Below are 72,089 nucleotides of genomic sequence, written 5' to 3' on the forward strand. Positions count from 1 at the left end.
AGTTGACACAAATCTAGTATGATCAAACGAACCATTGGAATTTTGTCTTGCTCGCTTGGGTATCATTCTCAAATTTCCTACAATTAATTCTTAATCAAAATAGAAGAAAAGTACCGATAAAACACAATAGACCACCAACAATATCAGCTCGTATGTCTTCACATCAAAATAAAATAATGCTCATAGTATCAAGTAAAAATCCAGCAATTAAATTATACCTAGATTACTAGGCATAAAAAATTAATTTAAAAGCAATAACCTTACCCATATTTCCAATTTCAACTTACCCGTGAAATTTAAAGCACAAATCCAAACAATCTATCATACCCATAAAATAACTAAGCACAATATCTCAAGAATCATCAATACTCATCACACATTTCCAATAAAATAAATAATGGAAAGTAAGTCAATATTTCCTAAAAAAATAAAAGATAAAAGAAGAAAATAATATATATAAAGTAAATAAATAAATAAATAAAATATTGAAACTTACTTGAAATCTTGAGCAAAAGTGTTGAAAATAGGTGTAGATGGGAAGAGATTGATGTGGGTAATAGGTATGGAGAAAGAAAGATGAAAGGGGAATAATGGTGGGGGGAAGAGTAGAGGAGAGACGGAGAAGAATGGATGGAAAGAGAAAAGTGAAAAATGCAGAAACTTGCACTAAGAGTGTTGGTCCCGATAATATGTGCTAGAGGAGGGGTGAATAGCACAATTTGGCTCTTAACAAAATGAAGAACTAATTTCCATAACTTAAAAAAATAAAAACAAAGTATAAGATGCATAGCAATTTAGAGTGGTTCGGTCCAATACCTACATCCACTACCTTGATTATCCAACCAAGTATTTTCCCACCAATCCACTATGGACAGGTGAAATTCACAAGCTTTCACCAAGCTTTACAATGGCTTTTACCAAGCTCAGCCAAAAACCTTTTACACTAGTTTTTCACTGGCTCAACTAAAACCCAATGTGGTTTTTCAAGGCTTAACCACAACCTTTAACAATCAAGCTATCCCAAGCTTGAACAACCCCTTAGAGTGACTCCCTCACTCTAAGAATATAAGAGAAGTAGTAAAAGAGAGTACCTATGATCACTTATTGATCTGAATGGTACAAGATTGAGTGCTAAATACAAATGCAAAGAGTAAGCGTTTAAGTGCAGACAAATGCAGTGAAGCTTTTCTGGTTTTTCTTCTTTCTATAGCTCAAAACTCATTCAAAGCTTCAAAAAACTTCTTTTTTATTGTTGGAAGACCCTTTTATACTTGGAGATGCAACTCTGATGGCAGTTTGGCAGTTTATATCCGTTGAAAATAGTTGAGGATGAGTTCTAGCCGTTAATCTGTCTTGTAGTACTCTAGTTCAAATTGCAGACAAAGAGCTCTTAGTTGACTAACTTGGTTGACTAAGTTGATTTTGTTTCTGGTTTGCAGATTATGGAAGAGAGCACTTAGTCGACTGACTTGGTTGACTAAATTGATTCTGTTTCTCAAACTCTTTAGCTCGCCATTTTTTCAATTTGAAATTTGGTCAATCAATGTTCTTCCTTGTTTCACCAATAAGCTTCCTCCTTGTTATTTAGTTATATCTTGTTGATTTTATCCCTCTTTTTCTCTCAAAAACCCTCTTTGAAAAGTTAATAAATTAATTTCACAAATTACTTTCCTGCATACTCAAGTAAAGGTATTAGACACACATAAATGGGAATGTTTTATTATCATCAAAAACTAATGGAGCCAACAATCTCCCCCTTTTTGATGATGACAAAACACTCCTTGATTAATAGCATATTGTCATTTTAATTCTTTTTAGTTTTTTGTAGAAATTTAGGATTGCTCCCCCTAAGTATAAGCTCCCCCTTAATGTGTGCATATTTTGCTTATTTTGTTTTAACCAATTTTATTCTCATCATATAGAAAATGATATTGTATATTTAGAGTATACATATGTTCAGCAACATAGAGTGATTTGCAGCAAGTATTAGCAGATCATCATTAATCTTTCAGCTTTAAGTGTTGACAGATTTTCATCAATGTTCCAGCAGCTGTCAACATTTTATTGATTTTAGATTTTGTTCACATCATTCATGTCTCAATTGATATACTATCCATACCATCTATATCTATTTTCAAACAGAAATTATCCACAATGCCATAACAAAAATCATTTATCAGCATATAAATCAATATCAGCATGGCACCAGCAAATTTTGTTTATGACAGTCAAAATGCCAAAATATCAACAGACTTTAATTTTTAACGATTAAGCAACATAGTTATATCAGCATTCATTTTTCACATACAACCATATAAATAATAGAATTAAAACTGAGTGTTTAAGTGCCACCATGGCACAAATAACAGTTAACCAACAAGTATTCCAAAATTGCCCCTAGACTATTTTTGCTTCCTATCTCCTATTTTTCTAAGTTCATTCATCTTTGATTTTGTCTTCTTTCCTTTCCTAGGTTCCTTTCGGTTCCTCTATCCTAACTTTTTTTTTAATTTTATTCTTTCGGTTCCTGGTTCTTGCACCCATTCTATTCTACTACCCCTTTTTGTCAGCATCAAGGGGAGGGGCTTCTATTCATTTGATGAGTTAGATGGTGAGGACTCAGTGCTAGCAATGTTGCAATGGTTTTGGCTTTCCTTGCTTTTGTCTTGACTCAGGCAGCTGATGTAGATTTCTTTCCTTTTCTTGCACCCTCACCATCTTTTTGAGTTTCTGTCCTGGCAATGTCCTTTTAAGCTTCTCCCTCTTTAACCATTTGGTGAAAGATATCCATGATGGAAACTTTCTCTAAGTTTGGAGGAGAGGCCTAGTGTTTCTCTATCTTTGAATCATTTTTGCTTTGAGGTTTATGGGAGGTTGTCTTGGCTGGTTGATCAACCCTTTGGGGTGAGTCTTCAATCTGCAGAGCAGGACTGACAGATTTGTAGGTGGAACCTTTAGCCTAAATGCCAAAACTTCCAACATGAGGAGCTGATTTTTCTGCTGACTTAGCTGAACTTTCAACACCTTGTTGTACAGGTGTAGTGTTGGATGTGGCAAAACTGTCTACAGCCACAGGTTCAGATGGCATGTTTTCCTTTTCCTTCAGCTTGTTTTCCAACTCAGTGATTTTATCTTCCATTTTCTGTAGCTTCATTCCTTGGTCAGTCAGCTTACCATCAATCCTCATAAGTAAATTAAAAATCACTTCATTTGAAAATCTGGAGGGAGCTTTTTCAAGTTGAGCAAGTAGGCTGTGTTCTTTTCTTGGACCAGTCTTAAAGGTTTTAATGAACCTTTCTCCATCAAGTACATACCCCATTTTAACTAAGCTAGCATACTGAATAGCTTGATCTCTGGTCTTTACCAGGTCCATATCATACCTCTTTGACCATATTCCCTTTTTCTGCACAAGGGATGTAATCACATTCCCATACGACAGATTTACCTTATCAAGTCTGCAGGCACTTCTCATTTTCTCAATCATAAATCTTTCTAAATTTATAGACACTCTATTGAAAGCATGCTCCATCAGCTAAAGGCCTTGGAGGCTGATGTAGCTAAGGCTTCCACTTCTAGCTTGTATATTTGCTGCTATGAAATAGTGTAGAATTCTAATTTGAGGGCTGGTTATCAAACCAAATTTACTTTTTGAAGAATATTTTTCTTTCTTTTCAGTGATGATCTCCCACAATGAGGACGAATCATATTTTTCAGGCAATTCAAATTCACCTACTTCATACTCTATTTTCAGCAGGTTCCCTAAATCCTTAGCAGTCATAACAAACTTTTTTCCATTTAGATAAACATTCAAACCATCTTCTACATAATCATCAAAATCTATTAATTCCTTTCCTTTCAAAGCAATTCCAGAATAAAACTCTTTGACTAGACTTGGACTATAAGACCTATTCTTAAAGGTGTTGTAGCCTTTTAGTTTTAGTTCATCAAAGTACTCAGATAAACTGGTCTGGATTTCTACATTTTCCTTAAAACTATTCCAGTCAATGAATTTTCCACAAAAGATTGGTGCATTCTCGATATTCTTGAATCTATACTTACGCAACTTATTCCTAAATTTTGAAGAGGAAGAACTGGTACCTTTATGGAGTGAAGGTTCTATTTCCTTTTTCTTGCTAGTTTTTTTCTTCTTTTCTCTAAGTTTCTCGGATATATTTTTCACTGAACCAGGCATAATTTTCAGTTTCTTCTTCATATTTTCAGTTTCAGTTTCTTCCTCCATTGGCCTTTTTCTTTTCTTCTTTTCTTCTTTTCTAATATCTCTTTGCTCTGAGATGTTCTAGCCATGTTGGTTGCAGAAATTTCTGAGGGTTTGAGTCGGTTTCAGAGGCAAACAGGGAGATTTAGGCTTTTATTTTTAGAGCAACGGGTTTCAAGGGAGAGAAGAGGAGAGGCAGTCAGCAGTTATTATAAAAAAAAACTCTTCACCTTCCTTTTAAGTGCTGCCCTATTTTATTTCTTTATAATTTTAAACTTCCCTCTAAATTTTGGTTATTTATCTTTGACAATTTTTCCTTCATTCCTTTTGCACCCGGTAAACCCACATTTTACTCTTATTTCTCTAAAACTCACTAAGTCTTATTATTTAAGGCTGTCAGACTACTCTTAGTTGATTGAGAAATCCTTAGTCGACTGAAAGCAGTCTGTTTTCTATGTGAGAGCTTAGAATTTTCTTATAATTCCTTCACACTAATCATCCCTAAATTTCTTCTAATCTCACAAAATTTATCTTCACTCAGAGGTTTGGTAAAAATGTTTGCTAATTGATGTAAAGTATTCACAAATTCTATCTTAATATCATTTTTCATCACATGGTCTCTAATAAAATGGTGTCTAATCTCAATGTGCTCTGTCCTAGAGTGCTGCACAGGATTTTTTTATATATTGATTGCATTCGTGTTATCATAGTAAATTGGTACATTATGCATTGTTATTCCATAGTCTTTTAATTGTTGCTTGATCCAAAGGATTTGTGCATAGCAGCTTCCTAATGATACATATTCAGCCTTTGCTGTAGACAGTGCCACTGAGTTTTGCTTTTTGCTGGACCAAGACACAAGCATCTTTCCTAAAAATTGGCATGTTCCACTAGTGCTCTTCCTATCAGTTCTGCTGCTAGCAAAGTCAGCATCTGAATATCCAACTAAGCTAAGAGTTGAGTCTCTAGAATACCATATTCCTAGTTCTTTAGTGTCTATTAGGTATCTAAAAATTCTCTTAACAGCAGTTAGGTGTGATTCTTTAGGCTGTGACTGAAATCTAGCACACAAGCACACACTAAACTAAATATCTGGTCTACTTGCTATTAAACAGAGAAGAGAGTCGATCATACCTCTATAGAGCTTTTGATCCACATCCTTACCTTTTTCATCTAAGTCGAGTTTGGTGAATGGACTCATTGGTGTAGAAATTGATTTCAGCTTCAGCATATCAAATTTCTTGAGCATGTCATGAGTATATCTTTCTTGGTTGATGAAGATCCCTTCCTCACTTTGTCTAATTTGAAGACCAAGGAAGTACTTTAACTCTCCCATCATGCTCATTTTGAATTCACCCTGCATTTCCTTAGCAAAGTTCTTGCACAAAGCCTCATTAGTTGCATCAAATACAATATCATCCACATATATTTGCACAACAATTAAATCATTTAGATATCTCTTAATGAACAATGTAGTATCGATGCTGCCTCTATCATACCCTTTCTCAACTAAAAATTTTAAAAGCCTTTCATACCATACTCTAGGAGCTTGTTTCAATCCATACAAGGCTTTATGAAGTTTGAAAACATGATCAGATTTTTCAAAGTCTTCAAAACCAGGTGGTTATTCTACATAAACTTCCTCTTGAATTAATCCATTTAAGAATGCACTTTTGACATCCATTTGGAACAATTTAAAATTCATAAAACATGCAAAAGCTAGCAACAACCTTGTAGCTTCAATCCAAGCAACCGGAGCCAAAGTTTCATCATAATCTATTCTTTCTTCTTGGTTGTATCCTTTTGCTACCAACCTAGCTTTATTTCTAACTACATTTCCTTGCTCATCTACCTTATTTCTAAACACCCATTTTGTACCAACAATAGGGTGATTTGAATGTCTAGGTACCAATGACCATACATAAATCCTTGTGAATTGATCAAGTTCTTCTTGCATGGCCATTATCCAACTTTCCTCTTTTTCAACTTCTTCAAAGTTTTTAGGTTCAATTTGAGATATAAAAGCTGAATACTCACAAGTTTCTCTAGTTGCTTTCCTAGTTTTAACTCCTTGAGAAATCTCACCAATTATTTGGTCTTATGGGTGATCTCTCACAAATCTCCAACACCTTGGTAGATCATCATGCTGATTTTCTGCTCTTTGCAGATTTTCTAGAGGTGGAGTTTCATCTTCTCTTGTAGGTGAGCTTTCTTCATTATTTTTGTTGTTTTCTAAGCTCATTTCCTCCATTTGTTTTTCTAGGACTTCTATCTAATCATCATCATTGTGAACTTCTTTTTGCAATGCATTTGACTCATCAAAAACTACATGAATTGATTCTTCAACAGTCAAGGTCCTTTTGTTAAGAACTCTATAAGCCTTTGAGTTTAAAGCATATCTTAAAAATATTGCTTCATCACTCTTTGCATCAAACTTCCCTAGGGGCTATTTTCCATTGTTCAGTACAAGCATTTACAGCCAAAGCTCCTGAGGTGAGAAATATTTGGTTTCCTACCTATATAAAGTTCATATGGAGTCTTTGAAATCAAGGGTCTTATTGAGACTCTATTAAGAATATAAACTGCTGTATTTACTGCCTCAACCCAAAGATATTTAGGTAGGTTGTTTTCACATAGCATGGTCCTAGCCATTTCTTTCAAGGTTCGGTTTTTACTTTCTACAACTCCATTTTGCTGGGGTGTTCTAGGTGCAAAAAAATTGTGATCCAACCCCTTTTCATTGTAAAACTTTTCAAACTCATCATTTTCAAATTCTCCTCCATGATCACTCCTTATGCTAACTATGGCTAGTTCTTTTTCATTTTCTACTTTCTTATAATGATTTAAGAATGCTTGTAGAGCATCATTCTTATGAGCAAGAAAAAACACCCAAGTATATCTAGAATAGTCATCAACTATAACAAAGCTATAAGATTTTCCTCCTAAGCTAGTTGAGCTTATTGGACCAAATAGATCAATATGAAGCAATTCAAGACGTCTAGATGTTGACACAATTTTCTTGGACTTGAAGGATGTTCTAACTTGTTTTCCTAGTTGGCAAGCATCACGTATCTTATCATTTTCGAATTTTAACTCAGGCAGTCCAGCAACAAGATTCTTCTTAATTAATTTTGACATAGTATGCATGCTTACATGTCCTAATCTCCTATGCCATAGCCAACTATCATTTTCAGCATTTGCAACAAGACATACTTCACTATTTACTTCAAGATTTTCAAGAAAAATTACATACATATACTTCAGTCTATTTCCTATAAATGAGATTTTATTTGTACTCATATCTATCACTTCACACTTAGTTGAAATAAAGCACACTCTAAATCCTTTATCACATATGTGAGACCCTGTCAAGCTCGATTAAAATACGGTATTGTACCGAGTGGTACAGCTAAGTTAAATTGAGCCTTGAACTAGTTCAAATAGAAATTCTAAGAGGAAATTGAAAATTTTGAAACCCACAGAATGGCTTAGAATAGTGAATCGGAGTTCAAGGTCCAGTTTGGAGTCCATCAGGAAAATTGATCGATTAGGGACAAAACGATCATTTTACCATTTGATGATTAAATGGAGATTTCTAGCCAAGATTTGATCACATTTGACCAAGAATAATTATATAAAATATAATTATGATTATTGGAGTATAAAATGATGTTTAGCAATGAAAAATTGTGATTCTCGGTATTTTTGGAGTACAAGGGCAAAATGGTGATTTTACCACTAGAGGACTAAACAGGAATTTAAAAAAAATGATTTTTTTCCCCATTTGGTTAATGTTGATCAATATTAGTGTTATTTGAGGTGGAAAAGTAGAAATAATGTGATTCCGGTACATTTCGGAGTATAGGGGTAAAATCATAATTTTTTCACCTCGGGGGCAAATCGATAAATTTTTTGCCCCAGCACTTGTCAAGACCAAGGGATTTTAAATGTGGTAGGATTGGATAAATACCAGAATAATTGTGGTGGAAAATTAAGAAGAAAAAGTCAAAAAGTTAAAAATTAGGCCAATAAGCATGTGACACGTGGCATGCTTAATTATTTTATTATTTTCTATAGAAATCAGCCCATTAAATCTCCAATTCTCTCACCATATTTGGCCTAGACAACCAGCAACAAGAAAAAAGGAAGAACAAAGGAAAAAACAAGAAAACCTAGGTGAAAATTCAAAGAAAAAGTGAAGAAATCAAGGAAACAAGCTAAGTAAGTTAAAATTTCTTTAATTCTCCTTGATACCTAGCTTACCCGTGCTTTTGTTCTTGATTTCCATGGTTGAATATTGAGTTATCATGATGAATTCAATTCTGAAAAATGGGTATGGAAGAAGAATTGTTGCTGGAATAATTTGATTTTAGACTATGTTAGTGTTTAGGGATAGTTAAGCATGATTATGAACAAAAACACAAAAGAAATATTCAATTTCTCTAGGGTTCCTTGTTGGTCGAACCATGAGGGCCGACTATCAATGGGGGATTATTTTTATTAGGGGAAAAATGAATTAATTTAGAGGTGATTTGGACACAATCGCCAATTAATCGGGTGATCGGTCGAATTTAATCGATACCGCGATTAAGCGATAATCGAACGTATTTTTGCATTTACATATCAAGCATTAGTAATTTAAATTAGTTTATATCAATTTAGGGACAATATAGTAAATTTCTCGACTTTGTTATTTGTCAAGGTAGTGAGACGTTCGGAAAAGGCAAAGGAATTGTGCCTGAGGACTATTAGTCCGAGTGCATCCGAAATCCAGATTTTTCGACACCTGTGAGTGGACTGCCTATCAAAATTGTTTTGGGAATATGACTGTTTTGAACAAAGTGTTTGAATGATTTTATGCAATTTTTCATGAAAATGAATGCCTTGGGAACACGCTTTTGAGAAAAGGTTTATGTTATGAAATGTGGTTATTATGGATTTCTATGTGGCTGCATTATGTTGATATACATATATGCTTGAATATAATGTTGTGTAATTATGTTGACTCGGCTATGTGCGAGTAGGGAGTGCGCATAAGCCGAGGATGACTCGGTTATGTGCGAGTAGGGAGTGCGCATAACCCGATGATGACCCGATTATGTGCAAGAAGGGAGTGTGCATAACTCGGTGATGACCCAGCCATGTGCGAGTAAGGAGTGCGCATGAGCTGGTGATGATGATGATCAGCTGGTGATGATGATGATGGGTATATACGTATATATATATATATATATATATATATATATATATACACACATATGTAAATGTGTGTATTATAGCAAATTAATGGACAATGATTTATGGTTGTAATGTACGTAAAATTTGACACATTGTACTTTGAGAATTTTCATGAATTTTATGTTGATTTATTAGTTTAGCAGGATGGCTTTTTGTTGAGTGAGGAAAAATGTTTCTCTTGTTGCTCCGTTTTCACTGCAGGGAAATTCATGCTCGCTGCAGCGAGAAACTCTCAGGTTTGGAGGGGTTTTAAATAGGAATGAACTAAATTGCATTGTTTAAAACAAATGCATCATGATTTTAAATTCTCCCTAATTGTTGCTTGTTCCCTACCTTTTTCACTCACTGGGTTTATACTCACCATTTTCAAATTCATGTTTTCAGATCACAAGGCAGCCGATAATTAGGACGAGGTGTCCTTGTAGACCTGTGTCCATCTTTTGGTAAGTGTCTCAGCGTTCGGTAGCTGTATATTCATTCGAGTCCCTCCGCTGGAAGTCGAGTATTATTTTGTTATGTATAGATGAACTTAATGTAAATTTTAAATGAGAAATGCCAGTACGAGTTGGCAATGTATGTCACTATTTTGATTCAAAGTTATGAAATATGACTTAGTGATAATAGATGGAATTATAAGTAAGATAAATAATAGGCTTGCTTGGGTTTAGTGGATTACGTCCATTAGACCCATGCGCCGGTCATGGCCTGAAATTTGGATCGTGACAATGTTGGTATCAGAGCCCTAGGTTTGTCTAGGTCCTAGAATTCCATTTGTTGGTCCAGCAGAGTGTCGGGTTTTTATGTGGGAACTTCGGTTGTAAAGTGTGAACCGCGACACATTTTACAACCAAATGACCGCATAGATTCCCTATCTTAGAAACCACCTTTTGCCTTAAGTATGATTATAATATGTGTTTAATAACAGGTGTTTGCTCTTGTGTTGGTAAGAATGTCCCCTAAGACACGAGCTGCCTCAAGACTGATGGGGGAGCAAGATGATCCTACTGAGATGGCAGATAAGCCACGGGCATCCACCCTAAGGGGCTGAGGTAGACGTGGCAGGGCCACTAAGCCGGTAAAGGTGGATACTCTTGTGAGTAGGCGAGAAGAGGGACAGTCCTCAAGTGATGTAGATAGACACCCAATTGGGGGTATTACCATTGAGGATTTGGCAGCAGGCCTACAAGGAGTTAATCGAGTTTTAGAGATGATGACAATCCATATGGAGGATATACATAGGGTAGTAGAGGGGAGACCTACATTGCAAGAATCCCCTAGCTCCCAAGGATAAGCCGACCGCCAATATCATGAGGTTGAGAGGGGTCACTTAGAGATTTCTCTTCCTAATTTTCTTAAGCTTAAGCCTCCATCATTTTCAGGGTTCGATGCGTCAGAGAAGCCCTAGATCTTTTTAGATAAGATGGAGAAAATATGTAAGATTTTGGGATGTTCTAGTGTTCGATCAGTCGAGCTAGCCGCCTTCCGATTAGAGAATGTGGCGCAGGAATGGTATAGTTCTCTATGTAGAGGCAGACTGACGGATGTAGCACAATTAACTTGGGGTGAGTTTAGTGTAGCCTTTTTAGATCGATTCTTACCGCACAGTGTACGTAATGCATGAGCTAGGGAGTTTGAGACTCTTTTACAGACCTCGAGTATGATGATGTCGGAGTACGACATCAAGTTCACGCAGTTGTCTCGGTATGCTCCCTACCTAGTTTCCACTAAGGAGATGAAGATTCAGAGGTTTGTGGATGGGCTAGTAGAGCCACTATTTAGGGCTGTGGCATCCCGAAATTTTAAAACCTACTCCGCAGCGGTAGATTGTACTCAGCAAATTGAAATGAGGACCAGTGAGAGTAGAGTTGCGAGGGATAGAGCAAAAAAAGCCAAAACAAAAGGTTATCAAGGCCGTAGAGATTTCAGTAGTGGCGGTTCATCTTATAGCCGTCAGGATCCACAAAAGAACTCACGATTACCCCAGCAGGGGAGTGACTCGCCTAGTGCTAGTATTGCGGTGGGACAAAGATACTTTGATAAATCTAGTGGTGCTAGACACCTCAGACTTTGATGTGATCTTGGGGATGGATTGGTTATCACCCTGTCATGCTAGTGTGGACTGTTATCATAAATTGGTTAGATTTGAATTCCCTGGTGAATCATCATTTAGTATTCAGGGGGATAGGAGTAATACTCCAACCAATTTGATATCGGTCATTTCTGCCAGAAGGTTAATACGACAAGGTTGTATAGGTTACTTGGCTATTGTAAGGGATACTCAGGCGAAGGTTGGAAATGTAAGTCAAGTGTCGATGGTGAAGGAGTTCGTGGATGTATTTCTCGAGGAGCTACCAGGTTTACCTCCCGAGCGAGAGATTTAATTTTGCATAGATTTAATTCTCGACACTAGACCTATATCCATACCCCCATATAGAATGGCACCGGTAGAGCTCAAAGAGCTTAAGGATCAATTAGAGGAATTGTTGGATAAAGGCTTCATCCATCCTAGTGTATCCCCATGAGGAGCACCAGTGTTATTTGTGAAGAAGAAAGATGGGTCACTTAGGCTGTGCATTGATTATCGACAGCTTAATAAAGTGACGGTGAAGAATAAGTATCCTCTCCCAAGGATAGATGATTTATTTGATCAACTACAAGGAGCACAATGTTTCTCTAAGATAGATCTGCGATCTGGGTACCATCAATTGAGAATCCGGAACAAAGATATACCCAAGACCGCATTTCGAACAAGATATGGGCACTATGAGTTCTTAGTGATGTCATTTGGGCTCACGAATGCTCCTGCAGCCTTCATGGATTTGATGAACCTAGTGTTCAAGCCTTATTTGGATAAGTTTGTGGTGGTGTTTATTGATGACATCTTGATATATTCAAAGAGCTGAGAGGAGCATGAGCAGCATCTTAAGATAGTGCTCCAAATTTTGAGAGAACATCGATTGTATGCTAAGTTCTCCAAGTGTGAGTTTTGGCTCGAAAGTGTTGCATTCTTGGGGCATGTGGTATTTAAGGATGGGATACAAGTTGATTCAAAGAAAATTGAAGTAGTGGAAAAATGGCCAAGGCCAACATCAGTTACGGAGATTAGAAGCTTTGTGGGTTTAGTTGGCTATTATTGTCGCTTTGTGAAGGACTTCTCCAAAATAGTTGCCCCTCTGACTAAGCTGACACGTAAAGATACAAAATTTGAGTGGTCTGATGCTTGTGAGAATAGTTTTGAGAAGCTTAAGGCATGTCTCACCACAGCTCCAGTGTTAAGCCTACAGCAAGGCACAGGGGGTTATACGGTGTTTTGTGATGCATCGGGGGTTAGTTTAGGATGTGTATTAATGCAACATGGGAAGGTGATTGTGTATGCATCTAGGCAACTTAAAAGGCATGAGCAAAATTACCCCATACACGATTTGGAAATGGCAGCAATCGTGTTTGCCTTAAAGATTTTGAGACATTATTTGTATGGTGAGACTTGCGAGATATACACAGACCACAAAAGTCTGAAGTATATATTTCAGCAGAGGGATCTTAACTTACGGCAACGTAGATGGATGGAGTTGCTAAAGGATTATGATTGTACTATTCTTTATCATCCCGGTAAGGCCAACGTAGTGGCGGATGCCTTGAGTCGAAAATCAATGGAAAGCTTGGCACATATTTCTACTGATAGGAGATCCTTGGTTAGAGAGATCCATAGCTTGGGAGATATAGGTGTGCGTTTGGAAGTTGCGGAGACAAATGCTTTGCTAACACATTTTAGAGTGGGGCCTATTTTAATGGACAGGATTAAAGAAGCACAAAGTAAAGATGAGTTTGTGACTAAGGCCTTAGAAGATCCTTAGGGTAGGAAAGGAAAAATGTTTACTAAAGGCACAGATGGAGTGTTAAGGTATGGAACCAGACTTTATGTGCCTGATGGTGACGGGTTGAGGAGAGAAATATTGGAGGAAGCTCACATGGCAGCTTATGTGGTGCATCCAGGGGCTACAAAGATGTATCAAGATTTGAAAGAGGTGTATTGGTGGGAAGGACTTAAAAGAGATGTAGCTAAGTTTGTCTCCAAGTGCCTGGTTTGTCAGCAGGTTAAGGCCGAGCATCAAAAGCCTGCAGGGCTACTACAGCCATTACCAGTACCCGAGTGGAAGTGGGAACATATTGTTATGGACTTTGTAATGGGTTTGCCTCGAACCAGTGGGGGATATGATTCAATTTGGATAGTAGTAGACCAATTAACAAAGTCAGCTCATTTTCTTCCGATTAAGACTACTTACGGGGCTGCCCAATACGCTCGAGTTTATGTGGATGAGATAGTACGACTGCATGGTATTCCCATTTCTATAGTATCTGACAGAGGAGCTCAGTTTACTAGTAGGTTTTGGGGAACGTTGCAAGAAGCATTGGGCACTAAGTAGGATTTCAGCACAGCTTTCCACCCTCAGACTGATGGACAGTCTGAACGGACCATACAGACATTGGAAGATATGTTTAGGGCTTGTGTGATAGATCTTGGTGTCAGGTGGGAACAATATCTACCCTTAGTGGAATTTGCCTACAACAACAGTTTCCAAACTAGCATCCAAATGGCACCATTTGAGGCATTATATGGATGGAGATGTAGGTCACCCATTAGATGGCTAGAGGTAGGAGAAAGGAAACTTTTGGGGCCTGAGTTGGTGCAGGATGCTACTGAGAAAACACGCATGATCCTTCAGAGGATGTTAACAGCACAAAGTAGACAAAAGTCATATGCTGATAACCGATGGAGAGACTTGGAGTTCCAAGTAGGAGATCATGTATTTTTGAAAGTTTCGCCAACTAAAGGGGTAATGAGGTTTGGCAAGAAAGGGAAGTTAAGTCCTCGGTATATAAGACCCTTCGAGATCTTAGAAAGGGTTGGAGCAGTGGCATATCGTTTGGCATTACCGCCAGACCTTTCGAATATCCATCTCGTGTTTCATGTGTCCATGCTTAGGAAGTACAACCCAAATCTATCACATGTAATACGGTGTGAAACCATTCAGTTGCAAGATGATCTAACCTATGAGGAACAACCGATAGCTATCCTTGATAGGCAAGTTAAAAAGCTCTGTTCAAAGGATGTAGCCTTAGTGAAAGTGTTGTGGCGGAATCACACTAGCGAGGAGGTAACGTAGGAAGCTGAGGATGACATGCGGACAAAGCATCCACACCTCTTCAATATGTAAAGGTAACCCACTCTACATTGAGTTTAAATTCGGGGACCGAATTTTTTTTAGTGGGGGAGAATGTGAGACCTTGTCAAGCTCGATTAAAAGACGGTATTGTACCGAGTGGTACAACTAAGTTAAATCGAGTCTTGAACTAGTTCAAATAGAAATTCTAAGAGGAAATTGAAAATTTTGAAACCCACAAAATGGCTTAGAATAGTGATTCGGAGTTCAAGGTCTAGTTTGGAGTCCATCAGCAAAATTGACCGATTAGGGACAAAACGATCATTTTACCATTTGATGATTAAATGGAGATTTCTAGCCAAGATTTGATCACATTTGACCAAGAATAATTATATGAAATATAATTATGATTATTGGAGTATAAAATGATGTTTAGCAGTGAAAAATTATGATTTTCGGTATTTTTGGAGTACAAGGGCAAAATGGTAATTTTGCCACTAGAGGACTAAACGAGAATTTAAAAAAAATGATTTTTGCCCCATTTGGTTAATATTGATCAATATTAGTGTTATTTGAGGTTGAAAAGTAGAAATAATGTGATTCCGGTACATTTCGGAGTATAGGGGCAAAATCATAATTTTTTACCTCGAGGGTAAATCGGTAAATTTTTCGCCCCAGCACTTGTGAAGACCAAGGGATTTTAAATGTGGTAGGATTGGATAAATACCAGAATAATTGTGGTGGAAAATTAAGAAGAAAAAGTCAAAAAATTAAAAATTAGGCTAATAAGAATGTGACACGTGGCATGCTTGATTATTTTATTATTTTCTATAGAAATCAGCCCATTAAATCTCCAATTCTCTCACCATATTCGGCCTAGACAACCAGCAACAAGAAAAAAGGAAGAACAAAGGGAAAAACAAGAAAACCTAGGTGAAAATTCAAAGAAAAAGTGAAGAAATCAAGGAAACAAGCTAGGTAAGTTAAAATTTCTTTAATTCTCCTTGATACCTAGCTTACCCATGCTTTTGTTCTTGATTTCCATGGTTGAATATTGAGTTCTCATGATGAATTCAATTATGAAAAATGGGTATGGAAGAAGAATTATTGTTGGAATAATTTGATTTTAGACTATGTTAGTGTTTAGGGATAGTTCAGCATGATTATGAACAAAAACACAAAAGAAATATTCAATTTCTCTAGGGTTCCTTGTTGGTCGAACCATGAGGGCTGAATATCAATGGGGGATTGTTTTTATTAGAGAAAAAATGAATTAATTTAGAGGTGATTTGGACACAATCACCAATTAATCGGGTGATTGGTCGAATTTAATCGATACCGCGATTAAGCGGTAATCGAACATATTTTTGCATTTACATATCAAGCATTAGTAATTTAAATTAGTTTATATAAATTAGGGACAATATAGTAAATTCCTCGACTTTGTTATTTGTCAAGGTAGTGAGACATCCGAAAAAGGCAAAGGAATTGCGCTTGAGGACTATTAGTCCGAGTGCACCCGGAATCTGAATTTTTCGACACTTGTGAGTGGACTGCCTATCAAAATTGTTTTGGGAATATAACTGTTTTGAACAAAGTGTTTGAATGATTTTATGCAATTTTTCATGAAAATGAATGCCTTGGGAACAAGCTTTTGAGAAAAGGTTTATGGTATGAAATGTGGTTATTATGGATTTCTATGTGGCTGCATTATGTTGATATACATATATGCTTGAATATAATGTTGTGTAATTATGTTGACTCGGTTATGTGCGAGTAGGGAGTGCGCATAAGCTGAGGATGACCAGGTTATGTGCCAATAAGGAGTGCGCATAACCCGGTGATGACCCGGTTATGTGCAAGTAGGGAGTGTGCATAACCCGGTGATGACCCAGCCATGTGCGAGTAGGGAATGTGCATGAGCTGGTGGTGATGATGATGATGAGCTGGTGATGATGATGATGGGTTGGTCAGATGATGATGATGGGTATATACGTATATATATATATATATATATATATATATATATATATATATATATATATATACATATGTAAATGTGTGTGTTATAGCAAATTGATGGACAATGATTTATGGTTGTAATGTACGCAAAATTTGACACATTGTACTTTGAGAATTTTCATGAATTTTATGTTGATTTTATTAGTTTAGCAGGATGGCTTTTTGTTGAGTGAGGAAAAATGTTTCTCTTGTTGCTCCGTTTTCGCTGCAACGAAATTCATGCTCACTACAGCAAGAAACTCTCGAATTTGGAGGAGTTTTAAATAGGAATGAACTAAATTGCATTGTTTTGAAACAAGTGTATCATGATTTTAAATTCTCCCTAATTGTTGCTTGTTCCCTTCCTTGTTCACTCACTGGGTTTATACTCACCATTTTCAAATTCATGTTTTCAGATCACGAAGCAGTCGATAATTAAGACAAGTGTCCTTGTAGACCTGTGTCTATCTTTTGGTAGGTGTCTCGGCATTCAGTAGCTGTATATTCATCCGAGTCCCTCCTCTGGAAGTCGAGTATTATTTTGTTATGTATAGATGAACTTAATGTAAATTTTAAATGAGTAATGTTAGTACGAGTTGGCAATGTATGTCACTATTTTGATTCAAAGTTATGAAATATGACTTAGCGATAGTAGATGGAATTATAAGTAAGATAAATAATAGGCTTGCTTGGGTTTAGTGGATTACGTCCATTGGGCCCATGTGTCGATCATAGCCCGAAATTTGGGTCGTGACAACATAATTGACTAATACTTAGTCAATTTTGCTTTAAGCCTTTAACCAACAACACATGACTAATTTGAGTTTGGGAATTCTTACCAACCGTACCTATACCATGAATTCTTCCCTTTGAATCATCTCCAAAGGATACGTTTCCTCCCTTTCTCTTATCCAGCTGAGCAAACAGCATTTCATGTCCTATAATGTGCCATGAACAGCCACCGTCCAAGTACGAAGGTTATTTCTTCTTGAGTTGAGCTTTTGAACATGTCTTCTTTAAGTCCAGCTCAACCTACAAAACAGAATTTCAGTTTTTTTTTATAGGTACCCATACTTTGATGGGTCCTTGAGTGTTTGTTGCAACAACGGATCTCTTAGGAACCCGAATTTTGTTAACTTTCTGCACTGTACTTTTCTTAAAACACTCATATGATAAATGACCATGTTTACCACAATTATAACATCTTGGTAATGCTTTAGCTAAATTTTTATTGTGGTATACATCTCTTTTTGAGGATTCATTTTTCAAACATTTAAGAGCTGTATTTTCATCAAGAGTTATTTGCAAAGCTTAAGACTTGTTTTTCAGCTCTAGTTTTAAAACTTCAAGTCTGTTTTTGAGTGTTCTAACTCAATTTGCAAAATATTTCTTTGCTCAAAAACAAAAGTAAACTCTTTTTTTATTTACTCCAAATCATTTTCAAGAAATGCAGCCTTTTTCTTTAATGATTTGTATTTTGAAAAAAGCTTTTCAAATTCATCATAAAGGCATTCATACTCATCCTGTAAATCATCATAAGAATTAAGGCAGGGGGATGAGGGTACCTCTGTTTCATCCTCTTGTGCCATTAAATAGATGTTTGCTCTTTTTTCTGATTTTTCATCATAAGTTTCAGAGCTTGATGTGTAACTGTCCGACCATGCAACAGCCACCATTGCTTTCTTGGATTTCTTATTTTTCTTGGAGGTTTAATCTTTCAGCAGTGGACATTCAGACTTGAAGTGACCTGGTTTTTTGCATTCATAGCAGATCATCTCCTCTTCTTTTGTTGGAGTCATTTTTGTTCCTTATTTTCCATGAAGCACCTTGGTCTTTTCTGAAACCTTTTCTAGTTAGCCTTCGATTTCTTCTACTCATTAGCTTTCTAAATTTTCTTGCAACTAGAGCTAATTCTTCATCATCATCACAAGAAAGCTCTTCCAACTCTTCTTCAAGGATGCTGGATTTAAATGCAATGCTCTTTTTCTTTTCCTTGGCTTCCCTTTGGTCTTCTTCTTCTTCTTCCTTAAGCTCTAGCTCATGAGTGAGAAGAGAACCACAAATCTCATCGAGAGTGATGTTGTTCAGATCTTTAGCCTCTCTAATGGCAGTCACTTTTGGTTTTTAAGATTTTAGTAGGCATCTAAGCAGTCAACTAGTGCAATCTCTTTTTCATGTTCAAGGATAGGCTTGCCTAGCTGACTCAATTTATTTGTGATGTTTGTAAACCTATCAAACATGCTGGTGATGTCTTCACCATGGTCCATTTTGAACATTTCATAACTATGTGTTAAGAGAGCAATTTTGGACTCCTTGACTTGGGAAGTCCCTTCATGGATTATCCTAAGTTTCTCCCTCACTTGTTTAGCTGTTGTACAACTTGAGACTTTGTTAAATTCCGCGGGGGTTAAAGCACAATGTAATGTGTTGATGGCCTTAAAGTTTATTTAAACTTTCTTAGTTTCAGCCTCAATCCATTCAGACCTTGGCTTGAGCATCAACTCATTTGTAACTACATTCGCGGTTAAGGGCATAAAGGGTCCATCAGTTATGACATCTCACATTTCATAATCTATAGCCCTAATATAAATTGACATTCTAGTGCTCCAATAAGGGTAATTAGAGCCATCAAACAGAGGTCGTCTATTTATTGATTGTCCCTCAGCAACTATGGTTTTTTGTTGAGCCATTTGGATTCTCCCAAAGGTTGTTAAGCCTTAAAAACAGGGAACTAGCTCTGATACCAATTATTGGTCCCGATAATATGTGCTAGAGGGGGGGTAAATAGCACAATTTGGCTCTTAACAAGATGACAAACTAATTTCCAGAACTTAAGAAAATAAAAACAAAGTATAAGATGCATAGCAATTTAGAGTGGTTTGGTCCAAGACTTACATCCACTACCTTGATTATCCAACCAAGGATTTTCGCACAAATCCACTATAGACCGGTGAAATTCACAAGCTTTTACCAAGCTTTACAATGGCTTTTACCAGGCTCAGCCAAAAACCTTTTACACTAGTTTTTCATGGGCCCAACTAAAACCTAATGTGGTTTTCCAAGGCTCAACCACAACCTTTAACAATCAAGCTATCCCAAGCTTGAACAACCCCTTAGAGTGACTCCCTCACTATAAGAATATAAGAGAAATAGTAAAAGATAGTACCTATGATCACTTGTTGATCTTATTGGTACAAGATTGAGTGCTAAATACAAATGCAAAGAGTAGGCATTTAAGTGCAGACAAGTGCAGTGAAGCTTTTCTGGTTTTTCTTCTTTCTATAGCTCAAAACTCATTCAAAGCTTCAAAAAACTTCTTTCTTATTGTTGGAAGACCCTTTTATACTTGGAGATGCAACTCTGATGGTAGTTTGGCAGTTTATATCTGTTGGAAACAATTGAGGCTGAGTTTTAGCCGTTAATCTGTCTTGTAGTGCTCTGGTTCAAATTACAGATAGAGAGCTCTTAGTTGACTAAGTTGGTTCTGTTTTTGGTTTGCAGATTCTAGCAGAGAGCACTTAGTCGACTTACTTGGTTGACTAAATTGATTTTATTTCTCAAGCTCTTTAGCCCTCCATTTTTTCAATTTGAAATTTGGTCAACCAACGTTCTTTCTTGTTTAACCAATAAGCTTCTTGCTTGTTATTTAGTTATATCTTGTTGATTTTATCCTTCTTTTTCTTTCAAAACCCTCTTTGAAGAGTTAATAAATTAATTTCACAAATTACTTTCCTGCACACTCAAGTAAACGTATTAGACACACATAAATGGGAATGTTTTATTATCATCAAAAACTAATGGAGCCAACAAAGAAATGAGGGGTAAGGGTGTTCGAGTGAAGTGGGGTGGGGGGCACATTTATATAGAGAGCATGTATGGGTAGTGGGCTGCCATTATTGGCAACCTACGATAGAAGGGAGGGGGGTTTATAAATAAGAGGTGGTTTATGGGTAGTGGGCTACCCATTGATGGCAACCCACAACAAGGGGGTCACTACCCACGTTATAAAAAATCACGAGGTCGCGGCCTTGCTGTGGGAGTGTCGTGGCCCGTATAAGGAGGCCACGCCCTGATGGTTTTTATTTTTATAAAAATTATGGGCCGCCAAAACACGAGGCCACAGCCTACCCCTTAGGGGCACTGCAGACCTCGTTGGTGTGTTCTACAAGGTCGTAGCCCGGGTTGTTGATTCTTCGCTAAGCCACGACCTCCCCTTGAGGAAGTCGCAACCTATACCCCTCAAAAAATAAAAAAAAATTATTTTTTTTTTTATTTTTTTTGAAATTTTTTTGAATTGTTTTGAGTGGATCTTTTAAATGTACCTACAAAAAATAAAAATAAAAATAAGGCATAAATAATTTAATAATGGAATAAATAAAAATAATTAAAAAATAAAAATAAGTAAGTGATAATGCTTGGGTTGCCTCCCAAGAAGCGTTTAATTTATTATCTTAAACTTGACTTTCTCTTATTCAAATTGCATTGATAAGCATGATTAACGACCTTTGATGATTGAAATCACCACCCTAATTGTGTTTTAATCATTGCCCATTCACCTTGAAGGTTAATTTACCATCAGCTACCTCCACTACTCCATGAGAATATACTTTCATCATAATGAAAGGTCTAGACCAACAAGATTTAAGCTTTCCAGGAAATAATCTCAAATGAGAATTATATAGCAGAACATGTTGGCCAAGCTCAAAACTTATCCTTATTTTTTTTTGATTATGCCATCGTTTCGTCTTCTCTTTGTAGATTCTTGCACTTTCATATACTTCTTACGAAATTCATCCATCTCATTGAGTTGTAAAAGATATTTTTTTCCGACCGCTTGAAGATCAAAATTAAGCTTTTTAACTGCCCAATATGCTTTGTGTTCAAGCTCAACTAGAAAATGACAAGCCTTTCCAAATACGAATCTATAAGGAGACACCCCAATTGGAGTTTTATATGCTGTTCTATAAGCCTCTAAAGCATCATCTAACTTTTTGGACCAATCTTTTCTGGAAGGATAAACAATATTCTCCAAAATTCTTTTAATTTCTCGATTTGAAACTTCAGCTTGGCCACTCATTTGAATATGATAAGTAGTGGCTATTTTGTGCTTGACTCCATATTTGGACAAGATTGCTTCGAAATTTTTGTTGCAGAAGTGAGTCCCTTCATCACTAATTATGGCTCTAGGAGTAACAAAACGTGTGAAGACGTTCCTTTACAAAGAGTTTATCACTACCTTAGAGTCGTTCCTTGGCAATGCAACAGCTTCAACCTATTTAGAGACATAATCAACAACAAGCAAGATGTATTCATTATTAAAGGATGGAATGAATGGACCCATAAAATCAATTCCCCACATATCAAATATTTCGACTTCCATGATGTCGTTGAGAGGCATCTCATGTCTCTTAGATATATTGCCCATGCTTTAACATCTATCACATTTTCAACAAAATTTTGAGCATCTTTGAAAAGAGAAAGCTAGTAAAAACCTAATTGCAGAACCTTTGCAACAGTTCATCTTCCCCCATAATGTCCTCGATAATCAGATGAATGGTAATGGTGAAGAATATTTTCAAATTCTTCTTCAAGAATACACTTTCTAATTATTTGATATCCACAATGCTTATAAAGAAAAGGCTCATCCCACATGTAATATTTAACATCACTCAAGAATTTCTTCTTTTGTTGAGAATTAAATCCATGAGGGAAGAGTTTACTCACAAGATAGTTCACAAAATCAGCATACCATAACAAATTTTTCTGCTTCTCAATATGAAACAATTGCTCAACAGGAAAGGTCTCATTGATCACTATTGAATTCCTAATTTGTTCTCCATTCTCCAATCTAGATAAATGATCTGCCACTTGATTTTCTGTACCTCTTCTATCTCAAATTTCTAAGTCGAATTCTTGAAGTAAAAGTGCCCATCTTATCAACGTGGTTTTACATCCTTCTACTCGATCAGATATTTAATAGCTGCATAGTCAATGTAAACAATAACTTTAGTACCAACAAGATAGGAGCAAAATATATTGAAAGCAAAAACAATAGCAAGCAACTCTTTTTAAGTTATGGTGCAATTTGCTTGAACCTCATTCAATGTTTTGCTAACATAATAAATAGGATGCAAAATCTTTGGATTTCGTTGGCCCAAAATGTTGGCTCCATTAGTTTTTGATGATAATAAAACATTCCCATTTACTTGTGTCTAATACCTTTACTTAAGTGTGCAGAAAAATTAATATATGAAATTAATTAATTAACTCTTCAAAGAGTATATCAAAAGAAAAAAAGGGATAAAAATAACAAGATGCAATTGTCTAACAAAAAAGAAGCTTATTGGTGAAACAAGGAAGAATGTTGGTTGACCAAGTTTCAAATTGAAGAAATGGCGGGCTGAAGAGTTTGAGAAACAGAATCAACTTAGTCGACCAAGTCAGTCGACTAACTGCTCTCTGCTAGAATCTACAAGCTGAAACAGAACCAACTTAGTCAACCAAGTCAATCGACTAAGAGTTCTCTGTCTGTAATTTGAACCAGAGCACTTCAAGACAGATTAACGGCTAGAACTCATCCTCAACTGTTTTCAACGGACATAAACTGCTAAACTGCCATCAAAATTATATCTCCAAGTATAAAAGGGTCTTCCAACAATTAGAAACAAGATTTTTATAAGCCTTGAATGAGATTTGAGCTATAGAAAGTTGAAAAACCAAAAAAGCTTCACTGCACTTGTCTGCACTTAAATGCCTACTCCTTGCATTTATATTTAACACTCAATCTTGTACCACTCAAATCAACCAGTGATCATAGGTACCTTCTTTTACTACTTTTCTTGTATTCTTAGATGGAGGGAGTCACTCTAAGGGGTTATTCAAGCTTGGGATAGCTTGATTGTTGAAGGTTGTGGTTGAGCCTTGGAAAACCACTTTGGGTTTTAGTTAAGCCCGTGAAAAACTAGTGTAAAAGATTTTGGCTGAGCTTGGTAAAAGCAATTGTAAAGATTGGTGAAAGCTTGTGAACTTCACCGGTGTTTAGTGAATTTATGGGAAAATCCTTAGTTGGATAATCAAGGTAGTGGATGTAGGTCTTGGACCTAACCACTCTAAATTTTTGTGCATCTTATACTCTATTTTTATTTTCTTAAGTTCTAGAAATTAGTTTCCAATATTGTTAAGAGCCAAATTGTGCTATTCACCCCCCCTCTAGCACATATTATCGAGACCAACTTTTGGTATCAGAGCTAGTTCCCTGTTATTAAGGCTTAACATCCTTATGGAGGATCCATTTGGCTTTCCAAAAATCAGTAGTGGCTAAGGGACAATCAACAAACAGACCACCTCTATTTGATGACTCTAAGTACCCTTATTGGAGCACTAGAATGTCAATTTACATTAGAGCTATAGACTTTGAAATGTGAGACGTCATAACTGATGGACCCTTTACGCCCTCAACTGTGAATGTGGTGACAAATGAGTTGATGCCCAAGCCAAGGTCTGAGTGGACTGAGGCTGAAATTAAGAAAGTTCAAATAAACTTTAAGGCCATCAACACATTGCATGGTGCATTAACCCCCAGTGAATTTAACAAAGTCTCAAGCTATACAACAGCTAAGCAAGTGTGGGAAAAACTTAGAATAATTTATGAAGGGACTTCTCAGGTAAAGGAGTCCAAAATTTCTCTATTAACACATAATTATGAAATGTTCAAAATGGAGCCTAGTGAAGACATCACTAGCATATTTGATAGATTTACAAACATCACAAATAAATTGAGTCAACTAGGCAAGCCTATTCTTGAACATGAATTAGTAAAAAGACTGCTTAAGAGTCTACCAAAAAATTAGAAGCCTAAAGTGACTGCCATTAGAGAGGCTAAAGATCTTAACATCATCACACTTGATGAGATTTGTGGTTCTCTTCTCACTCATGAGCTGGAGCTTAAGGAAGAAGAAGAAGAAGACCGAAGGGAAGCAAAGGAAAAGAAAAAGAGTATTGCACTTAAAGCCATCATCCTTGAAGAAGAGCTGAAGGAGCTTTCCTGTGATGATGATGAAGAATTAGCTCGGTTGCAAGAAAATTCAAAAAGCTAATGAGTAAAAGAAACCGAAGGATAGCTAGAAGAGGTTTCAGGAAAGACCAAGGTGCTTCATGGAAAATAAGGAACAAAAATGACTCCAACAAAAAGAAAGAGATGATCTGCTATGAATGCAAGAAACCTGGTCACTTCAAGTCCGAGTGTCCATTACTGAAAGATGAAACTCCCAAGAAAAATAAGAAATCCAAGAAAGCAATGGTGGCAGCTGCATGGTCGAGCAATGACACATCAAGCTCTGAAACAGATGATGAAAAATCAGAGGAAAGAGCAAACATCTGTTTAATGGCACAAGAGGATGAAACAGAGGTATCCTCATTCCCTTGCATTAATTATTATGATGATTTACAAGATGAGTATGAGTGTCTTTATGATGAATTTGAAAAACTTTTTTCAAAGTACAAATCATTAAAGAAAAAGGTTGCATTACTTGAAAATGATTTGGAACAAATCAAACAAGAATTTACTTCTGTTTTTAAGCAAAGAAATATTTTGCAAGTTGAGTTAGAACACTCAAAAACAAACTTTGAGGTTTTAAAACAAGAGCTGGAAAACAAGTTTGAAGCTTTGCAAATAATTCTTGATGAAAACACAACTCTTAAATGTTTGAAAAATGAATCTTCAAAAAGATATGTATACCACAATAAAAATTCAGCTAAAGCATTACCTAGATGTTATAATTGTTGTAAACATGGTCATTTATCATATGATTGTTCTAAGAAAAGAAAAGTGCAGAAAGTTAAGAAAATATGGATTCTTAAGGGATTCTTTGTTGCAACTAACACTAAAGGACCCATCAAAGTATGGGTGCCTATAAAGAAAAACTGAAATTCTGTTTTGTAGGTTGAGCTAGACTTAAAAGAGACATGTTCAAGAGCTCAACTCAAGAGAAAACAGCCTTGGTACCTGGACAGTGATTGTTCATGGCACATGACAGGACATGAAATGCTGTTTGCTCAGCTGGATAAGAGAAAGGGAGGAACCGTATCCTTTGGAGATGATTCAAAATGTGTTGTTGGTTAAAAGATTAAAGCACAATTTACTAAGTATTAGTCAATTATGTGATAAAGGATTTAAAGTATGTTTTGATTCAACTAACTGTGAAATGATAAATATGAGTACAAATAAAATCTCATTTATAGGAAATAGATTGAAGAATATGTATGTAATTTTTCTTGAAGATCTTGAAGTAAATAGTGAAGTATGTCTTGTTGCAAATGCTGAAAATGATAGATGGTTATGGCATAGAAGATTAAGACATGTAAGTTTGCATACTATGTCAAAATTAATTAAGAAAAATCTTGTTGCTGGACTGTCGGAGTTAAAATTTGAAAATGATAGGATATGTGATGCTTGCCAACTAGGAAAACAAGTTAAGACATCCTTTAAGAATAAGAAGATAGTGTCAACATCTAGACCTCTTGAATTATTACACATTGATCTATTTGGTCCAATAAGCACAACGAGCTTAGGAGGAAAATCTTATGGCTTTGTAATAGTTGATGACTATTCTAGATATACTTGGGTGTATTTTCTTGCTCATAAGAATGATGCTCTATAAGCATTCTTAAGTCATTGTAAGAAAGTAGAAAATAAAAAAGGACTAGCCATAGTTAGCATAAGGAGTAATCATGGAGGAGAATTTGAAAATGATGAGTTTGAAAAGTTCTACAATGAAAAGGGGTTGAAACACAATTTTTCTACACCTAGAACACCCCAACAAAATGGAGTTATAGAGAAGAAAAATCGAACCTTGAAAGAAATGGCTAGGACCATGCTATGTGAGAACAACCTACCTAAATATCTTTGGGCTGAGGTAGTAAATACAACAGCTTATATTCTTAATAAAGTCTCAATAAGACCTTTGATTTCAAAGACTCCATATGAACTTTATAAAGGTAGGAAGCCAAATATTTCTCACCTTAGGAGCCTTAACTGTAAGTGCTTTGTATTGAACAATGGAAAACAGCCCCTAGGGAAGTTTGATGCAAAGAGTGATGAAGCAATATTTTTAGGATATGCATTAAACTCAAAGGCCTATAGAGTTTTTAACAAAAGGACCTTAACCGTTGAAGAATCAATTCATGTAGTTTTGGATGAGTCAAATGCTATACAAAAAGAAATTCATGATGATGATGATGTAGAAGTCCTAGAAAAACAAATGGAGGAAATGAGTTTAGAAAACAACAAAAATAATGAAGAAAGCTCACCTAGAAGAGAAAATGAAACTCCATCTCTAGAAAATCTGTAAAACGCAGAAAATCAGCATGATGATCTACCAAGGAGTTGGAGATTTGTAAGAGATCACCCACAAGACCAAATAATAGGTGACATTTCACAATGAGTTAAAACTAAGAAAGCAACTAGAGAAACTTGTGAGTTTTCAGCTTTTATATCTCAAGTTGAGCCTAAAAACTTTGAAGAAGCTGAAAAAAAGGAAAGTTAGATAATGGCCATGCAAGAAGAACTTGATCAATTCACAAGGAGTCATGTATGGTCATTGGTACCTAGACCTTCAAATCACCCTATTGTTGGTACAAAATGGGTATTTAGAAATAAGGTATATGAGCAAGGAAATGTAGTTAGAAATAAAGCTAGGCTGGTAACAAAAGGATACAACCAAGAGGAAGGAATAGATTATGATGAAACCTTTGCTCCCGTTGCTAGGATTAAAGCCATAAGGTTGTTGCTAGCTTTTGCATGTTTCATGAATTTTAAATTGTTCCAAATGGATGTAAAAAGTGCATTCTTAAATGGAATAATTCAAAAGGAAGTATATGTAGAACAACCACCTGGTTTTGAAGACTTTGAAAAATTTGATCATGTTTTCAAACTTCATAAAGCTTTATATGGATTGAAACAAGCTCATAGAGCTTGGTATGAGAGGCTTTCAAAATTTCTAGTTGGAAAAGGGTATGATAGAGGCAGCATCGATACTACATTGTTCATTAAGAGATATCTAAATGATTTAATTGTTGTGCAAATATATGTGGATGACATTGTATTTGGTGCAACTAATGAGGCTTTATGCAAGAACTTTGCTAAGGAAATGCAAGGTGAATTTGAGATGAGCATGATGGGAGAGTTAAAGTACTTCCTTGGTCTTCAAATTAAGCAAAGTGAGGAAGGAATCTTCATCAACCAAGAAAGAATGTTGGTTGACCAAGTTTTAAATTTGAGGAATGGCGGGCTGAAAAGTTTGAGAAACAGAATCAACTTAGTCTACCAAGTCAGTAGACTAAGAGCTCTCTGTCTGCAATTTGAACCAAAACACTACAAGACAGATTAACGGCTAGAACTCATCCTTAACTATTCCAACGAACATAAACTGCCAAACTGCCATCAGAATTACATCTCCAAGTATAAAAGGGTCTTCCAACAATTAGAAATAAGTTTTTTAGAAGCCTTAAATGAGATTTGAGCTATAGAAAGTTAAAAAACCAGAAAAGCTTCACTGCACTTGTCTGCACTTAAACGCCTACTCCTTGCATTTGTATTTAGCACTCAATCTTGTACCACTCAGATCAACCAGTGATCATAGGTACCTTCTTTTACCACTTTTCTTGTATTCTTAGAGTGAGGGAGTCACTCTAAGGGGTTATTCAAGCTTGGGATAGCTTGACTGTTGAAGGTTGTGGTTGAGCTTTGGAAAACCACTTTGAGTTTTAGTTGAGCTCGTGAAAAACTAGTGTAAAAGGTTTTGGCTGAGCTTGGTAAAAGCCATTGTAAAGTTGGGTGAAAACTTGTGAATTTCACCGGTGTTTAGTGAATTTGTGAAAAAATCCTTGGTTGGATAATCAACGTAGTGGATGTAGGTCTTGGACCTAACCACTCTAAATTGTTGTGCATCTTATCTCTATTTTTATTTTCTTAAGTTCTGAAAATCAGTTTCTAATATTTTTAAGAGCCAAATTATGCTATTCACCCCCCCCTCTAGCACATATTATCGAGACCAACACAAAACTATGCCAACTTCATAATCACTAGCATTACACGTTAGTTCAAAAATGATATTGCAATTAGGAACAGTGATGATAGGAGCAAAAAATAGTCTTTTTTTCAATTCAACAAAAGCATCATGGCAAGCATTATTAAAATTAAAAGAAGTATCCTTTTCTAGCAAATTACAAAGTGGTTTAGATTTTTTTAGGAAAATCTTTAATGAATCTCCTATAAAATCCAACATGTCTTAGAAAACTAAGAATGGCTTTAACAGAGGTGTGAGGTGGAAGTTTTTCAATTGTTTCAATTTTTTCTTTGTCTACTTCTAAACCATTACTAAAGACTTGATGCCTAAGACTATGCCTTCTTGCACCATAAAGTGACATTTTTCTCAATTTAAAACTAAATTAGTTTCTTCACATCTCTTAAGTACTGTAGCAAGATTAAATAGATAATCATCAAAATTATTCCCAAAACTTGAAAAATCATCCATAAATACTTCCAAAAACTTTTCAACCATATCAAAAAATTTACCATCATACGTCTCTAAAAAGTGGCTGAAGCATTACAAAGTCTAAAAGGCATTATACAAAAAGCAAAAGTTCCATAAGGACAAGTAAAGGTGATTTTTTCTTGGTCTTCAAGAGCAATGGCAATTTAATTATAACCAGAATAACCATCCAAAAAGCAATAAAAACCCTTACCAGCTAGTCTATCAAGCATTTGATCAATAAAAGGTAGTGAAAAGTGATCTTTTCTAGCAGCTTTGTTCAATTTTCTATAATTTCCATACATACCCTCCATCAATTCACAATTCTAGTGGGAGTAAGCTCATTATTTTCATTAGAAACTATAGTCATACCTCCTCTCTTAGGGGCACATTAGACTAGACTTACCCATGAACTATCAGAAATAGGATAGATAATACTTGCATCTGGCCACATGATATTTCTTTCTTTACTACCTATTTCATGATCGGATTCAGCCTTTGTTGATGTTCAATGGTTGCATTGTGATTTTCTTCCAAAAAAGTTTTGTACATGCAAATTGATGGACTAATTCCTTTAATGTCTACAATGGTCCACTCAGTGGCCTTTTTGTAGTCTCTTAAAACTCAAAGGAGTTTATTTTCCTGTTCATCAAAAAGAGAAGAAGAAATAATTACCGGTAGTGTAGAAGAATTTCCCAAAAAAGCACACCTTAAATGACTAGGCAATTATTTGAGCTTAAATGAAGGAGGTTCTTCAATCGAAGGCTTGATTAGTGAAGTTGTAATTAATAATTCCAAAGACTCAAATTGGGATTTTGGGAGACGTGATAGGCCATCGAGATGGTTAGCATATTCAAGAACTTTTTCATCAATAATATCACATGAAAAATTCAAAGAAGTTTCCAATGGATCATGATGATTCTCTAAAAACTCATTGTTCGTTATGTCATCCACCACAATAATTGAGAAACATTTATCATGTTCATTAGAAAATTTTAAAGCTCTAAAATACTAAATGTTACCTGTTGATCTTCAACCCTTAAAGTAAGCTCACCTTTTTTCACATCAATTAGAGCTTGAAAAGTTCTTAAGAATGGTCTCCCAAGAATGATCGGTATTTCATGATCTTCTTCCATATCAAGAATAATAAAATCTACTAGAAAAATAAACTTACCAACTTTTACCAAAACATCTCCCACAATACCATAAGGATAAGTAATGGATCGATCAACAAGTTGCAAAGTCACAAAAGTTGGCTTACTCTTTTCCAGACCCAAATTTTTATAAATGGACAATGGCATCAAATTTATGCTAGCACCCAAATCACATAAAGCTTTAGCAAAACAAAGAGCACTAATAGTGCAAGGAATAGGAAAACTACCTGGATCTTTAAGCTTTAGTGCAAGCTTATTTAGAATAATGGCACTGCACTTTTCGATAAGTGCAACAGTTTCAAACTCACCCAATTTCCTTCTTTTAGATAGAATGTCTTTCAAAAATTTAACATATCTTGGCATTAGTTCCAAAGCTTCAGCAAAAGGAATATTAATATGTAACTTTTAAAACACATCAATAAATCTCTGAAATTGTTTGTTAAGTTTTTCTTTCTGAAATCTTTGAAGCAAAGGTGGTGGAGGTGTAAAAGCATATTTTAATTGTGACTTTTCTTCTTTTGAATTTTCAGTAGATTGTTTAATCACAATTTCTTTTTCAGCATCATTTTCAATTACTTTCTTATCAAATTGACTTGAAGTTTTAGAATATAAAGCTTTATTACTTACCTTTTTCCCATTACAAAGATTGATTACCTTATAATGATCCTTACCTTCTCATCTTGGATTGGGCTCAGTATCACTTGGTAAGGTGCCATGAGGTCTATCATTTATAGCATTAGCAAGTTAGCCCACTTGTGTCTCAAGATTCCTTATTGATGATGTTAGACTTTGAATGAAGGCATCAGTATTTGTCATGTATGGCATGACCATCTCCTCAATTGAAGGCTCTTTCTCTAGCATGGGGGCCTTAGATGAAAATTCAAGAGGAAAGACCCTTGGTTGTTATTCTAGGAGAAATTAGGATTATTCCTCCAACCAGGTTTATGAGTGTTAGAATAGGGATTATTTCGTTGCCTATTTCCAACAAATTAACAAGATTCATAATAGATGGGACAATTGCCATTGGAATGTCTTTCTCCACAAAATTCACACGTCACAAAGGGATTCTAAATAGCATTAACACTCAGTTTATCTAATTTCTTTGTGAAAAAAGCTAATTGTGTAGATACAATATTCATCACATCTAATTCATGAACTCTAGTACTTTTTCATGTACCCAATCTTTTAGGTGGCCATTAATAGTTATTGGAAGCCACCTCTTCAAGCAAATCATAAGCCTCACCAATGGATTTACTCATAAGTGTACTTCTAGCTGCAGCATAAATGGTAGTTCTAAAAGGTCCTAGCAAACCATTATAAAAAGTTTGAACTTACAGCCACTTCGATAATCCATGGTGAAGACACCTTCTTATCAAATCCTTATACCTCTCCCAAGCCTCATATAGTGATTTAGAATCAAATTGCCAAAAAGAAGTAATATCATTCTGCATCGTTGCTATCTTGGCAGGTGAGAAGAATTTTGCTAAGAATTTCTGAGCCAAATCATCCCAAGTATTAATGGAACCAACAAGAAGTGAATTTAACCAACCCTTTACTTTATCTCTCAATGAAAAAGCAAAAAGCTGCAGTCTTATGGCATCATCAATAACACCATTAGCTTTAAATGTATCGCAAATGTCCAAAAAATTTAAAATATCAACATTCAGATCATTATTAGGTAAACCCCCAAACTGAACGAAAGTCTAAATCATCTGAATGATTGATGGCTTAATTTCAAGGTTGTTGGCTTGAATATGAGGTCTTCGGATACTAGAGTGGAGACTTTGAACTTGTGAGATAGCATAATCCCTCAAAGACTTGGTCTCTTCCCCTTGTTGATTAGCCATTTTTTACTTGGAGCATAAACTTTTTTATTATTCCTTCGAAGTCTTCGAAAACTCTTTTCGATTTCTGGATCACAAAGAACAATTTCCAAATTTTGAGCTCTTCCCAAACAACGACTAAAAGTACTTGAAAAATTTTAAAAAGGAAAAGTCTAGATTAAAATTCAGAATGGTCGGTATTAATATTAACAAGAAAGAACTAAAAATCAACTCCCCGACAACGGTGCCAAAAACTTGTTATTCAATTTATTACCCACACAAGAATACGTATTAGAAAGATAATATAATGATGAGTAGAGTGTGAGACCTCGACCTCTATAGGCCCTTAACTAAGTGTAGACTCGGTAACACAGGCCAGGGGTAATTTTGTCATTTTCTTAGTGAGCCCCTTGAAGTAGGCTTTCAAACAATATTAAGGCCTAAATAGGCCTAAGGCATAAATGGATGATGAAAATAAGGGTAAAATGACAAAGGAAATAAAAATAATGATGATTTCCAATATAGGGGTAAAATGGTCATTTTTCATCTTGGGTCAAAATTTTTAAGTTTTGTGAACTCGAGTATTTCTAGACTATTATGGACTTTGTCTTAGTGTCAAAAGAGTAAAAGATTACACAAAGGATTGGAGGAAGACAAAGCCAACTTGTTAAGGGCATTTTCGTAATTTAAGTGGAGTTGGATAAGCTTGAGCTATAAATATCATCTTTCAGTAGCTTCTTCTCATTTTTCTAGTAGCTTCTTCTTCTTCTTCTTCCTCCCATCTCACGTTTCTTTCACCCTCTTTGGAAGCTTGTTATGAAACCTCCATAACTTCTCTCAAGTTAGCTCCAATTTTCATGCTTTTGTGCACTTTTGCATAGAACTTTTGTGCTCTTTCACTCTCCCACTTTAAAACCCTTGAAAAGTTTTACTTCCATATTTCCTCTCACTAGCTAAGTGTTTTAGAAAGAGAAAGAGGGAGCTTATATAATAGCTTGGAAGAATTTTGAAAAGAAATTCAACTATAACCCACTAAGGTGAGTGAACTTGCATTAAAATGTTTTGGGTTTTGGGCATATGTGGTTGATTAAATTCATTGAAATATTTTATCTGCTTTTCTCTAAAATATGCATGGGATCAAGCTTTTAATGAGACATTTTGCGTTGTGGAAGGCAATTGTAATGAATCCATGTGCCCTGTGTTATGTTGATATATATATATATATATATATATATATATCTAACTATATATGGTATGTATTGATAGTAATATTGCTTGTAAATACAACCGAGCATGTGCGCGAAGTGGGGGAGCACATACCGTCGCACATCGCGACGGGTCCTCGACGAGAATGCCTTTCCGCTGCAGTGAGGACCCATCGTTTCACTTGACTTGCTTGAATGCTATTAAAGTTTCACTCTTCAAATCCTTTGTTGTGCATGGATCCTTTATCGTCAAGTGATTAACTCATTAAGGGTTTAATGAGGGGTTTTAATAAGAACTAAACTAAATTGCATTGTTTTTGAAAATAAGTGCATCATGATTTCTTTAAACTTTCCTTATCATTTGCTTCTTCCCTTCCTTTGTTCACTCACTGGGTTTATACTCACCGTTTTTAACTTCATGTTTTCAGATCAGGAGGCAACCAGTAACTAGGTCAAGGTGTCCTCGTAGATCCGTCTCCTTGGTAGGTATCTCAACAGTCAATAGCTGAACTTTCACTCGAGTCTCTCCGCTGGAAGTCAAGTATTCCTTTTGTTGTGTATAGACAAACCCGATGTAAATTATTAAGTGTATGTTTTAGACAATATATGTATATTTTGATTAGTAATGCCTCTATGAATTGGAAATGGTTAGCATTATTTTGAATTGGAATTATGAGATGTGACTTTGCAACTTTTGATGGAATGATGAACAGGTCATATAAATAGGCTTGCTTTGGCTTAGTGGGCTACGTCCATTGGGCCCATGCGTCGGTCATGGCCTGAAAATTGGGTCATGACATAGAGTGTCGATCCTGCAAGGAATTGAATTAATTTTTACTATTAATTTCTAAAATTACACAACCTAATTTTATCCAAACACTAAAAATTGAATTAATAAAGTAAAACTTAAAAACTAAAACTACTCTAAATTTAATCAACAAAATTACTTTTCTAAACCCGATTGACCTCTAAACCTAAGATTATGATGTCCCTCAATACTTCATCTGATTATTGTCTCTCTCTCTTAACTCAATTTAATGGATTAAGTTGCTAACCTAGAGTCCTAAATTATTTACAAGTCTCAGTCGAATTTCTCATAAAAATATCTCTCCCAATTAATTTACGATATGTCTACGTAAATTAAATTAAAGATAGATTCATTAAGTTTGTGCTCCAATGCTGGCTACATAGGGCTTATAAGTGTATGTTTACCTTATGTGCAAATCAAACCACCTAATCAACTACATGCATTCGATCATACGCTATTCTATTCAAAGTCTACCTAAATCTCCTTAGTCAAGGTTTAACCTAGGTTTTCAATTCAATCTAATGGTGATTAGGCAATTAGAAGCATTAAGAACTGAATAAAATAAACAACTTAAATCCATCAAACATAAGCAAAAGAGAGATAAATAAGTCAAAATACGTATTGTGTTCAATCATAATCTTAGATTAATAATTTAGTTCTCTATCAAGTCACACATCATCATCAAATAGAATTTAAACATTCAAATCAAACTAAGAAAAAATAGGCGAATTACAAAGGATGATAGAACCCAGGAATTATAATCTTGATCTTCCAAGTCTTCTTGAATCCTTCAAATTCTTTTCAACTTCAATGACTTTGCGACTTGATTCTTAGTTGTCAATCTGGTGTTTTTTTTTTCTCTAAAAGTCATCAAAAAGCTATTTTATAGGGCTTTGAACTTAGGCCAAGTTGGGTGAAAAAAGAAGTCAATTCCAATCAAATTTCCTCATCACACTATGTAAGCCACGACCTACCTCCACCAAGGCCAAGGCCTCAACCATTTAATACTTCAACTTTGACAAGTTTTTTACCACCTTCTAAGCTGAACTGGATGAAGTAATAAACAAAAAAGTTGAATCTTTTTCTCTTAGCTTTCTAACAGTTTAAGAATCTTCTCATTTGGACTTTTGTAGAGAGAGTTATGATCGAAATACCAAGACATGTGCAATGAAAGTTTGCACCTTAAAATTGCTTTCCTTCTTTCATTAAAATTCTTCCTTCATTTAACACCTACAAAAGCACAATAACAACCTATCTTAATCACATTAACTCCAAATTAGGCATAAAATTAACTAAGATTAGATTGACTCGGCTAAATTACTAATTTATAATAATTTAAATAAAATCTACTAATTTCTATGCATTACTATAAGAACTAAGCTAAATTACTATCAAAATTAAGCCCAAATAACTATATATCATAGAGTTATCAACCATGCCCATATGCAAAGGTGAAGATTGTACAAATCTAATACCTGATAGAGTGAAGTTGGTTTTGGAAGAGTTTCAAGATATGATGTCAGAATAACTACCTAAGGTCGTACTACCCCAACGAGTTGTTAATCATGAGATAGAATTGTTCCCAAGCATTAAGCCACCTACAAAAGGGCCATACATAATGACTCCTTAGGAGTTAGTAGAGTTAAGGAAACAATTGGACTAGCTGATATAAGTAGGATTGATCCGACCTTTAAAAGCACCTTTTAGGGCATCTGTACTATTTCAAAAAAACACAATATGGGAGTTTACGGTTATGCCTAGACTACTAGGCTTTAAACAAGGTCACAGTAAAAAACAAATATCCTATTCCGCTTATAGTAGACCTTTTTGACCAGTTAAGTCGTGTAAAGTATTTTTCCAAATTAGACCTTAGATCTAGTTATCATCAAGTAAGAGTAATTGATGGAGATGAACCAAAAACCATTTATGTCATGCAATATGGTGCATTTGAATTTCTTGTTATGCCTTTTGAATTAACCAATGCTCTTGCCACATTTTGTACATTAATGAATTAGATTTTTCATGACTACCTAGACAAGTTTGTTGTAATCTACTTAGACGACATTATGGTATATAGCTTAACACTAGAACAACATCAAAAGCATTTACTATAGGTGTTTAAAAGGCTACGAGACAACCAATTATATTTGAAGAAAGAAAAGTGATTCTTTGTGCAAACCTGAATTCAATTCCTAGGCCATATCATTGAGCAAGGTCATATTCGAATGGACATGCGAAAAGTGTAGGCTATTAAGGAGTGGGCAACCCCTAAGAATACGACCAAACTTCACCCATTCTTAAGGGTAGCCAATTATTATCGAAGATTTGTGGAAAGATATTAAAAAAAGATGTCAGTACTCACAAAATTGCTGAAAAAAGGACAAAAATGGAGTTGAACACCACAGTGCCAAGAAACTTTTGAAGGCTTGAAAGACGTGATGATACGAACCCTGCTTAACACTCTTAGATATTGAAAAGCCCTTCGAGGTACAGACAAATGCATTAGACTTTGCTCTTAAAGGAGTGTTGTTACAAGCAAGAAACTCGATTGCATTTAAAAATTGTAAATTCAACGAAGCTGGGAGGAGATACAAGCACAAGAGACAGAACTATTAATAGTGATTCATTGTTTATAGGCTTGGTGACATTATTTGCTAGCATCGTGATTTGTGGTTAAAACTAACAACACCACTGTAAGTCACTTTCTCACACTACCAAAACTTACAGCCAAGCAGGTGATATGGCAGGAGTTCCTAGCCGAGTTTGATTTCTCTTTCGAGCAAAAAGCTTGAAGGGTGAATCGTGTGGCAAATGCCCTTAGCAAAAAGCCCAACTTCGTAGCTTTCAAGGTGATAACGCCAATGACATCTAGCAAATTGACCACAAATATCTGTAATCTTATTAAAGAAAAATTGCATCAAGATTCCCAAGCAATCGCCATTATGAAATTGGTACAGAGTGGAAAGTCCAAATATTTTTAGGTGAAAAATAGGCTTTACTAACAAAATGACCATGAATATTTGTTCCAAGAGTGAGAGATTCGCGGCAAAAATTGATGTAGGAATGCCACAATACTCTTTATGCAGGGCATCTAGGTTAACAGCTGTCACAGCCCAAATACCGAGCCATGACCGGCACATGGGCCCAATGGGCATAGCCCACTAAGCCCAAGCAAGCCTATTTATGTAATTTCGATTATCATTCCCATCCATCATCTTTAAAATGAAGTGTTGTAACTCTCAAAAGTAAATGTTCCAGTAATACTTTATAACAACTGAATATTCATATTTATATTATATCAAAGTACTGTCATCATCAATCCAACATATACATACTCCATTTATAACATGACTCTTAGTAGTTTACATTACATATATATGTTCACAAGTAATAGACTCGAGACTGTTAGTGGAGTGACTCTGGGTGAAGATACAACTATTGAGATGCCATAGTACCTACCAAGAAGACGAGCATATGTGTGTGACTCAATTTAGGTCCTAACTACCTCTAAATCTGAAAACATGAATTTTAAAAACATGAGTACAAAACTCAGTGAGTGAACATAAGAAGGGAACAAGCAATCAATAGGAAGAATTTGGAAATCATGATGCACTTGTTTCAAAAACAATGTAATTGATTTAATTTCTTACTAAAAACCCCTCATTTCAAACTTTGATTAATAACCTCATAGTGTTGCAACAACCCATGATCAATCCACGAAGTTAAATGGGTGAAAAATATGTCCAAAATCGAATAGGGTAGCATGCACGACAGAATGTTTCTCGCTGCAGTGAGAAACAGTATTAGTTTACATGTGTTTCAGTTTTTCTATTATATCTTCTGTTACAGAAGTCCAATTGACATGATTTTTCAACCATTAGAAAGCTAAGAGGCAGGGATACAACTTTTGTGTTTACTAATTTTAACAAGTCGGAGGAAAAAGTAGTCAAAATCTTCATCAAAGTGAAGACACTGCATCAGAACCCGAGAGTTTCTCGCTGCAGCGAGTTTCTAGCTACCAAAACAAAATGTTTCTCACTGCAGCGAGAAGCAGGGCACCTAAATGTAAAAGAACCTCCTTTGCACTAAAAATCCATTTGGTGTGGCAATAAACTCAATTTGCAAGAAAATGTGAGATTCTCAAGATTCATCATGCCAATTTCAACATGAAATACTCAAAATTTTCCAAAGTTCAACATGCCAAATTTTCACATGCATTACAACCATATACTATATTCATGAACTTTTATTTCACAATATACATAATTAAACACCAATACCACCATCATCTCACCCAGCTCATGTGCATCCCCCCACATCGTGCACATAGCGAGAGTCATCGTGAGCATCCCCTCACATCGTGCACAGTCAATGCCATCGTGTACATCCCCCCACATTGTGCACACGGGCACTATCATCATCTATCTCCCTCACCACCGTCATCACTGGCATGTGCATCCCCCCACATCGTGCACACACACGGTTATCATTATCACACAATATCAATCATCAATGCACAACATATATATATATATATATATCAACATAATGTAGTACAAGAATCCATAACAGCCACATGTCACACATAGAGACAATTTATCAAGGGCTTGTTCCCAAGGCACCATTTTTAAGAAAAATGGGATAAAATCATTTAAAGGTTTTGTGCAAATACATTCACATTCCCAAAACAATTTTGAAATGCAAGTTCACTCACCAATATTTGTTGAATCTTTAATTGACTCTAACTTCGATTATTGCTTCAAACGGACATGTGAGGCCTTGTTGGAACCTATCACCCACAATATAACTATAAAAATATAACAGCCCATAAATCTAATTTCTAGCCATCTCTAACACCTTAAAATCAAATTCTAACTCATTTCTCACTTAGGTGGTTTTTTTTTTTTTGTAGTTGAATTCCTTTTCAAAAGCTTCCAAGCTACTATGGCAAGTCTCTCTTTCTCTCTCTAAAACTTTCAACTAGTGAGAGAAAATGCTGAACAAAGACTTTTGAGGGTTTTAAGGTGTAAAAGTGGAAGAGCATGAAAAACTCTATGAAAGAGTGGGCAAAAGCATGAAATTTGGAGCTAGAGAGAGAAAGTTATGGAAGTTGCAAAGCAAGCTTCCATGGAGGATGGAAGAAATGTGAGATGGAAAAAGAAGAAGGAGAAGAAGTTGTTGGAGAATGAAGAAGTTGTTGGAAGAAAAAGATATTTATAACTCAAGCTTATCATTCCACTTGAAATTACGAAAACGCCTTTAGCACATTAACTTGTTCTCCTTTAATCCTTGGAGCAATCATTTTACTCTTTTTATACCAAGACAAGGTCCATAATAGTCTAAACATGCTCGAGTCTGCGAAAACTTAAAAATTTTAACTCGGGGTGCAAAATGACCACTTTGCCCCTATTGTGAAAATTATTATCACTTCTAGTTTTCTTCGTGTTTTCATCATTACACATCACTTATTCATTCCTTAGGCCTATTTAGACCTTAATAGCATCAAAAACCCCACTCGTAGGAGCTCACCAAGAGAAATTACGAAATTACCCCTGGTCCGCATTATAGCGTCTACTTCTAGTTGCATGTTTATAGAGGTCGAGATTTCACGGGTTCACTTCTAAATTACCCTTTTAACTCAATAATCAACCTCAATTGGTATCCGTAAACTTTATTAGCCACTGTATCAAAATACAGGGTACTATAGCAGCAGACTGTTGCATTATTAAAATAAGGTTATTATTGACCTCATATGCGACAAGATGTGATGGATTATACCAAAACGTGTCTTATTTGGCAACAAAACAAAGTGGAGAAACATAAATCAATGAGGAATGCTCAAGCCTCTACTAGTGCCAACCAAACCATGGGAAAGCATTTCCTTAAACTTCATAGTAGGACTTCCTAAAGTGGGAGATATGACAACAATTCTAGTGGTGGACCATTTCTCAAAGTACACAACTGAGAAACACCCGTAGTTTTCGTTACTTGAATAAAATGGACAATTAATTTGGTAAGCTTAGGAAATACTTAGGTTGACTTAAAAACCTTAATTTCATCCTTGAGAATTAACAAACTAAAAGTTATGGAGGTTTTAGAAAGGATTTAGAATGGGAGTAGACCTTAAAAGGAACAATTATTAGAAATATGGACCTAAGAAGTCAACCCTAGTGCATAGAAGGTTAACCTTATGAAGTAAAAACAGGGGAAGTTCACACATTCTAGTCCAAGATCGACTATAGACCCTCTATATTTGATCCTATGTAGGAAAAATGAAAGGAAACATAAACATTCTAGTCCAAGATCTACCTTACACCTTCCATAGTAGATCAGATACTACCCTGTCAGCATAAAACGGGCTTAAAAGCCCTAAAACTCAAAAATAAATCATTTTTCTCACCTTTCCTTATTCTTCCATCCATTTTCTCTCAAATTTCACATCCTTCAAGACCTTCAAACTCCATCATTAAATCTTGGATTCTAAGTGCTAAAGGTAAGGATTTCACTCTTAAAAACTTGGTTTTGATGTTTTTTACTTTCTCTCTCAAAATGTTAAAAACTTTTCTTGGTTTTCAAGATTTGGTTAGATTTCTTAACTAGAAGCTCACCAAGGAGCAAAAATAGGTAAAATAAGTTGTTTATTTGCATGGTATGAGGTTTGGATGAAAGATTTATGGAAATTATTGAAAATAAGTGAAGATTAAATAGAGTTAGAAATGGGTATTCTAGGTATTCCAAAATTATTATGGGTTTTTGAGAATAGTGATGATTAAACCTCATTTTTATGTGCTATTGGAGTAATTTGAGTTTGTTGAAGAAGTTGAGCTTTCAACGAACAATGCCAAGAGGAAAAGGCACGCTTCAAGGTATGGGTAGATACGGCGTTTTTAATTATTTTAATATAATTAAGCATGCTTATTTTACAAACTTGCATTAAAATATATTTTGACAAACTTTGTGATGTGAACAATGGCTTCAAGTTTGTTTATGAAATCAATGTATACTATGTAGATATGTTATTATGTATTTAGTTTTGAGTATGGGGAACAAGCCTTTCAATTGTTTGATGCCTCAAAAATTGATATTGTCTATGGATAATTGCTTGATTAATTATTTGAAAATTTGAAATGAAAAATGATTACTTTTGCATAAACCCTAGCACCGGGTCAAATTGTCTTTGAGATTGATAATTTTGATTTAGTCTTTACTTCAAACTTTTATTGTGTATATGATTGAATTCATCTTCTTTTTTTTTCAAATGGATTTTGAACACTTTGACTTTATTTTGTTTTGAACCCTTTGATCTTAGATGGTGAATGGATTCACCTTTTCATTTGGAAAAGTATATTTGGATATTTGGAACATAACACAAAATGTTTTAGTAAAGCCTACTTGAGTTATGGTCCTGTAGCTAGTGACAATAGCCGCTAGCCATTGTACACAATGCTTAGCTTTGATTGGGTAGTTAAAAGAGTCTTACCCCTTTTAATTTGGTTTCATTTGGTAGTTGACACAATCCTACCTCCTTTGGCATACAGTTAATGACTATCATTTATTTGACTACTTTGGAGCTATGGCACGCTTTGATTTGATTGTCCATGCTATCTAGCACTTCACATTCTATTTGTAATGATATTTGACTCTATGGAATTTGAATTCAATAATTGTTTCGACTTTGGACTTTGAAATTGATATTGTTGATTTTGGATTTTGATTTTGTTATTTGTTTAAACTTTGATCCTTGAATTTGGCAATTGTTTCGATCATGGTGCTTAAGTTGTTATTTGTTTTGATTTTAACATTTGGATCTGGTATTTGTCTTGGGCTTGATCTTTGGGTTAGGTAATTGTTCCGACTTTAGTGTTTAGACTTGATTTACTCAATGTAATACAAATTATGTTATTTTTTAAATTCATTCATTTTCTTCAAGGATTTTCTAAAGACAACAACATTATTTCATTTTCCTTGAAACTAAACCTTTGCTTTCCTCATCATCTTCTACAAAAGATTTTAGACCAGATACTTATAAATTGTTTTCTTGGAAATACTTAAACGTTTTACAAACCATTATTCTTATTTTAAAGGCTTAAGAATGGGATTTCAACGAAACCTTATAAAATCTTTTTAAATGAGTTTATATCCATCAAGACAATGGTATTAGAGTTTTCTTTCAACACATGATCCTACTTGGCTCATAATTCGCACCTTGGGATGTTTGATTTTGTTCAGGTATTGAATTCCCAAACTCTTTGGATATTTTCCATAATTGAAAGGCAAACTTTGATATTGTTTGAAATGGATTACTTGCATTTATTTTAAAAGTATCTTTGACAAACACTTTCCCATTTAGCTTGTTCCCCCTCCCCGTATCTGCTCGCGGAGTTAATTATAACTCACACATGTAAGATGCAATTGTTTTGCAGATCAGTAATTGCTTGAGCTTGTTGTCTTTTGGAATGAGCTACTTCCATAGTCAACATTGTTAGGTGTTCAGTAAGGCATCTAGTAGGTGTCAGCTTTTTTGTTCCGAGTCGTACTCTAATGATCCTATTTGGTTTGGTCATTTATGTTGACTATCATGGATAATATTTGGATATGTCTTGTATTAAATGACATATACTTTGAAATTTGCCATGGAATGGCTACACTTTGTATTTGCTACAAGATGGCCTATATATGTTATTTTGATATGTGTTGCTTCTGTATTTTCAGCACGTGAATGTGCAGGTTAATGTGACATACTCCCATGTTATATAATATGTTTATGCATGTTTGATATACAGTTCCATGGTGATGAGTCCCATAAGGTGATTCTGAGTATTTGATTTATTTGTTCATCTTAGGCTTGCATGGGTTTAAAGGGTCACTCCCATCGTCACCCTTGAGCTAGTAATGGCCCCCGAATTTGGACCATGACAACGACATTTATCCTAGTACAGAAGTTTGGCTCCACAAAAGAAATGGCTTGTATAGTTTTTATACATGTGGTACAATATTGGGACATTCCTAAGCACATTGTCAATGACAAGGATTTAAGGTTTACTAGTTTCTTTTGGAAAAAACTCTCTTCAAGCTATTGGGGCCAGAACTCAACATTTCCTTCAATTATCATCCATAGACTGATGGTTAAACGGAACAACACAATAGGCTATTAGAAGAATATCTGCGACATTTTGTACAAAAAAATCAAAAAAATTACCCTAATCTATTAGATGTGGCTCAATTATGTTTCAATTTGTAGAAAACTTCCGCCACAAACAAAACACCTTTTGAAGTAATCACAAGGTAACAACCTAGACTTCCCCACACCTTAGTGGATTCTTCTAGCGAGAAGAGCCCTCGAGCCTTTAACTATCCTAAGGAATAGAGATAGAATACTGAGATCAATCAAGCCTATTTAGAGAAAGCCTTCAACCTCATGAAAAAGTAAGCGGATAAAGGTTGAAGAGAGCAACACTTTAAGGTGGGAGACCTTGTGTTAATTTGGTACTCAAACAACTCAAATTCTTAAGAAAACAAGATAAACAACTAGTGCGAAAGTATGAAAGCCTCGTACAGATTATGGCTAAGGTGGGAAAAACCTCCTACAAGATTGATCCTTGTAAATGGATTAAGGTACATCCATTGTTTCATGTTAACAACTTGAAGCCGTTCCATGCAAATCCAGTAGATGCAAGTAGGAGTCAAGCCATGAGAGCTACCATCACCAGCAAGCCACCATCGCAACACCGAGTTTAGATGATCTTTGTAAAGAGAACGACAATAATCAACTGATGGTTGACACAGGAGTACTTAGTGAAATTGGAAGGCTTAAGGATAGATGAAATCACTTAAGAGAAAGAAGCCGACCTTGGCTCCTTTAAGTAAAAGATTGAAGAGTTCCAAGTGAACTAGTCAATGAGAACATTTACAGATTGAGTGGAAGAGAATGTCATGAGCCAATTTTGTATAAAGCTATGACATGTAGAATTGTCGAAAAGACTAAGTCCATTGCACCCTCAAGGGAGATGTCTTCCTTGTAAACATTGTAATGGCACTTGGTGACGTCTTGGTAAATGCTTGTTAAGTCTTGAAGGAGAAGACCTTTTAAGGAAAGAATGTCCTCATCTCACGTTTTCTTATGGTTCTTGGTGACATACTTGTAAATCTTGTAAACTCTTTATAAGGGGTGAATAGTCAGCAGATTGTCCGGTTGCCTCACTAGTAAAGGTATGTTCGTAGCAAACCATCTAGGGTTGCCCCTATGACTTGATGATGACATGTCTTAGACCCTTTGTACATATTTCGATATTAATAAAACTTTTTCTTTATGTGGCTCTAGTGGTTGCGTCTATGGCATTCATTATGCCTTATGTTTTCGATGTTGGGTTGCCTTAATCTAATTTGCAATTATTATTGATGTTTGTTTAGATATAAACAGGTTATTGGTTAGCTTATGTGGAAGCATTCACTCAAGCACCTCATAGACTATCGCATACTTAAGCGAAAAAGCATAGTTCGTGACACACGGCCAACCTCCACTACAGCTATGGCCTCAGCCATTTAATTTACAAAAATCATGATTTAATTTTTCTCTCCAAGACTACTATAGTGCTTTAAATTTGATAAGATTTTTTGTCACCTTTTTGGCTAAACCGGGTGAAGTGATAAACATAAAAGTTGTAGATGTTTCTCAAAGATTTCCAACGGTCCAAGAATTATCTCATTTGGAGTTCTATAAAGAGATTTACGGTCAAAATACCGAGACATGTGCAGTGAAAGTTTGTATCTCAAAATTTCTCTCCTTCTTCAATAAACACCTACAAAGGCACAAATAAATCAATAATAACTTATCTTAAGCACATAACCATCAAATCACATTGCGAGCCCTATCATTGATGCATAACCAGAATGCCCATTGCTAGACCAAAAGGAAAGCTCCGATGCCAAAAACTCAGCCGGGCAAAATTTTCAAACCAGTGTAGACTACTCACCCCTATCACGCTTGTTATAGCTCCTAGAAACTCCCTCTATCACAAAATTCAAACTCTAATGTAGAATCTGATGCGATTCCTCCCTCTGATGCATTCCAGTGTAGGCTATTGGATCTAGTTAAGGTTGGCAAGTGTTCCAAAAGTAGCAAGAAATTCAAAAAACCAAGGTAGAAGGGGATTAAAAATATGAAACAAAAGGGCTCCACACAAAGCCAAAAAAATCCAGAAATCATTGCTTCATTGTCAAACGCAAGGAATACCATCTCAGGAAATGAGGCAAAGTGAATTTGGGACTTAGGCACTCTGTTAGGACTTATAAGTTGGTGTTCAAAACAGATCATTCTCAGTAGGTTAGAGGAGATTGTAAAAGACAATCATGCCAATTGATCTGATACAAGTTGATTTAGGTCCTTTTTTGTTCTTTTGTGCATACCATCAGTAGCTTTTGGACTTCCTTTTGAGTTCCTTTTTTTGTGAATCTAACATGTGAATTTTCTTGACCTGTTACTATGTTAGTTAATATATCTTTTTTTTTTGTTGCAAGTTAGTTGATATACTTGGTTCTTTGGTTGTTTGATTATTGCTTGCACTCTCAATACTGTGAGTTTGTTTCGTTTGCTTGTATCCGAATCTAATTAAGGATGTCAATGTTTAAGGTGCCCGAACCTAAACCCGATTAGTAAATGGGATACTCGAACCTTCTAATTATCCGAATATTTTTAAAATTTACTACCCAAACCCAAACTCTAATACATACTCACTATCCAATAATTACCTAAACCCATTTAAAAACCCAATTATGTAAAAAAAAATATTAAAATGCTCTTAATGGGTACCTAATTATCTGAACCCGAATCTATACTCGTATTTATATACAATAATATTTTCATCCATATTCCATATAATTCACTAATAATTAAATTTATAAAAGCACGCAAATAATAAAATTTAAATTTAAATAATCAAAAATAAATATCTCAAATATCAACTTAAATAACTAAAAATAAATATCCTAACAACAGCTTAAACAACATTGCAAGTTTAATTAACTATATAGGTTTGTCATTAATTGCATGAAATTTAAAAAAAATAATTAAGTTCCAAAACTATTCTAATCTTACAACTTCTTTTTAAGTATATATTTTATAAGTTTATATAAAGAAAGGTATATATATTATAATTAATAATTTTATACGTCATAATTTTTGTAACTTTAATCCAAAATAGAAAGTAAATATGTATATATATTTAAAGTATATATACTAAAAGTATATATATAATAGTAATTATATTTTTTAAAAATTAACACAATATATAGAGTATATATGTTAAAAGATATTACAAGTTAATTAATAATCATAATTTCATGAATTAATTTAATTAATAATATAAGTTTACCTTTAATTACATAAAATTTAAAAAATATATATAATCGGGGTTTAGGTATTGAGTACCTAAAAAGTGCTACTCGAATCCTATCCAAACCCGATACGAGTAGTGAAATTACTATCCAAATCTTACCCGAATTCGATTATAGGTACCCTAATCTTATATAATTAGGTCGAGTACCTACAAGTAGCCATTGCCATCCCTAAATCTGATTTCTATGGATTGCATCTCTCTGCACGTGGTAACCTTTTTGGGAACATTTGGCAATTTGGTAATCAAGGTGACTGAATCTAACGTATATTTTCTTATCATTAAATTTGGGAAATGAAACTGGTGGATGATGTTGATCCTCTGATTGTAACTAGGCTTTTGGTGCTGCAAACAGCAAATGTTGAAGCTTCTTATTATCTGTGACGGATCGGTATTCACCAAGTCTGCGGCTGTGTTTTTTCATGCCTTGCACTAATTAGGAAGCTTTTAACGAGTCTGAACCTAAAGTCGCCCATTCTCGGATCCTGCAACCAAGCAAGAGACCTTGGGATAAATGAGCGACGACTCCCTGATCTTGCAGCTTGAAGATGTCGTTTCAGCATTTGTACTCTGAGAGAGGGGAATTTTCTTGCTAACTCACTATTCTCTAATGAGTTGCTCTTTCCTCGCATGCTGATTAATGTGATGATGGTTATTGATGGGATTCATTGGTCCCTTTTTCTGTTTTCTAAGTGTCTGATATAGAGGTTTAGCTATTTACCTGCTGGCTGCTCTTTTATCTGATGACCTGTGTGAGTTGAGGCTTTTTTTCAAATTGAAAATGGAAGGCAGTAGTGATTGGTGGGCAATATCCTCTTGTTGCCCACTTTCAACTCTGGTTGAAAGGGTACTGCAGGGGCGAACCATGCATAAAGAGACGGGGGGAGATCTTTTCATGGCTTGATGATTTTATGAATTTGCTCCATTCGTCACTAGTTGGTGTCCTGTATAATTTGTTGCACCTTCTTTAGCAGGGGCAGTTTCACCTCTCACATGTTTCTCATTAGGTGGCCGTGCACTTGTACCTTTTAATCGATGGCCTTTTTGTGCTGCTTGTTGTGTAAGGTGTCCATATGGGTATGGGGTTTTGTATGAGTAGATCCACTATGGATTTGGATGCTTAATGAAATTGAATTGACTGAGTAAGAAAAAAATATTCTTATGGCGGATTCGACAAACTTATTCTTCTAACAAGTATTTACATGTTTATTTTAAATATCTCAATATTTTCAAGTTATAAAATCAATTACTTACTTCATAAGTAAAATCATTACTTTTGATAGTTTTTCGGTTCCTATCCATGTTTCATTCTGATAAAACATCGAATAGGAACTATTTGGAAATGACACTTGATGCAAAAAGGATTTTATAATTATAACATTTTATAATATCTTTTATAATGTTTATTCATTCCATAAACTTTATTTTTGTAAGAAAATAACATTGATTGTTTTAACTCGTAGATAATAAAGACCTTTTATTAATTATAATGAATAACATCCACTCTATCAAACATAATTTTGGAACGGATAAAGAAACTAACAAAACGTGAACATCAATTTGGAACTCAACTGTATAATTAGTACAAAATTAGTATATACTGCATATTTTTAATTTTGCAGGGCCGTATAAAGCCAAGGGAGGCCTAGCAAGGCAGCGATACGGCACACGTGGCACTGAAGCCCATATTTGTCTATTTCAAAGAACAACAACTCTTCTATGTTTAGAACTCTTTCCCCTTTTATATATATATATATATATATAGTATTTATTAATATATAATAATATATATTCACCTTTTATTTATTTATGAAATTATTAATATACATATTAACATTTTTAATTATCCATACAAAATGAAAAATTGTTTTCTCATTTTATTTATTTAAAATATGAATTAGATATTTTCAAAATAAAATTCCAAACTCTAACAAATACTTTTTTGAAGATATTATTGTTTTGCTACATATAATGTATTTGATTTTTTGACTTGTTACATCTAAGAAAAGATAACAAAGGCTTAGAGGTAACGTAACTTGTGCTCGGAATAATTAATGAATATATTTTAGCCACACTGACTAATTAATTCCTCTGACATATAGTATTATATGTTATTTAATATGATTGTTATTATAATGCATATTCAACCATTCTAGAGAACTGATATATCATAATCATAACATATATAATTAGTATATGAAATTTTGTGAAGAATGTATGTGTTATTAAACACGATTTATTACATGATGATATTATAAATTTATATGCATTTACCTAAGTATTTATTACATCTATTGTACATATAATCTGATATAAAATTATATTATTACAAATAAATATTAATATATTAATCATATATACTAGAATTAAATCATATACATGGAAAAATATTAATAAATAATTAAATTGTAGTATATTTATTTTTAATAATTTGGAATATGTTATAATATTAATTAAATATTATTATATATAACAATTAATGATAATATTGTTTAATAAATACGTTTAATGATTTATTCTATTATGTTATAAATAAATAAACATGTTTCTGTATAATGACAATATGAGATATTATATTATATTTAATATTTTTATATTATATTAACAATATATAAATGATAATATTAATAAATATATAAAATAAAAGTTATAAATTATACCATTTATATTAGGATAACATATATTATTATAGCATAATTAATAAACAATAACTTATAATATATATGGTTAACTAATATATATGTATATATTTTGATAATAATTATTATACAATATTATCATTATAATTATATCACTTGAATATATTGATATTATGAATTGTAATAATATACATTTATAAACTATAACAATTATATTTATATAATATATGTTATAAATTGATCATTTGGTATAAATATACATAACCATAGATTAGTATTATCATTTTACAGATAATAATACTATATTATCCACATAAATTATTTATAATTCTAGGCATATGGATAACATAACATTATATTACATGATAATTATATAATATTTAATTTTTTGATATAACAAATATGTAATTTTACATATTAATTATTTCTGTATTATTAATAAATACTATGCACCCGTGCATTTGTCTCATTGATTGGTGCATAATACCCCTACATAAAAAGTAGGGTTCGAATCCCTCTCCTCCAATTATAAAAATAAATAAATAAATACTATTATCATATATGTATAAATATGATATTTATTATAATATAAATTTGCAAATAATTTTATTTGACAAATAAATTATGAACTTTATTACGTCTCACTTTCAATTCTAATATAGAAAATAAAAAATATTAATTAGATAAATTGTATTACAATTAACTAAAACCACAAGAAATCTTGGAAAATATAGGAAGAGGGAAAAAGGAAGATTATCATTAAGGTCTCCTATGTCAGAACTTGCCATCTCATCTTGTTCTGACGTGCAACACCTAGTCTCGCCTAGTTGATTTAAGATTATAAATAATTATATGACATATCAGTTAATGTTTATAGATGTATATATATATATATAATAAAAACATATATTATAGTATACGTAATTATATAAAATGCAACAATCATATTGATGTGTTATATAATCATTCATTGTTATGTCTAATTAAACATATATGATAAATACTTTATTAACTTAATAATTAATTAATTCAATATATAAAATATTGTATATCATAATAAATAATGCTTATTAATATCATATAATACATTATTAATTTTGATAACATTTAATTAACATATAATACTATATTATGAGCAAATAAAAGAAATATTGATACCGGCAGAATCTTCCATGGTAAATTCGGTCCATTGCATTGGTTTGGCACCTAAAAAAGTTCTTATCATTGTCCGACAAAATTCTTTTCATCAGTAAATTTTATGGAATTTATCACAAAAAATTCTATCAAAATTCCATTGAAAAATAATAAAATTAACTTCCGTCGATAATCCGATGACAATTCATTGAAATTTTTCAATAAAATTTTTCCAACAAAAGTTTTTTTTGGGAATAACTTGGATTTTTTTTTTTTTGCTCCGTCAAAATAAAATTTCTATTAATAATCCAAATTGAATAACTTGAATTTTTGTAATGTTATTTCTTTCCCATGTCAGATGATCTCCCAACACGTTTATTATTTTAAATGTGTCCGACGCTAGGAAGATTATTTAGAGTGCTATGCTTGATTAGTTAATGAGAATATGCATTATGTCTTTCATTAATAAATTTTGTAATGTTGATAAAGAGAGAAAAACAAAGATAAATATGTAATGATAGATCACAACGTGGGCATAATATCAGCCTTGATACCAAGGGAACGGACATGAGAAGAAAAGAAAAGAATAAAATCCCAACGGACAATTTACACGTTCCTTAGCATTATTCTTTAGTTCTACTTTTTGTGATATCTTGGAAAAAGAGCAATCTATTGATGATGGGTATCTGTCTTGTTTCCAAATCAGATTTCCCACCGATGACAATAAAGAATGTTCCTTGACCTCCTCCCTTTCCTAGCCTTTGCAGTTGCACCATGTCTTTTCTTGATCTCGGTCACTCTATAAATATTCAAGAGTATAAAACAAGATGCAGCAAGTCTAGACTTTGTGGGTTCATAATCCTTATTGATTCGGAGTAATATTTGCGTTGCTGTTACTGAAATGGATTCCCGCCAACCCTTGAAACGATCCGACACAATTGCAGAGAGCATGCCCGATGCTTTGAGGCAGAGCACCTACCATATGAAGAGATGTTTCAGCAGGTATATATAGCGGGCATAGAATAATGCATTTTAATCAGTGGAAATATTCATTTTAATCAGTGCAAAGTTTGACCCTGCTTTAATCTCCTGCCAAAAGGTTGGTGGCAACAGGAAAAAGGTTACTGAAACGTCAACTTTTGATGGAAGAAGTAGAGAAATCAATAGAAGACAAGGTTGAGAGAAGCAAGATCCTGGAGGGACTAATTGGTTTCATTGTGATATCCACTCAGGTCTTAACAGCTTTTAAACTGCAAAGGGTTTTTTTTTTTTCCTTTTTGCTTTTTGGTGGGATACTCTGATCAACTGTGCATTGAATCTAAAAATTTGCAGGAAGCAGCTGTTGTTCCGCCATATATTGCTTTTGCTGTAAGACCAAATCCTGGTTTCTGGGAGTTTGTTAAGGTGAACTCAGAAGACCTCCATGTAGATGCAATTAACGCTTCAGAGTACTTGAAGTTTAAAGAAATGATCTTCGACCAAAATTGGTATAAATTATATTTCTTTTCCCTTTAGTTACAATGGATTCTTGAACTTAGGTCTAGCTCCAGCTCCAGCTCCAGCTTTTGCTACTTTCACTTGGTTGGAAAAAATTAGAAAAAGAAATTAGTTTTCAGTAGAAACTTGTCAAGTCTCAGCTGTGGTTATTTTACGGTGTAGGTCAAATGATGAGAATGCTCTGGAAATAGATTTTGCTGCCATTAATTACAATTCCCCTCACTTAACTCTTCCGTCTAGCATTGGTAATGGAGTTAGCTACATCTCAAAGTTTATGTTCTCAAAGCTATGGGAGAGCTCCGAAAGCTCAAGGCCACTGCTGGACTACTTGTTGGCCCTTAATCACCAGGGGGAGGTAACCGAAGTAGCTCCATTTATTCTTTTATTCCAATTTTCATTATGTAGAGATGCATTGCAGACTATTTGGAGAATCATGAATGCATGTACTTGGAATTTCAGGATCTCCTAATCAATGAAACTCTAGATACGGTTGCCAAGCTTAAAACAGCTCTACTTACAGCTAACAATGTCATCTCCGCATTACCCAAGGATACGCCATACAAGAACTTTGAGCAAAGGTTATTGTATTTTCCACTTTCCCCCCACCATAGCCCAGCTACTTTAATAGCAAATATACAAGCTAAAAATATTTTCTTACGTTTTCAAATGTGCCCATAAATATTCAGGTTAAAAGAGTTAGGTTTTGAGAAAGGATGGGGACACAATGCAGAAAGAGTTCAAGAGACAATGATGACCCTTTCTGAGGTGCTACAAACACCGGAACCGGCAAAACTGGAGTCACTCTTTAGCTGGCTCCCAACCGTGTTTGGGATCGTAATCTTATCACCTCACGGTTACTTCGGGCAGTCAGATGTCCTCGGTTTGCCGGATACTGGGGGCCAGGTAAAACAGAAACATACATTAAAGATGGATCCAACTGCCAGAAATATGCTGATTATGTTTACCATTACTTACAAAATGTTATCTATTATGCAAATTTAAACAGGTAGTTTATATTCTTGATCAAGTAAAAGCCCTTGAGGAAGCCTTGCTACTCAGATTTAAACAACAAGGCCTGGCTGTGAAGCCTCAGATTCTAGTGGTAAGCTACATATATACGCAATAGCAACTGCGAAACAGGAGGGTGCTTACTACTTTGTACCTTGTCATCAACATGGCATTTTGCAATATTATAGGTAACTCGTCTTATTCCGGATGCTCGCGGAACCAAGTGCAACCAAGAGCTGGAGCCGATCATCAATACCAAGCACTCTCACATTCTTAGGGTCCCATTCCAGACAGATAATGGGGTACTTCAACAATGGGTTTCGCGGTTTGACATCTATCCTTATCTAGAGAAATTTGCACAGGTATTTGCGTTTGCGTTCAGTGTCTAATATTTATTCTTGCTTTGCTGTTTTTTTTTTTAGAAAATTATGAAAAATAATCTTTTTTGATAAGGGCATTTCAAAAGTAACTATCAAAATAAATTTAATTATTTTTAATCATATTTAATTATGACTTGACAAAAATACCCTTAAAACTATTTGAAATAAATTAAACAATTCATCACAATTTCTTCCAATTTATATCTCTCTCACCATCTCACTCTCTCTAATTTTATCGATTTCTCTCTTCGGCATTCATCTGCTATATTCTCGATTTCTCTCTCCTACGTTTTCAGATTTTTCTTTCTTGCGTTTTCAAAACACTAAGCAATGGTTTTACTGTATTTTGATGGGTGGCTATTTGGAGAATTTATTTTTAGGTATTTTGGATAAAATTAAAATGATAAAAATGATCACAGATGTTTAAAATAGTTTTTAATTTAATCAATTAGGGACCTAAACACCAATAAACTCAAGAATTTTAAATTTATAAACCTAGGTTTTCAAAAAAACTTTTTTTTGAATTTTAGTCGAAATAAGTGTTTTAGATAAGAAAATTTGTATTTTGATTTATGAAAAAATGCTAGAAACACTTTAATCGGTGTCAAATTGTCAAAAACACAAAAAGAAATGAAGAGAGTTGAGAGGATTTGAAGTTTTGATTCGTAAGTAACAACAACATTTTAAGCATTAAAGTGTAACAAAATATTTTTAAATATAGGGTGTAACAATAATATTTTTTAAACATGGAGTGTAACAACCTTTTTAACCATGGCGTGTAACATGTTTTTGCACATAGAGTGTAACAACAATATTTTTTTTCAAGATGGCATATAACAATCTAACAATGGCGTGTAATATGTTTTTGTATATAATGTATAACAACCTAATCAGTAGTTTCATTAAAGATAATTTTATCTAACTTAACTAAAAATAATTAAAATTATAAAAAAAAAGTTATTTTTGAAAATATCTTACCTTTTAAGGACTTTTTTTGTTCTACCATATGGAGTTAAACTTATTTGGAATCTTGGATTCTCTCTCTCACGACTAGGATGCTGTTGCCAAAATCCTTGAACACATGGAATGTAAGCCAGACCTCATAATTGGAAACTACAGTGATGGAAATTTGGTGGCGTCTCTAATGGCTCGCAAACTTGGAATCACTCAGGTATGTAACTGTCTTTGATTAGTTCAAACAGACTCCTACATAAATTATTTCCATCAATGAAACAATTGAGCTGCACTTATTACATCTTAATATATGCCAGGGAACTATAGCTCACGCTTTAGAGAAAACCAAGTATGAAGATTCAGATGTCAAATGGAAAGAACTAGAAGCAAAGTATCACTTTTCATGTCAATTCACTGCTGACATTATAGCAATGAATGCCACTGATTTTATCATAACCAGCACCTATCAGGAAATTGCTGGAAGGTTGTATTTTTTTTACTTTTTAACATTAATATATGTATAATATCATTAACATATTATAACATGAAACCTTATCTGAAACATTGACTCAAAAAGTGGTGAATTTTCTTTGATCCAGCAAGGAAAAGCCTGGACAATATGAAAGTCATGCAGCATTTACCATGCCTGGACTTCATCGGGTGGTCTCAGGCATCAATATCTTCGACCCAAAGTTCAACATAGTTGCCCCGGGGGCTGACCAGTCAGTCTACTTTCCCTACACAGAGAAAAAGAGGCGTCTATCCTCTTTCCATCCAGCCATTGAAGAATTACTCTACAGCCAGAACGATAACAACGAGCACATGTAAGACTCAACTGGACAACATTATTGTTCGAGGAAACTAGGGGAAATCCTAATTTTATTTTGCTTGAAACAGTGGCTTTCTGGCAGACCGGAGTAAGCCGATTATCTTCTCTATGGCAAGACTTGATACAGTGAAGAACATTACAGGTCTAACTGAGTGGTATGGAAAGAACAAAAGGCTTAGAGATTTAGTAAATCTCGTTGTTGTTGCTGGATTCTTCGATCCATCCAAGTCGAATGACAGAGAAGAACAAGCAGAAATTAAAAGGATGCATCAGCTGATGGAGCAATATCGACTTAGGGGCCAATTCAGATGGATAGCCGCTCAAACCGATAGGCTTCGCAATGGAGAGCTGTATCGTTGCATTGCTGATACAAAGGGAGCTTTCGTGCAGCCCGCACTATATGAGGCCTTTGGTCTGACTGTCATCGAAGCAATGAACTGTGGATTACCCACATTCGCAACCAACAAAGGAGGCCCAGCAGAGATAATTGTAGATGGGGTCTCAGGTTTCCATATCGATCCAAACAATGGGGATAAATCCAGCAACATCATCGCTGATTTCTTTGACAAGTGCAGGACAGATGCTGAACATTGGAAGAGAGTGTCAGCTGCAGGACTCCATCGCATACAAGAATGGTACCACACACTAAAACGGCACCAATGAAAAAGTTTAGCCTGGGAAATTTTCATTGAATATCTTGAGTTAATTTATCTTGCATTTATTTGAATATCCTGAGTTAATTTATCTCGCATTTATTTGAATATGCAGCTATACATGGGAGATTTATGCGAACAAATTGTTGAACATGGGATCTATCTATGGATTTTGGAGGCAGTTGAACAAAGAACAAAATCTAACTAAGCAAAGATACATTCAACTGCTCTACAATCTCCAATTTAGGAATTTGGTGAGTGATTTTGGACATTATTCATGAACGGTATGCCATTATATTTTTCTCACCTGCGAAGTTAATGTAACAGGCAAGGACTGTGCCTATTCCAAGGGAACAAGCCCAAGTACATCTGCCCTTGCCCATAACTAAACCCCAACAATCAACAGAGCTAGATGCTCCAGCTGAACCCCAGCAAATACCGCCACTTGTGGTATCTGACAAAGGCCCTCAACCTGCTGCAGAAACTTCGCGAACAAGGCATGCCATCTAGCTCTGACTTCTACTCAACCTCATAATCTATAAATTTACTTGCATCACAAGCTTATGTCAATATGAATTGGGCAGGTCCGGTTCGACCCAAGTTTTTATGAGTTAAAAAAAATGAGTTAAATCGGGTCAGTTCATTTTTTATATGGATCATCAAAATCTCAACTTAATTCACCTTTTACTAACTCATGGGTTGGGTTCGGTTGGACTAGTCTATTTTTTTAAAAAAAATTATTTTTATAATTTTACTTAATAAATTTTTTATTAATAAAATTATTTTATGATTTAATTCATAAATGAAAATTATTAATTTGATAAGTAAAGATTAAACACATTGAAATATATAAAATAAACAATATTATTGATAATTAAATTATTAATTTTATATAGTTAAATATATAAAATTATTAAATTAATTAAAATTATCAATTTTTTTGACCTATAGGGCTGGCCCGCCCCAGCCCACCTCAACTCTCTGATTTAGTGAACTGACCCATTTAGGTTTGATTTTAATATGAATTTAAATTTTTAGGCCCACCCCATCCCATATTTTATAAAAAATTGGTCAAGCTCATTTTGACAGGTATACTTATGACAGAAACGATAATAAGTGCTAAAAAAATACAAACAAAAGCAGCAAAGTAAAAGAACATTTAAATTTTTCCATCTTGAATTTTTCCCTTGCTTAGATCTAACTTATTCAAAATTCTTTGGTCACAGGGTTAAATCTTTGCAGCGGAAGAAGACTAGCTATTTTCACAGATTGTGCTTCATAGTTGGTTATCTCTTGCTCATTTATTATGTCCTAAGAAAGTTGTACTACAAGTTTACATGGTAATGATGAATGTAAATGTGAAGGACAGAGACCAAATATTATTCAATTTGTAAACGTTTGTTAATGAATAAGATGCTTTCAAAGCCTTAAAGCATAATTACATTTCTCTTTTTTTTAAATTACATTTCTAGGCATAAAGGTTTGTGTTTTTCACTTTCAATTCTAATCAATTATAAACGTTTAAAAATTTGCTATTTCTATCCTTAATATTATCGAAACATAACTTTGTTAATCCTCATGTTAGTTTACATAACAGATTTGGTAATGGAATGTTTACATGGACGTAATGGTGGCCAAATGGTATTACATGGCATGCCACATGGATATATTATCCACATGATTGGAAAAATTATGGAAAAATAAGTTATTAATAAAATGTAATAAACTAAAAATGATATGAGAACATCTCAAAAATGAAAAAAAATGAAAAATGTTCAAAAGTCAAGATCCTGCACCAAGTTGATGCAAAATTCAACTTCAAATATTAGGTGCCATACCATAAGGTAGTATGGATATCGGATCCTTGAGCTCCTTAAGCTCTGTTTGTTGGCTCCATTAGTTTTTGATGATAATAAAATATTCTCATTTCATTTGTGTCTAATATTTATACTTAAGTGTGCAAGACAAAATTTATATGCAAATAAATTATCAATCATTAAAATGCACATATCAAAGAGCATAGAAATAAAGAAGCCACAATTGATCAACAAGACAGAAGCCTCTTAGTCGATTAATGAAGAGTTAGTCAGCTAAGATTTAAATCAAAAGTTGGCGGGCTTAAGAGTGTTGAGAAACAAAACCAACTTAGTTGACCAAGAAATGAGTTAGTCGACTAAGTGTACACTACCAGAACTACCAGAAACTGGGAACAGAAGACAGAGATGACTTAATCGACTAAGATATCAGTTAGTCGACTAAGAGCATTCTGCCTACAAGTTTGAATTCTGCACTAAAAGACAGATTAATGGCTAGAACCAACTTCCAACTGTTTTCAATGGCCAAAAAACTGTCAAACTACCATCAAAGCTGTTTCTCCAAGTATAAAAGAGGGTTCCAACGGGCTAGAAGTGCATTAAGGCTTCCAAGCACACACAAAAGAGTTGAAAAACTAGAAAATATCCACTGCAATTCACTGCACTCAACGCCCATCCTTGTAATTATATTTTGCACTTCAACTTATACCACTTAGATAAACATTGTGATCATAGGTACACTTCTTTTTCATTTCTCTTTATGTTCTTAGAGTGAAAGGGCCAATCTAAGGGGTTCAATCAAGTTAGGATTGCTTGTTTGTATTAAGGTTTTAACTTAGCCTTAAAAAGTTAGGTGTTGGGTTATAGTTAAGCCTAGGAAAAACTATTGTGAAAGGTTTTGGCTAAGCCTAGTAAAAGTCATTGTTAAGCTTGGTGAAAGCTTGTGAATTTTATCGGTTCTTAGTGGATTGGTGGGAAAATCCTTGGTTGGATAATCAAGGTAGTGGATGTAGGTCTTGGACCGAACCACTCTAAATTCTGTTGTCTTATTTACTTTGTTTTTATTTTATTTTCATTCTTTCTTTTACCTTGTATTTGTCTACACTTAGAGACAATTTTTTGAAAGAGTCAAATTGTGCTATTCACCCCCCTTCTAGCACATTTAATTGGGACTAACATTGTTGATGCCAAATGATAAGGTGGTATGGATATCGACTACTATCCTGCACCAAGTCTATGCAAAACTCAACTTCTATACTAGCTGTAAGCCCTGTAGTTCTTCCGAAATTACATTGAAAAACTCCCTAACAATTGGCACATCTATAATATCACCAACCATTACCTGAGCATCCATAACTACTAGAAAAAACTTTTGCAACCTTACCTCAACAACCTCCTCATTATTGGGATTTGATCCCATGCTCAAACATGAAAATAATCAAAAAATTAAAAACATAACACAGCAAGAAAATAAAAATACATTTAATCAGAGAAATAGCTGAAAACCCTCAAGATCAATGTTTGTGTTTTTTATGTAATTTTCAAATTAATTATGAACACTCATAGATTCAAGTATTACGTACCTTACTTTAGATAGATATCGTAATCAAGAGTTAATTAAATCCAAAAAACACTTGTAATGAAACAAGTAACTCGAAAAGAGAATAAGACAGTTTAAAAAATCCTACAGCTGAAATCTTTGCTTCCTCACTTTTAGGATTTGTCAAATCTTCAGCCACTCAAGTATTTGGCCTATAATAGTAATACACACAGTTACCGAATAAGATCTTCTTAAAGGTAGGATTTCACTTGTGCCAGCAAGTTTTGTTTCTAAAACAAAAAAACCAAAAGTTCTTACCAAATCTTATTTCTATCAAATAAAGAAAACTGTTTTTCTTTTCTTACTTTTATGAAACGACTAAGAAGTGGTTAAAAGCTTAGAGTTTTAGTTAGCTAACATAGCATATTTATCTAGCAAAACTAAGTTGTAACCCTAGAGACAACATTTGTATTTTTATTCAATTAAGTCTTTAAGAACTTAATTAATTTTCTCGATTTATTTTGATCTATTTCAATTAAGTCCAACTTAATTGATTATCCTTATTTAATTTTAATCATGTCACTTAATATGTGTAACCCATTAGGCTTCTAACATGTTGGTAATTGTCTCATTCCATTTTATGGTGGAACATGACCGGTGCATGAACCTAGAGGGATATAGCTTGTTAGGCCTAAGTAAGCCTTTTTAACATAGATCATTAAACATTCATCAAAGCGGAAGCATCTATAAACATCCATAGGCATACAATATCAACCCATTCATACCATCATACGCAACATTACACATATATGGAACTTCTCAATATATTAGTGTAAGTGCAACATTTCATATATTATCAGAGTGCCACATTTCTAGTGCATCATAATATTTACATGTCTCAACACCCTCGAGTGTCCATTTGGGCTCTTGAGCCATTATATATATTTTAACATAACATTCATAATGTCAAGTGCCCAAACATTTGGCTACATTAACATAACTTGTTCATAATCCATTAAAACACGTTTATAGTCTATAAACATAAATATAATATAGACAAACTCACCAGTGGAATAGGATCCGACTCGCTAGGCATTAAGAGGCTACTAGACACCTACTAATGAGGAATGAATGAATCACGTCTCCATGACACTAGCTGCTATCAAAAGAGTTATCATTGATCTAAAACAAAAATAATAACAAAAAAATAACGTGTTAGTCACAAAGACACCGTAAGTGGATACAAGGAAGGGGATAAGCCAAAGGATATGAGTTTTTCGTAACTATGCAATTACAAATACATATGATTCATAAATCCTTTCACATTACCATGATGTTTATGAAACATAGCATTTAATCATCCTCTAAATAATATTGCATGGAAAACATCTTTGCGTAATTCATTAAAAACCATTTAATCATGAAGACCTCTTTCAAATCTCTTGAGAAGCCAATTTTCCAACGATTCTATCGATACATGAAAGGAATCTATCAATACCCTTGGTAATGTATTGATACATTTCACACAGAATGCCTCCTATAGCATTCTGTTGAAAATGTATCGATACATACTTCATATCTATCGATACTTTTCTCACAAAATCCAACTTTCTGGGCATTTTCTTGAATCTAACTTATTCATAAGTCTTTGTAGCATTAAGAGATCATTCCCTAGGCTAAGGTTCGATCTAACCAAGTCAATATCACCACATTACAGTGTGAATAATATCATTAATACTCATATAATCATAAACTAGGCATTTAAGTGTAAATCATGTGGTAATACTCATTCAATCATTTCTCTAACTCATTAATCTCATTCGTCATAACATTTTAACTATGAATGGGTCCATCCCATTCTGGCGAATAGTGGTTTAACCCCCACTATTTTGGATTCCTAGCACGCTCTCGTGAATGGCACACCGCCCTCATCCACGATTTATCGAGTAGTCCCACCTCACTCAGGCGGGTAATGGACAAAGCCTTGACTACTGTTTAGTTCACCTCGCGTGAACAATCATCAAAGCTATGTGAGTGACACTTTGGCATCAACCACAATCATCATAAGATTTCTTAAGCTTAGGATCGTTCTCATCCTTACTTGCATCATGAACATCTAACATTTCCATAAATCATCATCATATGTAGTCTATAGTGTATATGATTATCTCAACACATATATCTCATGGCATACATTTCATGACCTCATAAATCACTTACATACTTAACCCATAGTGTATATGACTATTTCAGCACATACATCTTATGGCATGCATTTCATAATCTCATAAATAACTCACATGCTTAGCCCATAGTGTATATGACTATCCCACCACATACATCTCATGGCATACATTTCATAACTTCATAAATAACTCACATGCTTAGCCCATAATGTATATGACTATCCCAACACATACATCTGTTGGTCCCAAAGAGAGTGCTAGAAGGGGTGAATAGCACTTTCAAGATAATATGAAAATTTTTCCAAGTTAAGAGTTAATTGAGGGAATTTGATAATGGAAGTTTAAAGCTTATCGAAGGAGTGATTTAAAAGTTAAAAATAGGAAAATAAGATAAAGTAGACAAAGCACAATGATTTATAATGGTTCGGTCCCCTTGACCTACATCCACTAGCTTGATCTCCCAATCAAGGATTTCAAACCAATTCACTAAAATTAGTGAAATTCCCAAGCTTCCACCAAGCTTTTACAATGGCTTTTCACAAGCTCAGCCACAACCTTTAATAGTGGTTTTTCCCAGGATCAACCAAAACCCAAAACTAATTTTTCTAAGGCTAAGTTAGAACCTACAACAACGACCATGGTAACCCAAGCTTAATCTACCTTAAAGTGTCTCTTACACTTTAAGTAAACTAGAAATAGAGTAAAGATGAAGTACAATTGATTACTTAGCTGATCTAAGATGTACCAAATTAAGCTCGAACACTCTTTTTCAAAGGATAGGAGTGAAATACAAGTGTAAAGAGAAGGTTTTTGGTCTTCTAAGCTCAAAATCACTTTGGATGGGTTCTCTATATAATTTTTGACTGTTGGAAAGGCTTTAAATACTTGAAAAAATCACTTCTAGACATTGAAGATAGAAATTAGCTATTTTTTGCCGTTACTTTGTCGTTTTGTTTTTAAATTCAAATGTGTAGATAGTGCTTCATTAATCGGTTAAAGGCAAGCTTTAATCGATTAAGTCTTTTTTGACTTGCACACTGCTCTGTGTTAACTAATTAACAATAGCATTAACTAATTAATAACTTTTTATTTTCAAGCACCTTCAAGCACTGTTTTTGGCCAGCCTCCTTTTAACAAATTAATACTCCTTTTAACTTATTAAAGCTTTTCTCCATTCATCTTTAACTGATTAAAATGGGCTCCAACCAATTAAAAATTCTTCAATTTTAAATTTTTTGGTTTGGTGCTTGGGACGGTCATCAATATTTTGAATTTGAATTTTGGCGCTTCTTGACACTTTAACTTTGACCTTTGGCCTGTTAACTCATTTCCTTTAATCGAGTAAAAGGTTTTTGTTTTGCATCCAGCACTCGCTTAACTGATTAAACCTTGTGTTAACTAGTTAAGATCTTTTTGTCTGTCTTTAGTGTAGCGCCCAAAATTGCTTTAATTGATTAAAGATTTATGTTAATCAGTTAAGACTAATCTATCTTTATTAAAGCTCTTTCTTCTTTTTTTGTTTAACCAATTAACCCATCTTGCAACTGAGCAAGCATTTCGACTTGCTTTCAAATGCCAAGTATATTAATGAATTTAAGCTTTCTCCTGCACACTTAAATAATATAATTAGACACCAATGAATGAAAATATTTTGTTATCACCAAAAACACATTAAGTCAATATTCTCTCTCTTTTATTTTTGATGATGACAAAACACTCCTAGATTAAAAGTGCAATGTCTATGTTCAATATGAATACTTGAAATATATATGTATAATTTGTTGCTCCCCCTTAGTTAATGCATCTACTTTTTTTAAAGATTTGCAATAAAATATTTATAATATCTATAGTAGCTAAACAAAATATACAATATCCACAGTAGCTAAGCAAAATATATTGAATATCTATAATAACAAGTATATAATATTCAACAAAACCATAACTAAGCATCACACACATAAATTAAACATGAAGACTATCAAACTCTATTTAACTTAGTCTTCTTTCTCTCTTTTTTTATCATCATTAAAAAAGATATTCAAAACTGTCCCTTAATGAGTGCATCTACACCTAAGTCATAAGCACTTATACACCTAAGTCATACAAGCTTATAAATATAGCTCAATAACTTCAAGAGTCGCTTGTAACAATGTAAGAACAAATGTATAGGAGTTAAATCATTTCAAGAAGTTGTCAAGGATCAATTCTTTTTTTAAAAAAGAAAATTATATTTCTAAACCTAAAGGTTTGTGCTTTTCACTTTCAATTCTAATCAATTCTAAACGTTTAAAAATTTGCTATTTCTATCCTTAATATTATTGAAACATAACTTTGTTAATCCTCATGTTAATTTACAAACAGATTTGGTAATGGAATGTTTACATGGACGTGATGGCGGCCAAATGGTATTACATGGCATGCCACATAGAAAAATTATCCACGTGATTGGAAAAATTATGGAAAAATGAGCTATTAATAAAATGTAATAAACTAAAAATGATATGAGAACATCTAAAAAATAAAAAAAATGAAAAATGTTGAAAAGTCAAGATCGTGCACCAAGTTGATGCAAAATTCAACTTCAAATATCAGGTGCCATACCATAAGGTAGTATGAATATCTAATCCTTGAGCTCCTTAAGCTCTATTAATGCCATATGATAAGGTGGTATGGATATCGACTAGTATCCTACACCAAGTCGATGCAAAACTCAACTTCTAGTAGCTGTAAGCCCTGTAGTTCTTCCGAAATTACATCGAAAAACTCCCTAACAATTGGAACATTTGTCATATCACCAACCACTACCTGAGCATCCATAACTACTATAAAAAACTTTGGCAACTTTGCCTCAAAAACCTCCTCATTATTAGGACTCGACCTCATTCTCAAGCATGAAATAATCAAGAAATTAAAAACATAACACAACGAGAAAATAAAAATACATTTAATTAGAGAAATAGCTGAAACCCTGAAGATCAATGTTTGTGTTTTTTATGTAATTTTCAGATTAATGATAAACACTCATAAGTTTAAGTATTACGTACCTTACTTTAGATATCGTAATTAAGAGTTAATTAAATCCAAAAAAACACTTGTGATGAAACAAGTAACTCGAAAAGAGAATAAGACAGTCTAGAAAGTCTTGCAGTTGAAATCTTTGCTTCCTCACTTTTAGGATTTGTTAAATCTTCAGCCACTCAAATATTTGGCCTTTAATAGTAATACACACAGTTACCAAATAAGATCTTCTTAAAGATAGGATTTCACTTGTACCAGTAAGTTTTGTTTCTAAAACAAAAAAGCCAAAAGTTCTTGCCAAATCGTATTTTTATCAAATAAAGAAAACTATTTTTTTTCTTACTTTTATGAAACGACTAAGAAGTGACTGAAGGCTTGGAGTTTTAGTTGACTAACATAACATATTTATATAGCCAAACTAAATTGTAACCCTAGATACAACATTTTGTATTTTTATTCAATTAAGTCTTTGTGAACTTAATTAATTTTCTCAATTTATTTTGATCTATTTCAATTAAGTCCAACTTAATTGATTATCCTTATTTAATTTTAATCATATCACTTAATGTGTGTAACCCATTCGGTTTCTAACATATTGGTAATTGTCTCATTCCATTTTATGGTAGAACATGACCGGTGTATGAACTTAGAGGGGTATAGCTCGTTAGGCCCAAGTAAGCCTCTTTAACATAGATCATTAAACATTCATAAATTTGGAAGCATACATAAACATCCATAGGCATACAATATCAACTCATTCATACCATCATACGAAACATTACACATATATGGAACTTCTCAATATATTAGTGTAAGTGCAACATTTCATATATTATCAGAGTGCCACATTTCCAGTGCACCATAATATTTACATGTCTTAACACCTTCAGGTGTCCATTTAGGCTCTTAAGCCATTATATATATTTTATCATAACATTCATAATGTAAAGTGCTTAAACATTTGGCTACATTAACATAACTTGTTCATAATCCATTAAAACACGTTTATAGTCTATAAACATAAACATAATATAGACGGACTCATCAGTGGAACAGGATCTGACTCGCTAGGCATCAAGAGGCTGCTAGACACCTACCAATGAGGAATAAACGAATCACGTCTCCATGACACTAGCTACTATTAAAAGAGTTATCACTGATCTGAAACAAAAATAATGAGAAAAAATAACGTGTGAATCACAGAGACTCCGTGAGTGGATACAAGGAAGGGGACAAGCCAGGGGATATGAGTTTTCTGTAACTATGCAATCATAAATACATATGATTCATAAATCCTTTCACATTACCATGATGTTCATGAAACATAGCTATTAATGATCCTCTGAATAATATTGCATGGAAAATATCTTTGCATAATTCATTAAAAACCATTTAATCATGAAGACCTCTCTAAAATCTCTTGAGAAGCCAATTTTGCAACGATTCTATTGATACATTCTAGAATGTATCGATACATGAAAGGAATCTATTGATACCTGTAACGACCCCACCTCAATCACTACCGACATCTGAGACTTTCGAGGAATTCTACCAAGTCCCAAGCAAGCCTCATTTGAGATTTTCGTTAGATTCATTAAATATACATTTACATACATAAGCGAATAATATTAATTGTACTACTGTTTACTCCATTCGAAATAATAATAATTAAATATCAATTATAAGGTCTTAAACCTTTCATGTCCATGGGTTTACAACATTTTGCAACATCTACCAATTTCTATATGACACAACCCTAGGCAACGAAGTGACTCAGAGCGGGTTAGCAGATGCCTTTACCTAATCTGCGGTGGACCGTATGCACCGATTAATATACGCTAAGCTGATCCCAATTTGTAAAAAAGGGAAATAAGAGGGGTGTGAGTCTCACAGACTCAGTGATCATCGGCCCCGTGAGCAGGCGAAGAGAGGAAATAAACATAAAGATGGAATGTTTATAAATCCAAGAGTAAGCGTAGAAAACACACTCCATTAAATTGAGAGATTTTGTTTATATACCTTGCAAGTCTTAAAAATAATGAATCATAAGTAAACATATATGAAAACGATTGTATTTAAGGTACTAGAAAATCTTTCAACTTCAATATCTAGTCAATAGTAAATCTAATGGCAAGTGTAGAATGAAGAGTCTCAAATATATAAATGCGAAATAACTGATCACCAATGAATATGTAAATTTCACTTGCCATTTAATAGGAAATTTCAAGTGTTAATGCCATACATTGTGTAATCAAAATCCACAAGTGAGCATCATCCTCAAGTAGGTTTAGTATAGCCTTTAGGCTTACTCTCTCAAACATCATCACCAATATGAATCGAGGCTTCAAGTTCCCTTTTAAAATCAAATATTGATAATCAACAATCACTACTTTGTGCACAAAGACCACACTTAACCTGGTGTGGTAACAGGTCCTACCCAGAGTATCTCAATCATGTTAAAATGAAAATCATTGCAATTTAATGCATTTGCAAAACATGACAGATCAAAAGCAATATAATTATAAATTGAATGTTATGCATAATTTATTTCAAAGCATTGCATATCCATCAAATCAGCATGCTAAGTGAAATCAATAATAAATTGTTTTTTTAAATCCCATAAATCAAATAATGACCATTTGCCTAAACATCCACAAGCTTGCAAGGTATGATTTTGAAGCAAAAAGCCAATCAAAGGTTTGTTTCCCCATAATTAAAACCTTGTAGATATATACTTATGTATTGTTAGCTTTAAAATTATTATAGTTTTGATTATGACAAAATGATGAAATTTGCTTGAATATTATTTGAGTAATCTTTGACAAATTCTTGAAATGATTTAACTCTCATACATTTGTTCTTACATAGACATAAGCTTGACTCTTGAAGTTATTGAACTATATCTATAAGCTTGTATGACTTAAGTATATGAGTGCTTATGATTCCTATTCATTAAAGTTTGATTTAAAGATTAAAGGAAAATCTAGATGCACTCATTAAGGGGGAGTTTTGAATATCTTTTTTAATGATGGCAAAAAAGGAGAGAAGGAAAAGTAAGTTAAATTGAGTGTGATAGGTTTCCATGTTTAATTTATGTGTGTGATGCTTAGTTAGGATTTTATTGAATATTATGTGCTAGTTATTATGGATATTCAATATATCTTGCTTAGCTACTATGGGCATTGTATATCTTGTTTAGCTGTTATGGATATGATAAATAGTTTATTGCAAATCTTTAAAAAAAACTAGATGCATTGACTAAGGGGGAGCAACTCATTATGCATAAAGATTTGAAGCATTCATATTGAACATAGACATTGCATTATTAATCTTGGAGTGTTTTGTGATCATCAAAAATAAGAGTTAGAGAATGTTGACTCTATATGTTTTTTATGATAGCAAAATATTCCCATTCATTGATGTCTAATGCCTTTACTTGAGTGTGTAGGAAAATTAATACATGAAATTAATTAATTTACTCTTCAAAGAGTATATCAAAAGAAAAAGAGGGATAAAAATAACAAAATGCAACTATCTAACAAGGAGGAAGCTTATTAGTGAAACAAGGAAGAATGTTAGTTAACTAAGTTTTAAAATTGGAGAAATGGCGGGCTGAAGAATTTGAGAAATAGAACCAACTTAGTCGACCAAGTCAGTTGACTAAGAGCTCTCTGTCTGTAATTTGAACCAGAGCACTACAAGACAGATTAACGGCTAGAACCAACTCTCAACTGTTTCCAACGGCCATAAATTGCCAAATTGCCATCAGAGTTGTTTCTCCAAGTATAAAAGGATCTTCCAATGGTTAGAAATTAGTTTTTTAGAGAATTGATGGCTTCCAAGTGATATAAAGCTGAAAAACCAGAAAATCCTCTCTGCACCTTACTGCACTTTAACGTCAATCTTTGTAATAGAGTTCAGCACTTCATCTTGTACCATCTAGATCAAGTAAGTGATCATAAGTACTTCTTTATTTCTTCTCTTCTTGTACACTTAGAGTGAGCGAGTCACTCTAAGGGATTTATTCAAGCTTGGATTGCTTGATTGAGTGTAAAGGTTCCAACTTAGCCTAGAAAAGTTGGTTGTTGGGTTTTGGTTGATCCTGGTAAAAACCATTGTTGTAGGTTGTGGTTGAGCCTTTGAAAAATCACTTTGGGTTTTGGTTGAGCCCGTGAAAAACCATTGTGAAAGGTTGTGGTTGAGCCTTTGAAAAACCATTTTGGGTTTTGGTTGAGCCTTTGAAAAACCACTTTGGGTTTTGGTTGATCCCGTGAAAAACCATTGCTAAAGGTTATGGCTAAGCTTGCGAAAAGCCATTGTAAACGCTTGGTGAAAACTTGTGAATTCCACTGTTTTTAGTGATTTGGTTTGGACAATCCTTGGTTGAACAATCAAGGTAGTGAATGTAGGTCTTGGATCGAACCATTATAAATTGTTGTGCATTGTATACTCTGTTTTTATTTTCTTTGTTCTGAAAATTAGTTTTTCATTTTGTCAAGAGCCGATTTGTGCTATTCACCCCCCCTCTAGCACATATTATCGGGACCAACATGTATAATATAAAAAAAAACATATATAAAATCCTCGATTGCAATCACAAACAACTCAGGGCTTTCTATCAACTCATGCTTTCTACAATTTCGTCAACCATCAAATGTAATATATATAATATATTTATAGGGATATAGTTTTTGAAATTTAGCACCTACTCACCTCACAATAGTGGGACGCTACTTCGCAATTGGTTCGTGCGTGTATCTAGCTATTCTTTCTTTCTTCCTTCCCCATTTCTTTCTTTCTCTTTCTTACTCCTCTTATTTATTTGTTTATTTTCTCTTCCTCTCCTTTCTCCCCTTGCTGTCGGTCTTCCTTCCAACCAATGTTTCTCCTTTTTTTTCTTCTTTTTCTTTGTTCCTTTTTCCCCTTTCTCCACCAACACAACCTCTGCTCTCCCTCTCTCTTCTTTCTTTTTTTTTTCTCTTTTTCTTCTCCTCCAGCACGCCACTACTCTCCCTCTCTCTTCCTTATTCCTTTTCTTATCTCTTTTTTTTCTCTTCCAACCAGCCTTCTTTTTCCCTTTTTCACTTTTCCAGCCAGCCTTTATTTTCCCTTTTTCTTCTCCTCCAGCCAACCTTTCTTCTATCTTTTTCTTCTCCTCTACTCGGCATTTCTTTTCTCTTTTTCTTTACTTTCTTTTTTCTCTTTCCCTCCTTCTCCTTCCTTTCCTTTCTTCTTTCTTCTTTCTTTTCTTTTCAATTTTTGGCTGAATTTTTCTTCTCTCCCTCACAGCTGACTCCTTTCTCTTTTTTAGCTTTTTTTTCTTCTCTCTTTGTCTTGTCCCATCACTTTTTTCTTTTATTTCTTTCATTTTTTCCTTTACTATTTGCATTGACCAACCCCCATCTTTCTTTCCTTTTTTTTTCTTCTTTATTTATTTTCCTTCCTTTATGGTGTGCAATTGAACAGCCCTTACCATCATTCTTCTTTCCTTTTTTTATTATTTTATCATTTGTTTTATTATTTATTTATTTTATTTCCTCAAAACAATAAAATTTACATATAAGTTCCCAACTTCGTTTTATTTGCTACACAACCCTCAAATTTTCGTATTTTAAAATTTGATCCTTCCGACACGTGTAAAAACTCTAGTTTCCTTCTATCTTCCTTCTTTTAAACATGTACAACCAAAATATCGAAGTCGCATTTCAATGCGGTGTCACCATAATATTTAAATATTTACTTACCCGCGCTAGTTCGATTTAATAAAATCACGCGATACAATTACCGTCGTTTTTCTCCAAAATTCTTTCTTACTTCTTTTCCTCCACTTAAATTAGTCATATGCCCTTCTTTTAGACTAATTTTCGTGATTAATAAAATATTAATATTTTAACATTATTTTATTTATAAAATAATATTTTATTTTAAAATATTTTCTTCGCCCATAACCGCTCTTCGACACTTAAATTTGCATCAAGTGACCCTTCGTTTTATCGATAAGGTCTCATTGACGACTAAACAAGGGTACGGGGTGTTAAAATACCCTTAGTAATGTATCGATACATTTTACACAGAATGCCTCATAGAGCATTCTGTTGAAAATATATCGATACATACTTCATATCTATCAATACTTTTGTCATAACATCCAACTTTCTGGGCATTTTCTTGAATCAACTTATTCATAAGTCTTTCTAGCATTAAGGGATAATTCCTGTGAGACCCCAACCTCTAGAGGCTTGTAACTAAGCATAGATGTAATAATACGAACTAGGGGTAATTTCGTCATTTCCTTAGTAAGCCATAAAAGTAAGATTTTTAACAATATTATGGCCTAAGTAGGCCTAAGGCATAAATGGATGGTGAAATTATGGGTAAAATGGAAAGAAAACTAAAATTTTGACGATTTTCACGGTAGGGGCAAAATGGTCATTTTTCACTTCGGGTTCAAATTTTATGTTTTCATGAACCCGAGTATGTTTAGACCATTATGGACCTTATCCCAGTGTCAAAAGAGCAAAAAGATTGCATAAAAGATTGGAGGAGAATAAGTTAATTGGTGGAAGGGCATTTTCGTAATTTTATGGGAATGGATAAGTTTGGCCTATAAATATCTTGAAATTTCCAGCACCTTCTTGAATTTCCAGTAGCTAGTCTTCTTCTTCCCTTCTCCTCTCTCACGTTTCTTCAATTCCTCCATGGGAGTTTTCTTCAAGCTTTCATAACTTTCTCTCTCTAGCTCCAATTTTCATGCTTTTGGTGCACCCTTCCATAAACCCTTATGCTCTTTCATCCTCTCACTTTAAAACCCTTCAAAAATCTGGTTTTCATACTTTCTCTCACTAGTTGGGCATTTTAGAGAGAGAAAAAGAGAATTACCCCATTGATTTGGAAGCAATTGGAAGAGAATTTGACTACAAAGGAGCCCTAGGGTAAGTGATTAACTAAGCATGATTTTTAGCTGCAGAAAATGGATAGTAATTGGGATTTATGAGCTGTTTTATTGTTGACTATGTTCATTACTTTTTAGTGATTAAGATAGTGAACATAGATAGCCATTTAATGTGGCAATTGAAAGCTAGCTAAGAGATAACTTTTAGGGTTCATAGTGTGTAAATTGACCTATTGATTATGCTAATGTGTTCTTAGGTTCTAAAGAAGCCCCATCATCTCATTTGGACAATTAAGAAAATTGGAGTCATCTAAAGACTCTACAATCGATTGGTGAGTGGACTGCCTATCAAAATTATTTTGGGAATATGATTGTTTTGAACAAAGTGTTTGAATGATTTTATACAACTTTTCTCAAAAATGAATGCCTTGGGAACAAGCTCTTGAGAAATGGTTTATGTTATGATATGTGGTTATTATGGATTTCTATGTGGTTGCAGTATGTTGATATACATATATGCTTGAATATAATGTTGTGTAATTATATTGACTCGGCTATGTGTGAGTAGGGAGTGCGCATAAGTCGAGGATGACCTGATTATGTGCGAGTAGGGAGTGCGCATAACCCGGTGATGACCCAGCCATGTGCGAGTAGGGAGTGCACATGAGTTGGTGATGATGATGATGGGATGGTGTGCATGATGGTGATGGGTATATGTATATGTATACATACGTAAACATGTGTGTTATAAGAAATTTATGAGTTATGTATATGGATGTAATGTATGTGAAATTCGGTATGTTAAACTTTGGGAAGTTGTTATGTATTTCTTATTGGTTTTGAACATTTCAAGCAGGGTGGTTTTCTTTGGGAGAAAGGGAAATTTTCATTTGGTGCCCTGTATTTCGTTGCAGCAAGAAACTCTCGGGTTTAAGAACCTTCACTAGAACTGGTTCTCGTTGCAACGAGAATGAATTTCGCTACAGTGAGATAGTCACTGTAGCTTCTCGCTGCAG

The 72,089-nt window shown here is 34.2% G+C and overlaps 1 protein-coding gene and 1 non-coding gene across 2 annotated transcripts; both read left to right on the forward strand.

Annotated features, from left to right (window-relative positions):
• The first annotated feature begins 31,648 nt into the window (after positions 1–31,648).
• LOC148763618 (small nucleolar RNA R71) lies at positions 31,649–31,753 on the forward strand. The gene has a single exon (XR_016025605.1). It is a non-coding gene; the product is annotated as a small nucleolar RNA R71 (small nucleolar RNA).
• A 19,395-nt stretch (positions 31,754–51,148) lies between these two features.
• LOC18604515 (sucrose synthase 7-like) lies at positions 51,149–57,055 on the forward strand. The gene is made up of 15 exons (XM_007037040.3): positions 51,149–51,304; positions 51,402–51,534; positions 51,635–51,789; positions 51,962–52,154; positions 52,259–52,377; positions 52,486–52,702; positions 52,806–52,901; positions 52,996–53,169; positions 54,242–54,358; positions 54,459–54,625; positions 54,741–54,965; positions 55,039–55,605; positions 55,739–55,877; positions 55,951–56,120; positions 56,850–57,055. Exons 1-15 carry the CDS (start codon positions 51,204–51,206, stop codon positions 56,965–56,967), a joined length of 2,691 nt encoding a protein of 896 aa, XP_007037102.3. The 5' UTR covers positions 51,149–51,203; the 3' UTR covers positions 56,968–57,055.
• The last annotated feature ends 15,034 nt before the right edge of the window (positions 57,056–72,089 follow it).

The sequence above is a fragment of the Theobroma cacao genome, chromosome 3, assembly GCF_053813885.1.
Source record: "Theobroma cacao isolate CCN51 chromosome 3, ASM5381388v1, whole genome shotgun sequence".
NCBI classification, from domain to species: Eukaryota; Viridiplantae; Streptophyta; class Magnoliopsida; order Malvales; family Malvaceae; genus Theobroma; species Theobroma cacao.

Bases quoted from the DNA above. Each gene is read 5' to 3' on its own strand.
- LOC18604515 (XM_007037040.3), top strand. From the start codon at position 51,204: ATGGATTCCCGCCAACCCTTGAAACGATCCGACACAATTGCAGAGAGC. The intron at 51,790-51,961 runs GTATAAATTATA...TTTACGGTGTAG, and splicing joins ATGATCTTCGACCAAAATTG to GTCAAATGATGAGAATGCTC. The intron at 55,606-55,738 runs GTACCACACACT...TTGAATATGCAG, and splicing joins CTCCATCGCATACAAGAATG to CTATACATGGGAGATTTATG.